Below are 65019 nucleotides of genomic sequence, written 5' to 3'. Positions count from 1 at the left end.
ATGTGCCACCTACGGCCTCTGAGCCCGTAGGAGAAAACGAGGTAGCTTCCAGGCAAGGAGGCGAGATACCCCTGGTAGAACAGGAGGTTGTGTCAGAACAAAGACACGCAAGGCAGGAACCAGACCTCATGGCCAGGATGACAGCAATGTTGAAGGATCTGGAGCAAGAAGTTTGTCTTCTCAAGGAGGGCAAGACACAGGAAATTAGAGACAATGTTCCCCCTACTGGCCACCAAGATGGGACGCAGCCAGAAGGAGGGTCAGTAATGGGAGGAAGAGCCAACACTCAGTACTTAACACTGGCAGATGTTAATGCCCTCCTGGAGCAAGAAAGGGAAAAACTCTCAGGGATTCCCAAGCAATTCTCTCGGGATCCCCCGTTCCTTCCAGAACTTCTTGGCAAACCATACCCTAAGGGGTACGAACCCCCAAAGTTCCATCCTTTCGATGGAAGAAATGGAAGTGCCGTGGAACATGTGAGTAGGTTTGTCCACACTATGGGCCCCTATGCAAGAGACAGAGAATTATGTCTAAGGGAGTTCGCCAAGTCCTTAGTGGATAGGGCATACACTTGGTACACCACGCTGAGACCCGGGTCCATCAAAACCTGGGATGAGATGATGGAAAAATTCTGCGCCAAATATTACCCTGGTGAAGACAAGATCACTTTCCAAAATTTGCAAATGGTGAGGCAGAGACCTGGAGAGGATCCCGTCTAATTCATTAAAAGATTTGAAGATGTGTCCCTAGATTGCTATGGGGACCATGAAGAAAAGGAGCTCGTGGAAACCTGTGTAGCCAACATGCTTTTTGATTACATGCTCAACCTTGAAAATCTATGTATCACGCAGTTTGCTGACCTGCTACAGAGAACCAGAAGAACGGCGCAAACTATGAGGACAAAAAGGCTGCCCGCGTCCCAAGCTATGACAGCATCAGTAGGAGAGAAAAGGAAGAGACCAGATGGGAAGGTGTTCGAGGAACCACCGGTGATCCCATGTACAGCTGAGGAGTTAAGCCATGTCTTAGACAAATGGATCGGAGATGGGGTTGTTAGGCCATTCACTGTGTCCAGGCCACCAACTGAAGAAGAAAGGAAGAATCCTTTATTTTGCAGAATCCATAATTATGTCAAGCACTCCACCAAGGATTACTGGACCCTTCGCAGACTCTTCCACAAAAAGTTGAGGGAGGGAACCCTGGAACTCACTCAGAAGGAGTCAGAAGTGCAGAGGAACCCCTTGCCTAACCACAAAGGAAAAGGAGTGGTAGCAATAGTAATACATGGGAACTCGGCAGAAGTAGGAGAATCTGAAGGATCCTTCCACCCGAGCACAGTCAGGACCCTCCAGAAGAATCCTAAGTTCAGGTCACTATTCAATCAATTAGGATTCGGACCAGAAGCAAGAAGAGTGGCCACAGAGTCTCTCATGAGTATAGCAGCAGATTCAGGGATGGAATGCTTTACAGCAGAGTCACATGCTAGTCGAGCTTTCCTGGAGACAACCAATGCAATAACCTTCACTGATGAAGACATGGAGATTGAGCACCCAGACCACCGTAGACCCCTTTATCTAATGGCTACCATAAACGGCGTTCAAGTCAGAAGAGCATTGGTGGACACGGGAGCATCACTCAATCTCATAGCCTTGAGTACCCTGGAAACTGTGGGCTTAGTTGACAGAAGGATCCTGGGGGCTCCCATGGAAATAACAGGATTTGGAGGATCGGTGGAATCAACAGAAGGATACGTACAGCTAGCCTTAAAGGTAGGGCCAATAGTAGCCCTGACAAGGTTTCATGTGATTAATGTAGAAGTTTCTTATCATGTGTTGCTAGGACGCCCGTGGCTTCATAAACATCGCCTTATTCCATCCATGTTCCATCAATGCATTAAAGGGAGACTAAATGGGAGGCCCATAAGGATCCCTGCCAACCATAATCCTTTCAGCCAGGGAGAAGTGAACTTTGCAGAAACGATGTTTTATGATGAGTTGGAGCCAGATGTTGAGAACCCCGCCCCGGGGACCCCAGGGGCACCTATCCTAGAAGAAGAAGAAGGAGGGAGGGGCACCCGTGACCTGAGGAACCTTCTAGAAAGAAAAAGACAAAAAAGGGAGCCCAGCTCTTCAGGATCCCGAGAATGTGTGGTGGTGCGGGAACCTGGGGGAAGGCTAATCTATCGTTTGTGAAGGTGCGTGGGACCCGAATGCATTATGCAGGAAGGTCCCGGACCACCAAGCTGCATGATGGCCCAAGAAGAAATTCCAGAGGAACCAGTTAAGGAGGCCCAGATTCAGCCTGAGGAAGAATTAAAGGAAATAGATTTGGGAACAGAACCGGGATCCCGAAAGCCTGTCTTCATTAGCAGTCAATTGGTGGCATAAGAAAGGAAACAACTGGTAACCCTGCTTCAAAAATACAGAGATGTGTTCGCATGGACCTATGATGAGATGCCTAGTTTAGACCTAGGATTGGTAGTCCATTCTCTTAATGTGGACCCAGGGATGAGGCCAGTAGTTGAACCGGCTAGGGTCTTCCACACTGAGGTAGAAGCCCAAATAGTTCAAGAGGTCAAAAAATTGCTAACAGCTGGTTTTATCAAACCCATCCAACACCCAAAATGGCTTTCCAACATTGTACCTGTAAAGAAGAAAAACGGTCAAATCCGTTGCTATGTAGACTTTCGCAACTTGAATAAGGCATGTCCTAAAGATGAATTCCCCTTGCCCAATATCGACCTCCTTGTAGATTTGGCTGCAGGAAGCTCAATGTTCTCATTTATGGATAGGTATAGTGGGTACAACCAAATCCGCATGGCTGCCAAAGATGCAAAGAAGACGGCATTCAGAACTCCAATTGGGAACTTTTACTACACTGTAATGCCCTTTGGCCTAAAAAATGCGGGGGCTATGTATCAGCGGACTATGACAGCCATTTTCCATGACATGATGCATGAGGAGATGAAAGATTATGTAGATGATATTGTGGTCAAGTCAAAGACCATAACAGGATATTTCCAAGTACTTGAGCAAGTCTTTGAAAGATGCAGGAAGTACAAATTACGTATGAACCCCATGAAGTGCGCCTTTGGAGTGTCTGCTGGAAAGTTCCTTGGGTTTCTGGTACATCACAAAGGCATAAGTGTAGATCCAGCCAAGGCCACAGCTATCGCCACAATGAGAAGACCAACTACTGTTAGGGAACTCAAAAGCTTCCTGGGAAAGGTCTCCTATATTAGGAGATTTGTGCCTGGTTTAGCCTCAGCTACAGCAGGTCTATCCAAACTGTTGAAGAAAGGGAATGAATTTATCTGGGGGATGGAGCAGCAGGAAGCTTTTCAAAGAATTCAGGGCATCATGAATCATTTGCCCACCCTCTAGGCACCAGTACGTGGGCGACCTCTGCTACTATACTTAGCATCGAACTCCCAGGCAATAGGAGCTTTGCTGGCACAAGAAGACGACCAAGGGAATGAGCAGCCTATATATTATGTAAGCAGAACACTCAAGGATACCGAGACCAGGTACCCTAGAATAGAGAAAGCCTGCGTAGTGATCATTTATGCGTCCCAAAGGCTAAAGAGGTACTTCTCAGCTCACCAAATCCTTTTGGTAACCAAGTCCCACCCCATAAAAACACTCCTGCACCAGCCCCTTCTTATGGGAAGAATAGCACAATGGCTAGTGTTGCTCTCTCAATATGATATAGGTATAAGAACTCCCAAGGCTGTCAAGAGCCAGGCCATAGCAGATTTGCTAGCTCAATTCCCAGGAAAGGAGGAAGGCCCGCCGAGCGAAGAAATCTCAGGTGAGGTAGCAGTAATGGAGATCCCAGGGAAGAAATGGACCATGAGGTTTGACGGGTCGGCTACAACAACTTCAAATGGGGTAGGAATTGTACTAAGTTGTGAAAATAGGGATATCATGCCCTTGTCTTTCAAGCTTGGTTTCTCATGCTCTAATAATGCAGCTGAATATGAGGCATACTTAACCGGGTTGACTATAGCACTCAGCATAGGAGTGAAACATATGAGAGTGTTGGGAGATTCCAATCTTGTAGTCTCCCAAGTGAAAGGTGACTTCGCATTACGGGAACAAAGCTTAGCAGCCTACAGGACTTGGGCATAAAGGCTGGAGATGGAATTTCAAACCTTCAGCATAGAGTACACTCAAAGAAGTGAAAACAGGTTTGCTGATGCACTCGCCATCCTGGGATCCCAAATACCATTTAATGGGAGAGATACACTGATAAAAATAGGAAGGCAGGAACATTCCATTGTAAGGATCCTCCAAGAAATGTACCCCGGAGAGTCCAAACAGTGGGACTGGAGGGACGAAGTCAAAGAAAAGATGAAAGAGGCAGGGCCTAGAGGGAACATTAAAGAACTAATAGATTACACTCAGATAGAAGGAGAATTGTATAGAAGGCTGCCAGGAGGAATATTGTTCAGATGTATCACCGAGAAGGAAGGAAAGTCGAAACTAGAAGAATTACACGCCCAAGCATGTGGAGTTGCAGAAAAGGTCAGCCTATATAGAAGGATGCAACGCATGGGGTATTACTGGCCAGATATGGACAAGGAAGCAGCAATTGTACAGGAGAAATGTCAGGAGTGTCGTTTGGCAATTGATAAAGAAGAAAGCTACGCGGTGTTTATTGCAGAAAATTGGCGGGTTCCATTCATAGGATACCTGGCTCAGGGGATCCTGCCAACCAACAGGAAACTGGCCCACAAGCTCAAAAAGCTAGCAGGCAGGTATTTCCTGCAGAACGACATCTTATTCAAAAAGGGATACCATGAGGATCCCCTCAGGTGCCTGGGACCAAAGGAAGCTAGAGAAGTAGTCAGAGAAGTACATTCTGGAGATTTTGGAAGTCACCCGGGGAAGAGAAGGCTGTACAAGCAGTTATTGTTGTTGGGATATTACTGGCCAACGATGAAAAGAGACTCTGAGGAGCTGGTTAAAACATGTCATGCTTGCCAAGTCCTGGGAGATGCAATTCACACTCACCCAAATGTCCTACAGGATATGACGACGCCATGGCCTTTTCATACTTGGGGGCTTGATCTCATAGGGCCTATAAACCCTCCATCCAACGGTTATATATGGATTCTAGCAGCCACCGAGTACTTTACAAAATGGATAGAGGCCATCCCTTTGAAAAAAGCTACTGGAGCAACTGTAGCAAATTTCATTCGAAACCACATCATTACAAGGTTTGGGATCCCCAGAAGATTGATCAGTGACAATGGAATCCCATTCATAAACAAAGATATGAAGGGGTTAACTGAAACATACCACATCAAGCATGGGAGATCTACCCCATACTACCCACAAGGAAACGGCCAAGCTGAAGCTACTAATAGGGTAATGTTAAAGATCCTTAAGAAAAAGAAGCATGAGTATGGAGGGAAATGGAGTGACCATCTGGCAGATGTGCTCTGGGCATGTAGAAGCTCTGTAAAGACAGCCACAGGATTCTCCCCATTCTCCCTGGTCTATGGAACAGAAGCCATCAGCCCCGTGGAGTTAGTCATTCCTACACCAAGGGTAGTTCTGGAGGAAAATCAATGAGAAAGTGAGGACACAAACAATGAAAGGAGGCTAGCAGATCTGGAAGGGGTAGAAGAAGAAAGAGAGCTGGCCAAGAAAAGAAGCCAGAGGTACCAGCAAAGAATGACCAGAGCATATGCACAAGCAGTACGCCCAAGAGTGTTCACTGAAGGGCAATTAGTACTAAGGATAGCGGAGCACATAAGGAGGAACCTGTCAAGGCCTTCCAAGTTCACCCCAAAATGGGAAGGACCTTACATCATTAGTGCAGCTCATGAGAGTGGGTATTATTACCTTACCAAAGAAGATGGGACAGTCCTGACAGAACCCATAAACGGGAAATGGCTGAAGCAATACTATGCATAAGGACGAGGGGATCCCGGTACCTCAGGGTCCTTTTACCAGCTTCACCATATGCTAAGTCTTTTTATTTTTATCTTTTTATTTCAGCCTTTATCATGAATTCTGGTCTAAAATGATTTTGTTCAGGAACATATGATAGATTGATACTTTGTGATCAATACTGCACTAAATGATTTTTTTTTCTTTGTTCCTTAAAAATGACCATATTTTAATGAAGTTCCTTTTTCTTCAATATTTAAGTCTTTCTTTAAATACTGCAAAGACCAAGTTTGGATAGATTTAAGGAAGGATACCTGAGTAAAAAAAAAAGGGGGTATGTAATACCCTTTTACATATGGCCCAGGATCCACCTCACAGATAATTTCAGATATCCCACAGACAGTTCCAAGTGCATAGGTCTAGGATCACAGATAAAAGTAAAGTATCCAAGATACCTAGCCTAGCACTTGGCAAAAAGGGGGAACCTGTCAAAGTTCATGAACTGGGACCGTATCTAAAAAAAAAAATATATAGGAAAGGATACCAGTGTACCCAGTTCAGTACTTGCATAATAGATTACCGGGTACCTGGACCAAAACTTACAGTGAAGCCTGTGGAAACCATGGTCCAGGACTCAGGAAAGAAAAAAAAAGAAAAGTCATAGAAAAGAAAAGGCAATATATCAAAGAGAAAGGCAGATTCACATACTAAGAAATGAGAAGCAGTTTTGAAACACCAAAAAAAAGAAAGAAACAAAGAGGAAAGCAATGTTCAAAAAAAAAAAGAAACTTATACAACCCCAAATTGTTTATGTAAATCTAAAATAAGCTAAGGAATGAGGCCGGCCAACAGGGAGGCATCCGGAGAAATAGCAGGCACAGTCAAAGTAGAAAGGATCCTCTGTCGCTTGACCTTCAAGTCTTGTAGAACCTTGTGAGCATGAGCCAAAGCTTCCTCAGCAGCAGCTATCTCGGTGTCTATACTCTTAGATGATTGCCTCTGAAACAGCATATGAGCCAACAGACACAAGTGATCCAACAAAAAAGACAAATTGAACTTGGCCTCCAGAAGGTCTTGGACCACCCCTCTCCACTCCAGAAGTTTTTCTTCAGACAAAGAATCTATGGAAGAATTCCTCAGGGAAACCAGCACAGCACATAGCAACTCCATCAAAATATTGCCCAGAAAAACGCCTCCCCTGAAGCCACTGGTGAAATCCCCGTGACTCTTGAGCAGACTCTCTAACAGCGGCAGGCCTTCAACAGGAACAGAAAAGCGCAGGAAGCTGCTATAAGAAGACCCAAAAGCATGGAAATGGCTGGTAGGAAGACTGTTAAATTCCAAGAGATCAAAGCGAGCCAGGAAGGAAGAAAGCCTTGAATCAAGATCTGAGGCAGCCACTCTCGAGGCGTTCCCCATCGCTGTATCACCACTTGCAGAGACTGGAGGACTTGTAGCCTTTCCCTCTGGCTGAAGATCAGCAATTTGAACGGGTCTCACAATTCCTTCAGGGATAACAGGCTCAGAATCTGTAAAGCCTGTGTCAATATTCAAAAAAAGAAAGAAAAGGAAGAACAGATTTATTCTTTAAAAAAAAAAAAAAAAGGGGAGAAAGAAGGACAAACCAGTACCGGCTTCTTGAGGCAGAGCCTCTTCTTTTTGATCCCCTGACTTCCCCAAGGATTCTGGGAAAGAACATAAGGCAAGTTGAAGAAAGGGTGAAGAACCAATGGCAAAGTGGCTAAAGGAAGGAATAGATGCAGGGGGCTTCGCCATAAAAAAAAAGAGAAGGGCGAAGGGAAGGAAAGAAAGGAAAAGGAAACACAATGGGAGCAGCCCGCACTCACCTTCTGAGCTTTCTGATTCTAAAGAAGAGGCAACACTGGGAGCGGATTTCTCACTGGTTTGACCTAAAAGGAGAAAGAAAAGGAGGAACTCAAAAAAAAAAAACTGGAAAAGAAAATAGAGATATAACGCTATTTCAAGGAAACAAGGCTCACCTGTTTGTTTGGATAAATGAGTGTCTCCCAAAGCACCTTTATCTGACAAGGTTTGAGGAAACACAGTCCTGATGGGACTAGGAGTGCGCTCGAGATGGGGACTTTAAGATGAAGGGATCCTAGAGGCTTTGGGATCCTGAGAATCCTGGGAACCCTGCATCGGTTGCCCGGTTTCCTTAGCTGGACCACCAGTGGGGGGCTCCTCCCCCACAGTAGGAAAAGCAATAGAAAGAGCTGTGACGGTTTCCTCTCCCAGAGCCTTGCCGGTCATAGGAGGAGATACCTCCACCTAAAGGAAGAAGAAGAGGAAAAAGCAGTGCCAAGTAAAAAACAGCGGGGTAATGCTAACAACACAATGTCAGAACAAAAAAAAAGGGACACACATACCACGTCATCACCAGAAGATTGGCTTTTGCCCTTCTTGTAATCAGACTTGCGTTTGGACTACAAAGGAAACCACCACTCGTCAGCAAAATAGAAATAAGTGCAACAAGGTAAACAAATGAAAAAGAGAGAAGAAGGAAAGAGGTCTTGCCCTTCTCTCTCTCTCTACAGATTCTCTGGAAGTCTTTTGCTTACTACGAGTACGCCCAGAGGGTCCTAAAGAAGGCTGGGATACAAGACTAGAGGATCCTAAAGAACCATGGACTGAAGCAGCCACAGGAACTTGGGAAAAAGAAGACTCTACCTTGGTCTTCTTCCGGGTCCTTGAAGCCAAAGGTTCCCTGACATCCTTGCCTTCCTGAGATGCCAAGTGTGTTTGAGATTTCCCAGTTTTTCTTCTTTTTGTCTCAGAATCTATCTCCACACTCCCTGTACTTTCATCAACATCAACAGCTTTTGTTTTCTTCGGCTTGACATCCTTACCTTTACTCGGAGCAGTGGCAGCACCTATTGTCTCCACTGCACCTTTCTTGATGGGCACTCCAGAGGAAGTGCCAATGATGAGACTATAACCCAGCCAAGTCTCAGGAAAATCCTGTTCATAAGTCACCCAACCTCCCCTGGAGGCATGCCACTCCGCAAACCCAGTCTTGCTGCTTCCAGTAACAGAAAAAATCCCAGCAGTAGGAAGGGATAAACGCCTATTGGATGTCGGAGCAGAAACAATGCTAAGATTCGAGGTTTCCCGAACTGCACCGGAGCCAACATAGTCAACGAAAGACTTCTGTACTCTTCTCCAATAACTGGTATAGCCACTAGAAGCAAAGACTCCTCTCTGGGAGCTAGGCACTGCAAATTAGGGGCTCCTCCGAGACCAATAAGAAAAGGCCTACAGCCTCAGGAAAGGATCCAAAGAAGGAAGGGACGACACCACGTCCTTAAAAACTGGAGGAATGTCCTGATCAAAACCAAACTGTCGGAGCACCCGGTAAACTAAATAATGAGTATATTTTGGGCCACTTGAAGATGGCACAGGAAGCCAAGAGGAGCTAATGTAGGCAAGATAAGCCAAACTGCCCTCATCACCACGGCGCAAGTCAAAGGTATTACCTGTAGAAGATAAAAAAGAAGACAATACAGAATCATACGCAAAGCCAGGGCCAAACTCACGAGGGGATCTCCAATGTAAGTTCCCTGCTTGGTCAAATAATTCCACAAGATTGAGGCCACCACCTTTCAAGCTAATCCAACGAAAGATAATAGGAAAGGCATCAATAGAGTTGCCACAAAGACCCTTCACTATGTCGGGGGATCCTTGGAATTTGTCCTTCACAAATTTCAAATTCCTGTACTTGGCCAAAGTAGCTGCAGAACGGTCCCACATGAAAATCTGAAGGATAGCACAGTGAAGAGATGAGGTAATCACATAACAAGAATCACCCTCAGTCTCATCTCCATGAAGCTGATCCAATTGAGAGTAAACATGACCCAAAAACAGAGGGGCCAAAGGATATTGGGTACCTTGAGCCAACTTGATTGCCAACTGAAAAAAGGAAGACTTAACTCTGTATCCAGGAAACTCACTAAACAAAAATTTGCTAAGCCAAAAAGCCAGAAAACCGGCCCACCTCACTTCCTTATCTTTCTCACGAGAGAGAGTCATCACTCATCTCCCCATTCTAGCCGGCTTACCACCAGAAGAGGCAGCACGACCACCAAAATGACCAAACAATTTATCTTCCACCACGAGATCCTCCCCAGAAAGGTTGATATCAAAGGGGCTCTCGTCACCAAATACCAAGAGGAGGAAGTTATTAACCACATCTTCCAAGGTAATCGTCAATTCACCAACAGAAAAGAAAAAAGTATGAAGGGAAGGGCACCAACGACGTAACAGATGCCTGAGCCCTTTGGCGTCTCTGAAGCCCTCAAGGTTTCTGGAAATAGCCACTGCCTTTAGGATACCAGCGCGCTCCAAGCGACCCACAAACTCAGCATCAAACAGTTCCTTGTCTACCCAGATAGGCCAGCCCTGAATTTTTCCGGGGACAAAATCAAAGAAGATAGGAACCGCCTCTCGAATTCCTTGTCTAATCTGAAGATCAAAAATCTCTCTAGGATCAGGAACCTGGACGGAACCGGCGAAACCCGCTTGGCCAAAAAACATCCAAGCATGAGGAGATGGAGGAGCCTCACCATGAGAAACATGAGGGAAAAATGAACTGAGAGAATACCAAGGATCCCGTAAAGGGAAGGCCGGACGTTCGGTAACCTCACGAGAATCACTCGGAGCAAAACCAGAAGAACCTTCACCCTCAGAAAGACTAGGAGTACGCTCTCTCCTTTTTCGAGAAGAAGAAGAAGCCATTGGAACAACACGTACAATGAGAAGAAAAGAGATTGAAGGTGCGAAAAAGGGGAAGACCGGAGTAACAGAGAAGAAGAGAAAAAGAAAGAGAAACCCAAAGAATGAAAGACTTAGAGAAGCAAAGTGATAGGATGAAACGGCTACAATAAAGGCGCAAATAGCAGTTGGGGAAGACAGTGTATGGAAAGACGCGCTAGTTGCCAAAAAATTTAATTTGAAGAAGGGATTAATCAGCGGTTATTAATGAGAAGTAACGGAAAACGAGAAAAGTGGGTAGAGGAGTTTTACCTCAAATACTCAACTGCCACGTCCCGTGCAAAGAGGAAACTGCAAAAAATAATGATTATAAGGGAACGCGACACGCAAAAAGGAGGTAACCAAAAGCAGCAGAAAAGGGCCGGGATCCCAAGTAAAAAGGAAGGGAACCCAGTAGAAGTTGAAGAAGGGGATCCTACGAAAATCTTAGAAAATCTAAATCACTCACGCGTGGGCTTCAGGCAACCCACGAGCTCGGGGGGCTAAATGTTGAGGTCTAAAAAAAGATCATAGTGAAGGAAGCCCAAAAAGAATTAGTCAAGCCCAAAAGGAAAAATTAAGCTAAGCCCAAAGTAGCAGATACAGGAGACCCATGAGGGAATAAAAGAAAGGCCTAGAGGATCCTGAAGCCCAGACAAAGAAGCATCCAAAAAAGAGAACCACGGCAAGGGATAAGAAGCAAGGATCTTCATGAACCATCAAGAGGCGCGGATCCCTCTAGGCACAAAGACAAAGGAAGACTAGGACAGCTCGAAAGAAAAAAGACAGAAGAAGAAAACAAGAAACAAAAGCAAAAAAGAACACAAATGCCAGTAGAACCCAGCGACCTCTCATGGCACAGACAGAAAAGGCCTCGGAGAACCAGAACAGAGAAGCATAAAAGAAAGAATGATAATAAGCGGCTTTCAAAATGGCAGAACAGGATTCCGCCCAGATGGGAAAGAAAAGGGAAAAGTGGAAAACGCCAGAAACGGGGATGCCGAGAAGGGCATACCTCAGCACATCCCAAAGAAGATGGCCAACCAGGAACTTTCAAAAGAATCAGAGCTGAAAGAAGGAAAGAATGAGAAAAAACAGAAATGGGACTTACCAAGATGATAGGAACAGGACGTGCCCTGTTTGTAAAAGGGTAAAACAGGGGAACCAACGGTTCCCCGGGAAGACCAAAAACTCCATTATAAAAGGAAGGGATGGGTTGTGAAGAAAAGGCAGCGAAAAAAGAGAGAAACACAAAAAAGGAGAGATTCTCTAGAAAAACTATCAGTAAAATCTGTGGTCAAGAGAAAATACTAAGGGAAAAACAAACATTGCTTCCCGGTATCCTGTAAAAGCCACTATTGCACATACTCGGATTCAACGAGAATCAAACTTTGCAAGTTTTGAAGGCTGAAATAGCCATTCAAGACTGTAATTTTTGAGCTTGATTGAACCTTGTATCACGTCCTAGTGAGCTTTCTGTAATCAAACAGACAATGTATTAATGAAACATGTTTCATATTTCCCAGGATCCCCTCAGCATTAATTTTTATTTCGCTTTGCTAATCCTGTTTCTTTCCTTCTGAATTTACCTTGTTAATTTTTTGGCACTCTTCGATATCCTTGCTTGTCATTTTTTATATTGTCAGGAGCATCCTCTGTATACCACTTGATTCTTAAACAGTTCGTTAGCTGCGGTGAGTCAAGGCCCGGTCCACCAAACCTTTTTTGTTTAGGCCCGGAATCCTTGGGCCTGAGTGTCACGAAAAAGTGCACTCTCACACTCTGCATCTCTCTTTTCTGTGTTGAGCAATCCTCCATTGTAGAAGCTTAGGTTCGTGGATGAATTTCAACATGGTATCAGAGCTTAGAGAATCAATTCCCTCTGGTATTCTCTGAATTTTCTTCGTTCATTTCCTTTAGTACTTTCTCACGAATCAAACACATTTTCCATCTGTGTTCTTTCTTGATTCTTGCACTATTGTTTCTCTTCTAAATCTTGATCTAGGGTTAATTGAAAATTCCATAATTGGTTCCTGATTTAGGGTTCTTCAACTGCTTAATTGTAGTCTCTGTTTTCTTGGATTTGTTTGACTGATATAGTTCTGAGATTGATCCTCTGTGATCAAGAAGGTTCTTTGATTGACTAGTAATTTGAGGCTATTGTTTTTGGATTTCCTTTGTGTTGAAAATGGCTGATGTTGCTTCTAGCACCTCTGTACTCGTTGCTCACCATGTTGCTCAACCAGGGGAAAATCCTTCTAGTCCTTATTCCTTGACTAGCAGTGATAACCCTAGTGTGTCCCTTGTTGAGAAATGTCTCACTGAAGAAAATTATAATACTTGGAGTAGGGCTGTACTGATTTCATTGGATGCCAAAAATAAAATTGGGTTCATTGATGGTTTAATACCAAAACCCCATTCACCTGATCATCCATGCTATATAGCTTGGTGTAAGTGCAATAGCACGGTTTTAGCCTAGTTATTCAATTCAATCTCAAAGGATTTACAACCCAATGTAGTTTACTTCAAGACAGCAAGGGAGGTTTGGGTTGATTTGCAATATAGGTATTCTCAAGGTAATGGACCTAGGATCTTTGAGCTAAGAAAAGAGGTTAGTTCTTTGGCTCAAGAAGATATGTCTATCAATGCCTACTACACCAAATTCAGGGGTATTTAGGATGAATTCACTACCTACAGAAATTGCACCTGTGGTCATCAAGGGGAAGATTGTACAATGTCCTTTCTAATGGGGCTAAATGACACCTATTCTGCAGTAAGGAGACAGATTCTACTTATAAACCCTATCCCTCCTTTGAGCAAGGTTTTCTCTCTTTTGCTTCAAGATGAAAAGCAAAGAAAGGTTGGAGCTAGTAAGAAGTTTCAGGTTGACACAGTTGAAGTCTTGGCAGCCTTGGGAAACAAGAACAATGCCAAGAATTTTAACAAAAACAAGGCTGGGAGACCTCAGTGTACTCATTGTGGTGCCATAGGACATGTGGTAGATAAGTGTTACAAACTACATGGCTACCCACCTAGCTATAAGTTCAAGAATAAGGCTGGTTTAACTACTTTTGCCAACAATGTCATTTCTATTGAAGAAGGTTCAAATGAAGGTGTGTCTCTGACCAAGGCAGAATACCAACAATTGATAGGATTGTTGAATTCTCAGTGTCATTTTGGTACTCAAGCTCCACCAAAAGCTGTTGTAGAGACTCCTCAGGTTGCCAATATCATTGCACAACCTTCCATTGGACTTCAAGGTCATGAGTTGTCAGGTATTTGGTCTTTTCCTTCTTTAGAGTATTTTGTGTTTTCTTCTATTGTTGATATTTCTCATCTCAATCCTACTAATTGGATTCTTGATAGTGGGACCACAGATCACATGGTCCATTCAATCACTTTCTTTAAAACCATCACTTCTTCTGTCCAAATTTCAGTTAGGTTGCCTAATGGAGACATGGCTAAGGTTACTCAAATAGGAACTGTGCAAGTTTCAGCTTCTTTGATTCTTGAAAATGTTCTTTGCATTCCATCCTTTTCTTTTAACCTTGTCTCTATCAGTAAATTGACTCAAAATCCTTCATGTTGTTGCATTTTTCTTTCCCATTACTGTTTTATACAGGACTTGCAGCTTTGGAGGATGATTGGGTTGGGTAAGAAGTAAGGTGGTCTCTACACTTTGTAGACTTTTACACAGTTTGCTTAGCCAAAGTCTGTTTATGATGTTTTGTCCAAGTTTTCCTCTCATTTTTCTGTAAACAATGTCCATTCTTGTACTTCTATTTCTTCAAATGATGTTTTTAGGCTATGGCATTGCAGGTTAGGCCATCCTTCTTCACAAAGATTAGCTTTGATGAAATCCATTGTACCTAACTACAATTCTTGCAATGATAATAAAGTTTTTGAATACAATGTGTGTCCTTTGGCTAAACAAAAGAGACTTCCCTTTCCTCATTCTATAACTGCATCCCTTTCTTGTTTTGTTTTGATTTGATTTGTTTTGATATTTGGGGACCCTATTCCACTCCTACTTTGCCTGATTCTAAGTATTTTCTTACCTTGGTAGATGATTACAGCAAGTGCACTTGGGTTTACTTAATGAAACATAAATATGATGCATCCTTGCTTGTTCAGTTTTTCTTTAACATGATCTTGACTCAATTTAAAACTTCTATTAAGGTTTTGAGAATTGACAATGATCCTGAGTTTGCCATTGACTCCTTTTATGCTTCTAAAGGTGTTGTACACCAATTATCTTGTGTTGAAACACCACAGCAAAATGCAGTGGTTGAGAGAAAACACCAACATTTGTTGAATGTAGCTTGAGCATTAAGGTTTCAAGCAAACTTACCATTAAAATTCTGGGGGGATTGTGTTTTGACTGCCACTTACCTTATCAATAAAATACCTAGTCCATTTCTTTATGGTTTAACACCTTATGAAAAGTTGCTAGGTCATCCTCTTGCTTATGATCATCTTAGGGTCTTTGGCTATTTATGCTTTGCTTCCACCTTGCATAGGAATATGACCAAATTTAACCCTAGAGCCAAAGCTTGCATTTTCCTTGGCTATCCTTTTGGTTCTAAAGGTTACAAATTAAATGATTTTTCCACTAAATCTTGTTTCATTTCTAGGGATGTTGTTTTTAGAGAGTCTATTTTTCCTTTTAAGCATTAGACATCCAAATCTGGGTCATCTTCTCTTCCTTATCAATCATTCTATGTTTCCTTCTCAACCATTAGTTCCTGACAGTTTCCAGGTTCAAGTCCCTTTAGTTTCTGCAGAATTTTCCCCTCCTTTGTCTTCTGTTGATGTTGCTATTCCACCTGATGAGTTTCCAGATTTGGTTCATCCTAATCAAGTTGCTTCTCACACTGATCATCACAATTATCATATTGTTTCTTCTCCTAATTTTCTTCCTGATGCTCCTATTCTTGCATCTAAACTTCTTGCCCTTAATACCACTGCTCTTGCACCTGTTAGAAGGTCTAATAGACCTCATAATCCCCCTTCATACCTTCATGACTACCACTACAATCTTGTTTCTGCACATGTATTGGCTTTAGCTTCACTAACTCAGTCACATAAATCCACTGTTGCTAGCAACTCAGGTATTCTTTATCCTCTTTCTTCCACTCTTTCATATAGTAAATTGTCCACTCCACATAGAATCTTTTCTGTTGCCTTGTTTGTTGCTAAAGAACCAAATTCCTATGCTCAAGCCTTGAAAGATCCTTCGTGGAAAGCCGTAATGTAGGCTGAGATTGATGCACTTGAGGCCAATCATACCTGGGTGATGACTCAATTGCCTCCTGGTAAAGTTCCCATTGGATGTAAATGGGTGTACAAGGTGAAACTCAAAGCAGATGGTTCTCTTGAGAGGTACAAGGCAAGATTAGTTGCTAAAGGCTTCACACAGACTGAAGGGGTTGATTTTTATGAAACTTTCTCACCTGTAATGAAATTTGTGACTGTCAGAACTTTGTTGGCCTTGGCTGCAGTCTATGGTTGGCATCTCACTCAACTGGATGTCAACAATGCATTTCTCCATGGGGATTTGGATGAAGAGGTATATATGCTTACTCCACCAAGTTTTGGCAGCAAGGAGGAGGTGTGTAGGTTAACAAAGTCCTTAGATGGACTTAAGCAAGCCAACAGGCAATGGTTTGCCAAATTGTCATCCACTATTATTGATCTTGGTTTTCTTTAATCAAAATCAAATTATTCTATTTTTCATAGGGTCAATAAAGGTTCAATCATCATTCTTTTGATCTATGTGGATGATATACTAATTGCTAGTAATGATGCAGATGCAGTCAATGTCTTCAAGCAATTCCTAGACAATAAGTTCAAGCTCAAGGACTTAGGCACTTTGAAGTATTTTCTAGGTCTTGAAGTTGCTAGAACCACCAAAGGACTGTCATTATGCCAAAGAAAGTATACATTAGAGCTTCTATCTGAGACTGGTTTATTGGCAAGCAAACTTGTCAACATTCCAATGGAGCAGTCTGCCAAGTTCAGCAATTCTATTGGTGAAGATGCTCCTAATCCAGCTTTCTATAGAAGATTAATAGGAAAGCTGCTGTACTTGACACTTATAAGGCTTGACATTTGTTATGCAGTTCATAAATTAAGCCAATTCATGGCTGCCCCTAAAGTGTCTCATTTGCAAGCTGCTTACAGAATTCTTAAGTATTTGAAAAGGAGTCCAGGCCAAGGTTTATTTCTCTCTACAGAATCAGAATTGAGGCTTAAATCATATTGTGATGCTAACTGGGCAGCATGCCTTGACACTGGGAGATTTGTTTCTGGATTTTGTATTTTCCTTGGTGATTCCTTGATCTCTTGGAAGTGTAAAAAACAGCACGTAGCATCTAGATCTTATGCAAAATCTGAGTATAGGGCTACGGCCACAATAACAAGTGAGATAGTATGGCTCATATCATTGCTCAAGACTTTTGGATTAGAGCATAAACAGGCAGCTTCCCTTTACTGTGACAGCAGGGCAGCTTTATATATAGCAACTGTTGAGGTCTAAAATAGGTCATAAAGAAATAAGCCCAAAAACAAAAGAACAAGTCAAGCCCAAAAGAAAAATCTCAGGCTAAGCCCAAAAGTAATAGGCACGGATGACCCATGGGAGGCAAAAGGAAGGCCCAGAGGATCCTGAAGCCCAGAAGAGGAAGAATCATCCCAAAAAGAGACCACGGCAAAATAAAAAGAAACAAGGATCCTCAAATCCCTTCAAGCACAAATAAAAAAAGAAAAAAGAGAAGACTGGGACAGATCGGTAGAAAGAAGACAGGAAAAGAAAAGAACAAGAAACGCAAGCGACCTTTCATGGCACAGACAGCAAAAGGGGCCTCGGGAAACCAGGACAGGGAAGAAAGAATGGCAACGAATGACTTTCAAAAATGGCAGAACAGGATTCCACCCAAATAGGAAAGAAAGGAATACGCCAGAAATGAGGATACCGAGAAGGGCATACCTCAGCACGTCCCAAAGAGGATGACCAACCAGAAGTTTTCGAAGGAATCAGAACCAAGAGAAGGAAAGAGTGAGAAAAAACGGCAAAGGGACTTACCGAGGCGACAGAGACAGAACATGCTCTGTTTGCAAAAGAACAAAACAGGGGAACCCGGGACACCCAGAAAAACTCCATTATAAAAGGAGGGGACGGGTCGTGAAGAAAGCAGCAAGAAAAAAGGAAAGAAAACACACAAAAAAAAGAAGAAACTCTCTAGGAAGAACCATCAGAAAAATACTAAGGGAAGAACGAAATACTTCTTCCCGATATCCTGTAAAGGCCACTATTGCACATACTCGGATTCAACAGAAATCAAACTTTGCAAGTTTTGAAGGCTGAAATAGCCATTCAAGACTGCAATTTTTGAGCTTGATTGGACCTTGTATCACGTCCTAGTGAGCTTTCTGTAATCAAACAGATAACTTGTTAATGAAATACTGCCTCATAACTTCCAGGATCCCCACTGCACCTTTTTCTTTATCGTTTTTTGCTAATCCTGTCTTTGTTCTGAATTTACGTTGCTAACATTTTTGGGCATTCTACGATATCCTTGTTTGTCATTTTTTTTATATTGTCAGGAGTATTCTCTGTACCTACTTGATTCTTAAACAGCTCGTTAGCTGCGGTAAGTCAAGGCCCGGTCCACCAAATCCCTTTTTTTTTTTTTTTGGGCCCGGGATCCTTGGGCCTGAGTATCCTAAAAAGGGCACTCTCACAGCAACCAATCCAATGTATCATGAAAGAACAAAACACATTGAAGTTGATTGCCATTTTATTCAAGAGAAGATTCAAGATGGTACAATTAAAACATTCCATGTTCCCTCAAGACATCAAGTTGCAGACTTCTTCACTAAAGCACTTGGGCACAAGCAGTTTCATTATCTTTTGTTCAAGATAAACCTAGTAAATATATATAGTTCATCTTAAGGGGGAATGTTGAAGATTGCTTTAGTTTGTAATTAGCTTTGCAATTGTGTACATAAACTACATGTAGTAGTTGTAAATAGAACGACCTATAGCTTAGTAGTATTCATATTTGGTTAGTTTGTTAACACTGTAGCTTAGTTTATTAATACTATAGCTGCCACGTGTATAGAAGCTATAGGTTCTATAGTTAGTTTTTCTGTTACAGTTTTCCCGCCTCTGTATCTAGTATATAAAGAATAGAGCAAGTTAATTATCAATACAAGAAATTCATTTCACAATTCTTGCTTCTTGCTCTACATCTCTCTTTTCTGTGTGTTGAGCAATCCTCCATTGTAGAAGCTTAGGTTCGTGGATGAATTTCAACATGTATTGACACAAGATGTCTCATTGTGAACATGTAATCTCAATGCTATGGAAGTACTTCAAGAAATTCTTTGCAAGGAAGTGTTTTTAGTTTTTGAATTGCATAGAAATCAGTACTAGGGACAATGAAATCATTAACATACACCACGATAAAAGTGGAGAATTTCCCTATGATCTTAGCGAATAACAATAGAGAATTTTTATGTCCACAACAAATTATAAGTGTCAAATTGTTACTGACTATTACTAGTGAGTTAGAATCAATAACAACTTATCACTTAAAATTTGTTATAAAAGTATTATAACACATTGTGGACAAAGCAATTCTCTAAAGAATAACATGTCAGTGACTAGGAGAAGCAAACATTGAGAAACTTTGCAAAATATTGGTAAGAAGCTTGTGTTTTATTGGACCCTTCATTATCGGTCATTGATATGAATATAGTGTAATGTAATCGAGCCGGGTCAAATTTAGAAACAATGACCGATAATGAAAGGTCTAGTCACTAGTGTTGACCCTTGCATGGTATCAGAGTTGTGAAAGATAGGAACAACAACCAATAATGAAGGGTCTCTCTCTCTCTCTTTATTTATATATATATATATATATATATATATATATTTATATATATATATATGTTTATATATATATATATATTTTTTTGGGGTGTGTAGACACTAAAGAGAGCCTTTACATTGATATGAATATATAAAATATTGTTACCATGAACTTGGACAAAATATTGATAGCTTTCAAATCCCAAAATTACAATTAACAATGTAATTTTCTGTATTACTAACCAAGCCGAGTTGGAAATTTGTCCCACTTCAATTACAACCCTACACTCTATTTCTCAACACCTTTGTTTGAACAATTAATATGATTATGCAATCCCTATAAAATAAGATAAAATGATTATGCAGTCCATTTTTGTCTTTGTAATGATTTCAGAGTATAAAATCAATAGAAATCTTCAGATTCTTCTGCACAAGAAGATTATGCCAAAAAGGTAATATTTTCTAGCACAAGCAAATGAGATCATGAAAAAAAGTCAAAACCCCATCCAAATGATTTATTCTGATCTCTCACACACACACGCTGGTCATACAAGAATTATGTTATATATCTATTATACGATTTACCTACCTTTTATAAGAGCATTTGCATTTTCATTGACTTTTCAATATGTTTGAAGAAATTTGGATTACGAAAATAGTTTATTTTTTCTCCTTTTAACAAAAGGATTTTTTTTTTTTTTTTTAATTTCAATATCAAAATGGTATGAATCTGTAGATTGGTTTAAGCCTAAACTTCCACATTTACATAAAAAAGAAATACGCTTCTCAAAAAAAAAAAAAAAAAAAATCACTGCAAGGTTATATTACTTAAAATCATTTAATTAACCTTGACCATGCTTTATGTACGCACGCCTATATATAAACATATGAGTTCAATTGCTAATTTAGGCATATCATTAAGTATAGTTACCTGTTTCTTTCTCTTGTGTTTTAAATGTAGTATAACTTATCACACATTCTCTTAAAAGTTACATAATTATTGAGTATATTTTGTGGTGTAATTTTGCCTTAGAACATAATTTTTTTTTTTTTGGTTTAATTAGTTGGCCAACCGGAAGAATAAAATCCAAAATCTGATCGCTCCTAGCCATTGGTATCCTTTGGTTTTTTCTTACAACCATGCTAGGAGTCTTAGCTTAGCTTTTTAGGTCCCATTGTCCATTGATAACGTTTGGTAACGTGTAGATTGTGTAGATACCATTATTGTAAAACGAATCCCTTCATCCACATAGAATAAGAATAAACTCTAACATTTAATATAAACAAGATTCTAATACAATATTTTGTCCAGAGAATAAAATAGGGGCTCCTCTCCTTCCTAGCCTAAAAAAGGAAGAGTATAAATAGAAGAAGATACTAATTGAAATAGTTTTGGTGAGCTGTAGTGTAGGATCTCTCTCTGGCTCTGGGGATCTGAATTTGGATTATGAAGACGAGGTGGTGACACTGTTGTTGTTTGTGTATCCCAAATACCAAAAAGGATCACGAAATATCTGTGACACCTTGATTTTGTGACTCATTTCCTTTTCTTTTTCCAGTGCTACTATTCTTAATACTCAGACCCTCTGTGTTTTTTTTTTGTTTTGTTTTTTTTTTTTTTAACCTACAAGAGCAGAAGGAGGGGCCCCCACTGTAATAGCCCCACCCCCAACACAATATATTGTTTTCACATAGCTAGGTTCGTACCATTTTAGGCCGAGTTTGTCAGAGAAACGTTTTTTTCTTCCCCCTTTTTGCTGTCTTGTTTGTTAAAGCGGTCTCTTTTCTTGTCTTCCTTTAAAGGGTTTTGTGTGCATAAAGCTTTGGGGCTCTCATTGCAACCTACAGGCATATGAGAATGGCTTCTTCTTCTTCTTTTTCTTCAGCATCAATGGCATTGGGGGATGAGAAACCACATGTTTTAGCTGTTGATGACAGCTTGTTGGACCGCAAACTCATTGAAAAGCTACTTACCAACTCTTCATGTAAAGGTATATATATGATGCCCCCTCTCTCCTTTTCTCTTTCTTGGTTTTCTTTGATTTTCTTTTCCTTTCTCTTTTTTTTTTTTTTAGTAAGCAGACAGATGCTATAGAACGTTATGTCTTCATGTCAGTTTGTAACTGAACAGTCATTCTCTCATAATTATTTTCAATCTCAGTTCTACTATTTCAAGAGGCAGTTTTTAGCGGTTTATAGGATGATTTAAACAGTAGTAGAAGTAGAAGCTGGTTAAAATGGTAGTCTTAAATTCCTACTTAAGTCTTAACACAAAAGAAGAAAAAAAAGAGAAAAAGGAGTGGAAGTTGTTGTCTTGTCTGAGCGAGGAGAGACCATCCATGGTTCACATCTTAGGGGTGCATCTTACTGATCTTGGTCACCATCACTCAATATCCTTTGAGGTATGTGGATCCCATATATAATGTGTGTGTATTTTCACTGGCACTCATAATAGAAACACCAAGGGAGACACGTCCTTAAAAAGCAACTGCACAATGTCCAGGTGTCTTACCGTAGAGTTGACCAGTTGTCACCTAGTGGGCCGAAGCCCAGCAAGTTTTTAAAACTTTTTCTTCTGGTTTTTTCAGAGAACAACTTTCTCTTGATGGTAGGGTAATAGGGGAATCAAAAATGGGAAAATTTTGTCCATTCATTATTGCACGTTTCATATATACTCTATTTAAAATGTATTTTGAAAATATATGGTCTGTTTGCTATCATTATTTAAACAATAATTTTCAGTATTTAAACAACATTATACATATTTTTATATTTTTTTTTACCTACACATATTTTCAAAAATTACAAACAACGTTATTAAAACAATATTACCAAACAGCTCATAATTTTAGTTAAAATTTTGAAATTATGTTTTCAAAACAAAATTTTAATCCATGAGACCATGTGTGTACAGTAAATATGTAATAACAAGTTTGTAATAACCATTACTCATAAAATTTCATGCATTGAGAGATGGTTTTTTAACTTTTTTATTTTTCTTGGGAAAAAAAAAAAAGACGTTCTGGGTCAAGCTACAGACCCAAAGCTTGACACATCCATACACTAATTATATGACCCAGATAATTTATTTCTTTTTTTAGGGCGAGAAGGGCCACTTCCTGATTTTTTAATGCATCTCACTATAACCCTTCAACTTTAGAGGCTTTACTTACGTTATGATGTACTGATGCCTAATATGTAATTTGGGTTCCTTTCTTTTAGTGACTACAGCAGAAAACGGGCAAAAGGCACTGGAGTTGTTGGGCCTGGGTGATGGGCAACACACCCTCAATAGCGTTGTAAGTAGCCTTTAAACTCGAGGAAGAAGAGTAATTTTATTATCATTTTAAATGACCATTTACCTAATGAGGCACTGCGTATTATTGCTCTGTTGTTCATAGGTGTTTCATTTATTTATTTATTTATTTTGTGAAGAGATTTGTGCTATTTGGGTGGTTTTTGAGAGTAAAAGCATTGCTTATCCCAAGCAGTTTAGCTTCTCACATTATTAAAAGTTGTAACCCTCCCAAACTGGCTCAAAAAAGTGGCAACCAACCCAATGGATTAACCCAGTCAGATAGGCTCCCTCAACTACTCAATGGTTACATAAAGAATGTAGATCAATAATTGCACTGACTTAGCTACTCCAATGGCTACATAAAGAATGTAGATCAATAATTGCATTAAAACTTTTTTTTTTATATGCAATAATTGCATTAAAACTCATCAATAATTGGACTTATTACCTTTACCTTTCACTGTATAACTCATAAGGCATCTCTTTGCAGGCTTCGAAGGTAAACTTGATAATCACTGATTATTGTATGCCAGGGATGACAGGGTATGAACTATTAAAAAAAATTAAGGTAACAAAACTCTGTTTATGAGTCTTTTATTGCATTATTGCATCAATCCCAGTCTCTAAAGATATACATCATTGATCACTTATTTAATCATTACTTAACATACCATGAAAGCATCATAGCATATAAGATGTATTAGAGGGTCTCCTATTGATATATATGTATCTATAGCACTTAATGACAACTCTAACCAGAAATCTCTGTAAGCAGGAATCCCCTACCATGAAGGATATACCAGTGGTGATAGTGTCATCTGAGAATGTCCCAACTCGAATTAAGAAGTAACCACTAGCACTAAAAACTACATTTAATTTTTCTACTCTTATTTTCCTTTTCTTTTCTTTTTTCCCCAACGTTATTTAATTTTTATTATGTCTTCTGTTTTCTTTACTTGATCAGGTGCATGGATGAAGGAGCTGAGGAATTCATGTTGAAGCCGCTCCAGAAATCAGATGTTAATAGGTTAAGATGTCAGTTAACAAAGTTCAGCAATCCTCACAAAGGGATGCTTTGCATGGGAAGATAAGTGCCTCCTTTAGGAAAGAAGAATATGCACCAAAAAAATCCATAAGAAAAGGAAAATGAAGACTGACCTAAGTGCATATGTTGTCGTCTAGAAATGGTGTCAGTTTAGTTTATCTTTCTATAGTTAATCTAAAAGTTTTGCTATGTATATAGCAGCACATTATGTGGCTTTTGCTCTTTCTAATTGGCATTAGTGCAAATATTTTGTGGGGCTATGGCAAAATAACAGTAGAAGTTTCTTTATGATCTTTTTATCCATGAGTTTCAAAAGAATCCCCAATTCTATTACAAGTGAAGGTGTTATACCTTCTTAACGGTGTCCTGTGCAGATGCATCCTTCAGTACATTTTGCACACAAAGAAGCTGAAGAACATAGCTTTCAAGCATCATCACCTGACAAGATGAGTTGTCACAGTTACTCTCTGTTTTCCTTACTACCCCTTTTTCCTGAGGTCCAATATCTTGTATTTCTGCAGCAACATACAAGTAAAACAGATTAATTCCCTAGAAAGAAAATGATGAAAAAATTTTGAACTTAAAAAATACCATAAGAATTTTGTGAATGCAACTTAAAGGGTAGTTCATGAGAAAAAGTCTAACAAATACACACCTTTATTCTCATTTTGACATGGAAGAGTAGCTTCATCGCCATCATAATGTCTGGCCACAAACATAACCATTTTAGCCTAGTTTAACATATGAACTCTTAGGCAAGGGAACTAAAAACAATAACAAGAAGACATATAACGTACTTTTGTTCTTCTACGATGCTTTGAAGTTTTTCAGAGATTGACAAAGACGATGACACCCGCTCTGCATGGTCTGGAGAAGATGTTTCTAAATTTTGCATTACTTCTTGAGATTCACCTCTCTCTTCCTCGCATCCACAACCATTGTTGCCTGAGCTCGAACCATCTATTGCCTTTTTATTCTCTGAAAAAAGGTCATTACCCATGCAAATTTCTTCAATGAGCCCCAATTTTTTGAAGGGGGCTGGCTGGATTTTTGCTTTATTTTCCACTTCTCTACTAGCACTTTCCTCTGCTGATATATCAGGAAAGGGTGTCTCACCATGAGAGCCAGCCAGATGCAAGAGACCCAGAGGCGTGCCTTCCAATTTAGAAACAGGAGATAAATCTGGCATGGTTGAGCCAAACTTAACCTTGGAGGATATAGGGGAAGCATGAAATGCAAACTTTTCAGCGATGAAACTGCCAGAAGGTGAACATGCTAAACGTTCCCCATACTTGGATCTATCAAAAGAAGATTTGGCATCAATATCTGATCTAGGGACAGGCAACTCAGTGGAAGGATCTTCCATCCAAATCTTGGAGCCTGAGAATGGAAGTTTTGTCTCTGAATTTCGAGTGAAAGAACTGAAACCTGAATTCATTTTAACTGAATTATATCCATCCTCATAAAACCAACTGTCGTTTTGTCCTAATTTTCCTTGAGAGTGATGGGATGGTTTTGACTTTGATGGATTTGACATATTTGTACATTTTCCTGAACCACACAAATCATTTCCTTGTCCAATTTCATCTGTGTCTTTGTACCATGTCTCTTTGGCAAAAATTTTCTTCACATCATATTTTTTTTGAGGGCTAGCAAAAGCATTGCTATGTCTCCTTCTCTGTCTTGCTGCAGCATTTGATTCTAAATGATTGGTTGCTTCACCCCACACTATCATAAATTATGGGAAAAAGATCACTTCAGTAAACCATAAGAATGTATTCAGAGTGAATATAGAAACAGACTAATATTGAGTAGTTAATAAAGTTCTTTGTAATTGAAGAATATAACCTGCACTGGATGAGCAAGACTCTTCGCTGCCAAAAGTATACAATGGGTAATGAAGCATTTATGTCAAAGTTGGAAAAAATAACAAAAAAAAAACCATGTGAAATGAATTTGAAACAACTTGCAATTACCTCTGGATGCTCAAATTATCTTTTGCATCTTCTGTTGTAAAGCAAAACCAATCTGATTGATTGGTTACATCTCTAAAATCAAACTTTCTTCCCAAAGTTGGTCGTCTATCATCAAACAAAGATCATCAAACAAAGACAGAATCTTGAGACTATGCAAGTTACTTATAAAACCGTCCTAAAAAATTGGCCTACCTTGCTCTACTGGAAATCATGAAGTCAATGTCACTTTCTGATGCTTGGTGCTTGTAAAATGAAGCAGGTGACTCTGATTACCAAAATGAAGTGAGCAAAGCACAATACTAATAAATAAATAATATATATATATATATATATATTTTTTTAAATCCCTAAAACAAATGAACCTACATTCTCTGTATTCCAAAACCATACCCCCAACCCACTCACCGAAAAAAAAAAAAAAAAAAAAAAAAAAAAAAAAAAAAAAAAAAAAAAAAAAAACTTGTCTAAATAGGATAGATCTGTAGCAAAACACAATCTCTGAAAAAGTTACAAGGTTAATCCTACCTTCTAATACTAAGGGACCAAAATTTTAGGATAATAATATATACTGTTATACAAATGATTTCCCTAAGTTCCAGAAGAAACCACTACAGTAAAAAGTACTTTACCATGCTACATACACAATCTGAAGGGACCAGGGTAAGGTTTCCAAAGAACCAAAGCACTATTACCAATAATGATACTAGGCAAGTGCAGTTGGCAATTTTTCTTTTTAAAAAATGTACAGAGCAATGACAGAATATTTCCACTCCACTATAGTTTCATGAACTTGATTACAATATGTGAATAGAGGTACTATTTCATGGTTCAGCTGAGACAGAGCACCTAAGATGTTGAATCTGTCCATTGCTGTTGCAGCATCCCTGCACAGATATAACAATTTCATGAATAAGCTATACAGTGTCATTTCTTGAAAATGAGAATACAAAAGATCAGTCTCTTATTAGAACACCTTTTCTTCAGTAGATGGGATTCTTCAAAAGCATAATCTGACATCTCCGAGTGTCCATATTTTAAAAAATCCATAGAATTACTCTCAGTTTCAGGTGGCCAATTTTTCCAAGATACTTTATGCTCCCTCTCATCAAGGAAGTTGTCATCTAGGAAGCAAGACCTAGCTGATGGACATTGAAAAAAAGAGAGACCAAATTAACAGAATGATCACACCGGTTTTTATTTTTAGTAGAAAATAGAAGAATGGAGATGCAGATCAACTTATAAGCTTATAACTAACAATGATATGGGGAAATATACCAAAATTTCTTAAAGATAAAAATAATTTTAAAAAAAGAAGAAAAATAGTAAACTACCATCCCATATATCCTCATTGTTGTTTTCGCGGTCATAAAAGATTCTTCTGTCACCAAACAAACTATTTGTTTTACTATCATGACTGTCATGTTGCATCCAAGTTCTGGCAGAGACTGATTTCTGCTTGGGATTGCTATATGAATGCATTATGCCTGATGAAAACTCCAGAGAACTGCCACATAGGGGCATATTGATATCTTGCATCATTGTATCCTGCATTCAGCATGTCGAAATAATTAATCAATTTTTTTCATTGCAGGGCTAGTCTCAGAATATGATAAAAACAACAAAAGAAAAGCTAACTATGGCATTAAGAAAAGCTTTATAGCTATGGCACATGAACTATAGAAATTAGAGCGATGCAACAATTTAATTTGTATAAGAATGCATTCAATAATGCTCTCACCATTTCAATTTCAAGGTCACCCAGCAATGAGTTACGGTTCTTTGACATAGCTACTTGCCTTGCAGCCTTCAAAGGTGAGCAACCAAATGAGAAGTACCTATAATCAAACAAGCATTAAGAGTTAAAATGGGAAAGTGAAACAATAAGCTCATGAAGGATGATTCAGTACTGGAAAGTCAAACATGCAAGCTTTAACAAGAAGAGCAATGTGACCCTTTCTTTCAACAGAAGTAGACATCAAAAGAGAACTGAATCAAAGAACCAGATTTTTTTAATGGTTTAGTATTTTCAATCATGAGCAGATCACTTGCAGCAAAATCAACAGTAAGTCTAAAGCAGATACAAGGAAAACTGAAGAATATACTGGGATCGCAATCCAATAGGCACCCCTTAGCACATAAACAAAAGAACATGGACTGGATGTTTTTGCATAGAATTTTCTTTTAGCACTTAGCACTAGTAACTTGAACACTGGTAGAAGCATTTAAATAGGCATTGCTTTTAGATCTAGAAAAACAAACTAAATAGTTCAAACAAATTTCTCAGGCATTAGCATTGGACACACCTTGAAGCAAATTTCACCAACTAGACAAAGACAAATCAGCTATTTTTAAAAATGTGTAATTTTCAGTTCCTAACTATGAGAATACTCTTGCTTGTTTTCCAAAACTTTTTCATCTATACAAGCAAATACTCACTAAGTAGGAGGGGATTTTGACTTTCCAATGGCATATCAATTTATAAATATCTAGTCCTAGCGTTCCATAATTTTTTTCAAAAAAATAAGTATATCATTTCAGTTGGAGAAATATCCTACTGATATCATTTTATTAAAGAAAGACTACTTCATGTACAAAGACACAAAGAAGCCTTAAGAATTACAACATCGTACTGATCACTATGATCATGATATGGTGTACAAACCAAATTACAATGATGGTATTAGAATAATATGGATGGAAGATAGCAGCAAATACGTTACATGTCAATAGAATATCAGAAAAAGCTAATCCAGAATGATGATTTGGAAATGTCATATCTGAATTACCTGCCAGGTTGTTGTGGTGAATGGACTGGTGTCTCCATTCCCACTTTACCCAAACCTGATGAGTAAGAAACGCAGTAATAAATTATAGTTTATGTTGTTTAACAAATAATCTACCAATATATTGTGTTTGCTAATATTGAACACTATGAGTTGAAAAATATAAAACCTGGCTTCATATACAAAACCAACATCATACCTTCAACCGAAAATGCAACATGATCTTCATGCATCGGATGGACTTCTTCATTGCCGTTCAGTTCATCATCACCAAGCAAATCAAGAACAGATAGCTCTAAGAGAGAGATGAAGGGAAAAAAGTTATGAAAATTCAACTTTTTTAGTCATACATATAACAAAGCACTTTCAAGGGAGGTTAGACAAGGGGATCCATTGTCCCCATTGCTGTTTATACTGGATATGGAAGAGTTAAGTTGGATGTTGAAGAGAACAGAGGTAGGGGTACAACAACTAGGCTCTCTATCTCCCATCTTTCAATTGCAGATGATATAATTTTATTGTGATGCAGATACTGAACATATTCTTTGTTTCTGAAGGATGTTGACTTGTTTCAAGGTTGTTACAAGCCTGAAAGTAAATATGGATAAGAGTGAGATGGTCCCTATAGGAAATGTGGGCAACATGGAAGTCCTAACCAATATACGTTGTTGTAAAGTTGGGAGTTTGCCGATGACATACCTAGGGATGTCATTGGAGGCTTCCTTGAAAGCTATATTTGTGTGGAACCCTATCCTAGAGAAAGTGGAATGTCGATTGTCACTGTTAAAAAGCACACTTTCAATCTTACCTACATACTATCTTTCTCTTTTTACCATTCCCACCTGCATGGTCAACGGGTTGGAGATATTCTATAGGAATGTTTTGTTGGGTGCCTCAAAAGTTCAATTTCTCATTGGTGGGATGGGATACAATCTACTTTCCTCTTGCAAAGGGTGGATTGGGGGTAAGGAAGTTAGAAATCTTTGACAAAGCACTATTGGGGAAATGGCTTTGGTGCTTTGGGAACAAAGACACTTTTTATGACGACAGGTGATAGCTACTAGGCACGGAGACAACTGGGGTGAGTGGACTTCAAAGTCAATTAGAAAGCCATGGGTGTAGTTTATGGAAAGAAATTAGGGCAAGATGGGACAAATTTATTCTACATTTGCATCCACTGTAGGGGATGGCAAGCACGTAAGGTTTTGGCATGACCATTGGTGCGGGAACCATTCTTTGAAGAATTTGTACCTTGCTCTGTATGCCTGCTTAGTAGTTAAAGATGCCTCACTTCACTTCATTTGGGTTAGCCTAGTGGATGGGGTGGGAGGAGTTGGAACGTCAAGTTCCACAGGTTTTTTGGTTTTAATGACTAGGAATTAGAGTCTGTGAATTCTCTCCTTGATCTTTTATACAAAAATGTCCATTTTCAAGGGTGAGGTGGGTGATAAGCTAAGATGGAGACTAAACAGGAGTGGTAGGTTTGACGTTCGTTTGTATTAGGAGGCCATCTGAGATACCATTACTACTCATTTTTCCTTGGAAGAGTATTTGGTGTGTCAAGGCTCCAAAGAGGGTTTATTTCTTTGTTTGGAAAATAGACAAGGGGAATTCTTATTTGTGAGAATCTCATCAAGAAAGCTTTCTATTTGATTGGTTGGTGCTATATGGGTCTGTGTAGTGGGAATGGAACAAAAGCATGTTTCAAGATGTAAAGCTTGTTGACTCAATTGAAATATTTGATTATTAGAGATCTGTTTGATTGGTCCTGTGTGTGAGATCTTACCGATAGCAATTCCCTACTAGATTTTAAAGAATCACTTTACTTTTGTGCATAATTTTTTGAATTATTTTTAAAAATCTTATTAGGCTACTTTGTTTTCATTTTGTGTGCATAAAGTAACCTATTTTCTTAATAAAATACCATTACATTACACACACACACACATATATATGAATATATATCAATAACCTTATTTTTGAAAGCCAGAGCCTAGCAGGGAATGCATGGAAGCAAGAGAGTTCAAAGGTTATTGCCAATGAATGTTTGCTACTTACGCTGATCGGTAGCTGTCTTCCATTGATCATGTTTTGAATCAGTTCCCTTGAAAACAGTGTTGTTATCATTATGGGCACCAATTCCAACCCTGTAATAAATACATCAACTCTTCATGAGAAAAACATGCACTCTTCAAGCAAACAATTTGCAGATAAAATCATGTTATGATATGAAAATAAGCAGATTTGGTTTCCAGAAGTCGCAACAAATTCAAGTACAACCACACAACATATGTGGAAAATACATCCTTGCTCTATTGGAAGCATTGTAATTATAATAGTACTGAGAACCACATCTCTTTAGTTGTTAATAAGTTAAAATAATGCTCTGTTGAGGGGAGTTTAGAGAGATGTTCTGAATAGGTATCAAGATGTATAACATGTGGACATACACTCGTCACTCACTTCTTTGGAGATACAGTCTCCACTCGGCAATGTGATGGGCTTCCTGTTTACGAACACAACCATCATATGTTAAACATCTCATATCCACTTATAAAAGTCCAGAGAACAGTGGTCAGAAAACATGCCTAAGTTCACACAGTAGTGGAGATCCATTAGAGAACATACTTGCTTCCTTGAACTCGACAGAATCAGGATGTGTAACTGTGTGGGAAAGGATTGTTGGTGGACCCTTTGAGATATTATACTTCACTGTTGAAGCATTAACCTCTAGATCTTCTTTTCCTTATATATTTGTACAGTTGGACATAGAAGAACAGATAAGAAAGCATATATATTCTGAATAGCAAGAATAAAAACAAGCATATAAAACACATCAACTACAACACATCTTATACGGCAAGGCATCCAAGATCTCTGGTGAATCTATATTCGTATTGCTAACACATTACTGCCCTTCCAGATGTTTCATTAGCAGATTTAATCAAACTGACTCATTCACCAAAATTAGAAGCCCTAAGCCAATGGCCATTAAAACAATACAGTATAAATGTTACTAAAGATTTTTTTTTTTTTTTAATAAATTACCAACCGAAGTTTCAGAAAGAAAACAAAAAACTGGAAAGTGAAAAAATAGTCAGCTAATTGGTTTATTATGAAGAGTTAAGCTAGTGCTTGGAGCCCAATAATTGACTCCAGGGGCATGGAGACAGTCCTGTCACCAGCCTCTGACAGTCAAAGATGGCTCAATGTGCATGTGTGTTTGCTAGATAGGTTCCATCTCCATCTGTCTAATTTCAACAATTAAATATCCGATCCAATTACAAAATATAATTATGAAATTTTAGCATCACATCATTAGTCTTAATTCTCAATTTATTTAAACAAACTCAAGAAAATCTGCCAGTAACTTTTGGTATTGATAGAATATTAATATACTTACCACTAGGGCAAGCAGAGTAGCATTCCTGAGAAACTGTTGACAAGTTAAGCAAACTAAGAATATCTAGTGATCGCTGTTCTTTGTGATGTTCGCCACATGCGTTCATTCCATCAGCATAGCTCTCTGACCCAGCTGTCTGCTGCTGTTGCTGTTGTTTCCTTTGCTCAAAGTATTGCTTTTGCCTTCAAAGATTAATAAGAGTCACAACATACAGATTTTCTGTATCTAACAATATCCTATAAGTAGGAAGAACGGACATGGACACAGGAACGGATAAAAGTATGACACGAGCAATTTTTGAAAAATTATAACATAAAACAGCCAATACGACACCTTAAATGAAGTGTCCATGCTTCCTAGCCTATAACACCCATCAAACAGAAATTATTTTCCCACCCTTGAAATAATTATTCATTAAAAAAAAAAAAAAAAAAACCCAAAAATAAATATCATCCAACAACAAAATGCATTCACAAATATAACCCTATAACTTCATTTTTCAGCTTCTGCTAAAGAATTTCCATGCAGTTGATAAGAAAATTGTATCGAAAATTTTAAATTTAAAAAAAAAAAAAAAAACAAATGTAACACATATCTATATACCTCTTCTGAGTAGACTTCCTTGACTGGATTTTTAGCCATTCCAGCAACAATTCAATGAACACCATGCACAAAATCAGAAATTCACACATATCAGAACTCAAATTCACCATCATTTCACAAAACTCTGAAGTTGCTTTCAAACAATTTGAATGTTAAAAACAGAAATAAACTTCATGATCATACAATGAATTTGAAAAACTAACTGAACTCTTTGACTCCGAAACAGCCACACTTACATTCGCCACTTTCCGCCTCGACCCTCCCATCCATTGCAACATTGTCAGAGACTCAAAATCTGAACCCTAACCGCTAACAAAACCAGAGTCAAAATTCACCGAAAACCTAACATAATGCAACAATTTTTACCAAAAAAAAAAAACAAAATTACGCAAATAATACCAGAAATTGAAGAAATGTAAATCGCATGGTGTTCGATTATAGAAGAAAAATTACCGAGTCTGAAAAGTTTCAAGAACTGAAGCAAAATGCTCCTGAACACGAAGCTTGAGCTCGTTCTTACACTTGAAAACCCTAAATTTTTTTCACAAAAATCAAAGTTGGTTTAGATTAAAAATGAATTATAGGTAGGTTGATTATCAAATAAAAACTTACGAAGCAAGCAAAGCAACACAGAGAGGAACTGATTTGAGAGATTCGTCTGCAATTAACGAATTGATTGCGCTTCTCTGTGCCAATGCCCAATATCTGATTATCACACAACAGTAGAAATTTAAAAAGCAACGAAGGTTCAAAATATTTCAAACTATTTGTATTTGTGACTGTAAAGGACTCTGTGGCGCCTTTGTTAGTTCGTTACATAAATATAAATAAATAAATAAGACTTCTTTTTTTTTCGGTAAATACAAAATAAGACAATTTATTATTGAATAATCATTTGCATTTGTTTTTATATATGAATAATAATCTCTATATATTAAGAAGATCCATAAAGTTAATTATGACTTTAGAAAATCTCAAAAATAGCCTTAATCTAATTAGATACTTCTTATTCTTAAAAATAAAAAATAAGGTTAAAATTGTAATTCAAAATAAAAATTACTGTAGAAACTTTTTTCCTAAAAATTAAAATTAGCACACACCCTCTATTTAAATATATCTACACACATTTGATACATTATTTGAAAATGGAATTTTTGAAGTACCTGCACATAGTGTGTTTGTTAAACTTCAAATTACAATTAAAGTAGCATAAAAAAAAATTTTAAAATTAAAAAAAAAAAAAGAAGTTAACATATGGTGGGTTGTTAGTAGCGGACTTAGAAGAGAACCAATGAAAATTTGCAAACTCAACAAATGTTAAAAAAAGTTGTCAAATTTTTTGGATATGTAGCATTAATCTAAAATAAATAATGAAACCATGAAAATTAAAATTAAATGGTCTTATGAGAAGCTACGTCGTTGCTATAAGCGCTCCACAACATTTAATTGGAGTTAAGATTGAATTTCTTTGTCTCTAAATGAAATTTGTAAGCTTAGTTGAATGCTTGTGTTACACTGTTGCATGGATGTTTTTAGACACTATTCATAACCGGAGTCTTTTGCTCCATCTTTAATAATCATGTTATGCAGTATTATGTATGTTTTCATAATGTTTTCATGAGTTATATGATTCCAAAAATGTGTAGGTCAATTCACAATTATAAATAATGTTATATCAAAGTGTTTTCCCCTATAGGCATTTTTGTAGTGATACTTTGGGTTAAGTAATGAGTTTGAACTTAGTGATAGAATGTAATTAAAGTGTGTGTGTGTGTTTAGCAGTAAGTTTATTTCTTAAAAAAAAAAAAATGTTTTATCTTATTACTTTATGGAATTGTGATTGTTTTACAAAGGTTGACTAGTATAGCTATATATCATGAGTAGAATATTATCTCATTGTATAATTATGACCGTTGATTTAGTCATCAAATAAGCTCACCCAAAAAATGATCGAACACAGTAATATCATTTAAAAGGCCATGTAACCCTCAAAAAATGCTTGTCATATTCAAATATCTTATGATGCTGCCACATCCAAATAATTGTTGGTTCATTATAATATCTAAAATACTGACCTTTCACTACTATCAGCCAATTTTAGATTCCTAATGTATGCAATCAATGTTCCCTTACATCCCTAGATATCCACACATTTGGACAGCTACATGCAACCTAACCGTGTCGTTATTATGTGGTAACCTCAAATATTCGTAAGATGAAAATTACCAGCCACCACTTTAACAAATTTTTTAAACTTTCTATTGCAGTGAGTTGTTTCTAAAGGGAAGATGAATTGACTTTTTTTTTTTTTTTTAATTTTATATGGAAGACGAATTGAGCATTCTGACATAATTTATATTTTTTTAATGATATATGGATCTTGCACTTCTAGTGTAGGTTGAATATAGAGAAAAAAAGAAGACGATTCATCCAAAACCTTCTCCAAAATACATAAGGATGATATACAAGTGATTCAACAAAATAGTCGAAAAAAGTTTTTACTGGCCTCGTAAAGATTCATGTTAGATGAATATGTGGACTCGAACATAACCATGACGTGATGTTGATGCTTTCTCCCTTTCCAGTAGTTATTCTTTCCATTGCAAGAAGTGAAATTAACTCAAATCCATCATTCAAGAGTTAATGAGGAGCATATGCATATATAACTAGGAGCCATATAAACACCAGTGAGAAAATAGAGATGTTATTGGAGTTCCTCTAGGTTATTTTTGAAAACTTGAATTTGGATTTGGATTTAGATTTTAAACTAATGTATTTGATTTCAAATCCATTGAATTTTGTTGTTATTTCAAATCTATTGATTTTAAAGGTTTTAAATCCTAGATGGATTTGTCAAATCCAAATCCTTGACATTTTTTAAACCATCCAAACAAGATATTTGAATTTTAATCACCCAAATCCAAATTTAAATGCCAAAATCACGCCATTCAAACCGACCACTAAGGAAATCGTGTTTTATTTGTTTTAACTCAAATTCATCGTTCAAGAGTCAATGAAAAATAGAAAGATGAATATTTTCTCTAAACGTAGTGAGAAAGTAGAGATGTTAATGGAGTTCCCTAAGGAAATCATGTTTTATTTGTTTTAATTTTTATTATTTCCCATAAATAAATAAATAACTATTATTATTATTACATCAAAGAGCTAATAAGGCAATTGAATAACCCATAAAACGGTTCCTATTGGGTTGCTGGGGTCAGTGTGTTATGTGTTTGCAACTTGAGAGTATTGGGCCTCGGCCCCATTAGCAACCCACAATGTCAAAAACCCAAAAAGCCACAGCCCATTTAATTTATTTAGTAGAATCGGTCTTTTCGTAATTTAAGGAATCTATAGAGACTTAGAAAACCCTAGCTGACTCTTCCTTCACCTATAAATGCAGGTTAAAGAGAATGAATCGTTGCGCCTCACAAATCTGTGTGATAACAGCATCTATGCTATCTGCATCTCATATTCAAATCTGGGTTTTCATTTTTTTATTCTTGCTTATATCTTCCGAATCAAAGTTTTTCATATTTAAAAGCTCTGCATCCATGGAATTTTGTAGCATTACCAGTGTCTTTTTAGTCATTTTGTTGTTAGAGCCGTGTACAATAAGCCGATGCTCTGGATTATAAAAGAATGAAGGAAGCATGGTAGTGTACACGGAAATTGAATTCATGGGTCAACATGTCTGCTCTCTCTGATGCCTTATCTTGATTTGAGGGCCTGGTTTAATACCCACATCTTTTCAATAAATAAATAAATATTTTTTTTCTTTCATTTTTTTTTCTTTCATTTTTTTTCAATCTATGTTTTGATTTGTTTTTGTTTGTTGTACATCTCAGAGGTAGGTTGTTTTTAAATTCTTTATAAAAATAAATAAATTATTTGGACCTTTTTGAAGTAGAGAGTTTTTACTTGGTCTTGGAGATGAATACAATGACGAAGGAGTATACTGTGGATGTTAACATTTATCATTTCTAAAATGAAGTAGTCAATTGTGGATGAGGAATGAGGTTAAACTCGGCATGGGTCATGTTTAACCATGACAAGTTTTAAATATCGAAAATATACAGTCATTTTGGAATCGGTCAATTTTATTTTGGTGATAATTGATAATTTTAATTTTTTATATTATATTTAGTCGATAGTTTAACTTTATTTTCATTTTCATTAATAAAAAAATCATTCTTTACAATTTGATAGTTGGAAGAGTGTAGACTTGAACTTGGATGCCTGCCTCCCTTGATGGAGCCAAAGGCCCATGACTATACATGGATAATATCGATCATCTAGGATTATCTTACAATTAAAAAAATATTGGATATCATTTGCATTTTTCAATTTTTTATTTGTTTATAGAGTTCCAACCTATGCTCTGCCATTGTGATTTTTGCACTTGTTATTATATCAAAACATCCATTGTTTATTGTTTTTTAGTGTAGGTGGAGATTGAACTTTTAATTAACCATTTGAGACTATCAATTGAGCTAACTGAAAGTCATTTCAAAATTTTATTATCATCACAATGAAATTTCAATATAGAAAACCAACAAAATCTAAATAACAAACAACAACCACAACATCGTGAATTTCAGTTAACTCAATTGATAAAGTCTCTAATGATTAAATAAAATATCTGGGTTCAATTCCTACCTATAATAAAAACTGATTATGGCCATAAGCATCAACCCCATCTACTAATCACAAGCTGTTTATCATTCAATTGCAAGTTTGGATTCTTAGCAAGAGACATTTTAAAAGATGCTCGACGAAATTCTCTTTGAAAATGAACATTCAAAAAACAAAAGATCTCTGTTTTCAATTCTTCCTCTACATAGCTAACCATATCCTGTTATTAAGGCATGCTTTGGGAATGGTCTTACAAAATCATCTCAAGCTACTCTCGTACAATTTTTTTTATCAATCAATAACTCTAGACACATTGAAAACTTCACATACTTTTTCATAGCAAGTCTTTTTCTTTGAGCTGTAGTAGATCAATAGGGGTCACACTATCTATAAGCGATTTTTCTTATTTAGAAATGTATATCCATTAATTTATTTTAACATTCTCATTTTAAATAGAGTCAATTAGCGAATATATTGTTTCTCAACAACCCAACATTTATAATCAAAGTATAACCGGTTGTACACCAGTTTTGTAAAACTTTCTCTAGTTCCATGTACAATGTAGAGAAATTTTGAACCCAAAATCATCAGCTATTTAAAAGGTTTAATTGAGCCCGTACTACTCAAGTTATAAACAAAAATAAGATTTTATGAGAACTCATGGAGATTTAAAGCCATTGTTAAGAGAGAAAAGTACCCACTGCCCATTAAATCAATATGATCAAATTTGGTATCAGAGCAGGATGCAAACTAACAGCATTGGAGGACAAGCAGCTATGCTGCAAACAACTTTAACAATTTAAACAACCAATATTCTTCACAAATGCTGTACACAGTTACTTTAAAACAAACAACAAAATTGCAACACTAAACAGGACCAACTTGGAACAAACAGTAGTTTCTCTGACCTTCTTCATAGTGGCCACTCTCATTGATTCATTGAAGACACAAATTATGTGCCAGCAGAAGTAGTTAGCACTTCCTGCAATATTGCAAACTGGCAACAGAGTTTACAACCTCACTTTGTTCTGATCAGGCATTAAAGGGGATACCAGTATCATAGTCCTTTAAACTAGGCAGCGTGTGATGAAAAAATGTAAGTGTGACGTGTGACAAATCTGTTTTGAGACCCAGATGAGATTCATTTATAGATTAATTGAATACATATTAATTGCACTACCTGTTGAAAACAACCTAAAATCCTAAATTGAGCCGTGGAGTAGATTATACCAAAGGACACCCAATTTTACCAATGATTTGATTGGAAGTGTCAGCGTCACCCATGGTAGTATAGTTTGAGTAATGTTGTTTGGGTATTTTTGATATATGTGTGGGTGAAAAAATGTATTGAAATGTGTGTAAATAACTTTTAACAATTTAAACAGCCAACTTCACAAATACTGTACACAGTTACTTTAAAACAAACAACAAAATTGCAACACTAAACAGGACCAACTAGGAACAAACAGTAGTTTCTCTGACCTTCTTCATAGTGGCCACTCTCATTGATTCATTGAAGACACAAATTATGTGCCAGCAGAAGTAGTTAGCACTTCCTGCAATATTGCAAACTGGCAATAAAGTTTACAACCTCACTTTGTTCTGATCAGGCATTGAAGGGGATACCAGTCTACATGTGGAGAATGAAAAACCACAAAACATTGAGCCAAAATGCCAAATTATGTTATCCAAGAAAGAGACATCAATATTGTGAAATAAATGGTGAATGAATTGGTCCCTCTTCCAAGTTATTGGAGATTGGGTCATAGTCCTTTAAACTAGGCAGCGTGTGATGAAAAAGATGTGAGTGTGACGTGTGACAAATCTGTTTTGAGACCCAGATGAGATTCATTTATAGATTAATTGAATACATTTTAATTGCACTACCTGACCCAGATGAGATTCATTTATAGATTAATTGAATACATTTTAATTGCACTACCTGTTGAAAGCAACCTAAATAGAGCCGTGGAGTAGATTATACCAAAGGAGACCCAGTTTTACCAATGATTTAATTGTAAGTGTCAGCATCACCCCCATGGTGCATATGAAATTTCTAAAACATTACACATTTATTTCATGTTGATTACAAATTTCTAAAAGTTTTTAGCTATCAGGGAAATTCATGTAAAACTTTTTGCCTTATTTAGTACCAGCAATTACAAGTTTGGAGCTCTGTTGTGTAATGCTAGAGCACACTGTCTTTGGTTTTTGCACGCCTTTGTAGGTAGTGTAAGTTTGTCAACAAAAAAATTATATAAATATGAATTGAGAATATAGACTTATTGCAAATTCTTAAAACCATTCCAAGTTCATAGATTTACACTGTGACATCCCACATATATTGTTTTTTCAGACATAGTTCAGCTCAATCCAACATTCTAAGAGTTTAGCATTGTTCAACATCCAATACACCAAAAAGGAAGTCCCAAGCTGGAATTTAAAATACTCTGGGCTTTGCAACAATGGTAGAATGTTTCAAAATGTGCAAGCTGAATTGCCCACCTTTCTCTGAGGTATCAATCTTTGACTGTCCTGGAGGAGGCAGGAGCTCAAAATTCTGTACCAAACGTCCCAAAGTAATACCAAGAATTGGCAATGCAAGAATAATTCCTGGGCAGCTTCTTCTTCCAACACCAAAGGGAAGGTACCTGAAGTCATTGCCATTGGCCTCAACCTTAGACTCCTCTTCCAAGAACCTCTCCGGCCTGAACTCTTCCGGGTTTTTCCAGTTGGCCGGGTTGTTGGCAAGCCACCAAGCATTTACTAGGATTTTGCTCTCTGCTGGGATATCAAAACCACCAAGCTTTGCATCATGGAGGTTCATGTGTGGAACAAGCAGAGGAATTGCCATTCGGAGCCTGAGAGTCTCTTTGACCACAGCTTGAAGGTAAGGGAGCTTTAGGGTGTCAGGCTCGGTGACTTGGACACCAGGTCCAAGCACAGTATCGATCTCATGCCTCAGCTTCTTCTGGATTTCAGGGTGGTTCACCAGCTCCGCAATTCCCCACTCAACTGACCATAGTGTTGTTTCAATTGCTGTTCCACAACACAAGATTTTACTTATTAGCAAAGATTGTGAGGCTAATACAAGCAAAATTCTAAAAGAGAATTCAAAGAAAGAAAAGCAACCAATAAGAATAGAAATAAGGTATTATGTATGACTCTTATTAGAGAAACGTTAGAGACAAAACAGTTTTTACTTTTTTTTTTTTAACGATTGTTGACATAACCTGTTCATATCAATTCATTAGTGACACATTAATCAAGTCATGTCAATCATGTCTTGTTTTTTTTGAGGGGGAAATCATGACTTGTTGGCAAATCCATTTTGCACGATCTGAGTTAGATTAAGAAAGTCTTTCTTAAGACATTAAAATACATTAAAAAAGAAAATAGAAAAAGGGTAAGGTATGGTTGAGTGCATTTTACCATAACTCAGGATTGAGGGTCGCCCACACATTTTCATATATTTGACTATAATGGTTCACCTAAATACCTAAAAAAAGGTAAAACATATCATGAGGTGCCATTGCCACCCACCACAGCTGGTGGGGTTCAATCAACTTCGGTCTGCTAATCGTATTCATACCTACTACGAGGCACTGCTGATGCTGACTACAAGGAGATAGCATGTCATTTTTCGGCAGCAGTAAGAAAAGTTGTCCACAAACTCTGGCTCGCTTGGCCAAAAAGGCAAAATGGGCTAGAGCTTATCATTTCTAACTGTCTAAAGCTTCTACTTGGATCAAAATGAATAAAGTGAAAAGAAAACAAAGAAAATTATTTATAAAACATGTTTTAAATTATCTATCATTGTAGGTTTTAATTAGTTCAATTAGTAAAAATTTTTATAATTGAATAAAAGATCTAGGATTCAATTCCTACTTATACCAAAACACTTATTAGTGTTTTAATCTAATAATAAAAAATTATTATTAGAAACGAACATTATAAGTTAAAACTATCTAAAAAAAATTCATCATTTATCATATGGTTTGTTTGCTCATTGATGAACATGACCATGGGGTCCAATATTGTATTTTATTGAGACTTCGGCTCCACAATGTGCATCTATTCAAACTTCAGACCTTGCCAAAAGTTAACACGTTTTTTTTTTGGGTGCACTCAACAGCTTCAATCAGAGAGAGCTAATGAGATTTAAGAGTCAAGAGAGGTAGGAGAGAAAATGGATTAAGAAAAAGAAAAAAATTGGTGGTAGGTAAGGTTGGAAGGCTGGTAAGTAGTAACATCAGGGAATCAACTAGTCCATCCAAGTGTATCTAATTCAACCTAAACTCTGTCATGCCCATGCCCTTCTAATCATTATGCCGACACATCTGACTACTTATGTAGGATAATTTGTGTTTGGCTAGCTTTACTTTGACGGCTATATTATATTATATTATATTATATTATATAAGATTTGTTTTAGAGGAGCTCTTGAGAGAAAAGTCATGTTATAAATTATTAGTTCAAAAATTAAAGTTAGTATCACATTACTATACACGCCTGTATTGATATGACTCATGATGAAATATATGTTAAGGTTCTATTTGGTATACGTGTTTAAACAATAATTTTTAATTTTTTGAAAATATGTATGAGTGAAAAAGTGTGTGAAAATATGTATAATATTATTTAAAAACTAAAAACATATGTTTAAACTTGCATATCACATGGTGCCTAACTTTCCCAACAAAAAAAAAAAAAAAAAAAAAAAAAAAAAAAAAAAAGAAAGAAGAAGAAGAAGAAGAAAGAGAGTATATACTTACTTATTTTGGGGGTCAAGGTTATAAGAAAATCATTACACAACCAAAATATGCAAACAACTCAATTTTTATTATTGACATACCATTTTAAATAACTACTAGACGCAGCTTTTCATTTTAACAAATTGTGATTTTTGTGTAGCACCCTAATCGTTCTTGGGTTAAGACCTCAAACCGCCGACAAGGATGAGTTAAAAGAACTTGAATCTATATTTTAAGGCATGTTAGTCCAAACCATTGTCACTAGACCAAACAACACGTGCGGTTATCGAGGTTGATTGGAAATATAGATATTAGGAAACAATAATTTATGGGCAGAAGAGGAACAGCACTAAGGGCAAGCGTTTTGCCTATTACTAGTTTCATGAAGAATATCCCATATCCCAGCAATGAATAAGACTGACACAACACCATCCAAATTCGTGGCGCAATTAATAGTGTCACAATCACTCCGTTGTGAAATTAATACAATTTCATTCATTTTATTAGGTTTTTTTTTTTTTTTTTTTTGATAAACTTCATTTTATTAGGTTTGTTGATAACATGTTGTCCCGCTGTAGAAATTAGTTGCTTTTAATTAAAGAACCCGTGTGTCCTAGTAAAAATGACAAAAAAGAAAAATTAAGCTACCCGTGAAAAAAAGAACTAGGAGTGCGTTTGGGAAGCGCGTTTTGCGCTTCCCAAACGCACGTTTGCGTTTAAGATTTTTTTTTTTTTTTTTTTTTTTCCAGCGAATGAACAGTAAAAATACTGTTCATATACTGTGCGGGAGACAAATTTTACTGTTTGTGTACTGTTTGAGCACTGTTCATGGGACCCACAATCACTTTATTCAGAAAAAAATATTAAAAATGAGTCCCACGGTACTATTTACACATTTAAAAATTATTTTGCTACAGTGTTTTTCAGTTTTCAGTTTCAGTTTTCAGTTTTCAGCTGTATCCAAACGGACCCTAGTAATAGCAATTAATAATAAATATCCCAATTGATTTTAAGACAAGAATACCCTTATGTATTGCAATATTACTAAAAATAAACATGGGCATATATGGTAAAGCACAAATATAATCATATTTTAGGAACCAGACAATCTCATATAGCCAGCAATAATGTGTGGGAAACTTACCAGCAACATTAATGTTCTCAACGATGTAGAGCACGTTATCTTCGTTGATCTCCCCCTTTTTCTGAGCATCCAAGATGTGATCTATGGCACATTTCAAACCTTCATGGTCAGTGGGCTTGGTGCTTGAAAGTTTCCTGCAATCAATTATACATAATTTATTAAAAATTATATTACTCTCAAAAAAGGTTAACAAATGCTCTTGGTCTAGGAAATATTTTTAAAAACTTTTTATTGAAAAAAAAAATAATTAATATTTTTAACAGCTTTTTTTATTTTCCTTGAAGGTGGGTGTCAATTTTTTTTAACAATTTATTAATAATTGTCTGAAAGGCATCAATTAAAGTAACTCTTATTATTTTTTACAAAGATTCTTCTTACACGATCGGCCATAACCTTTCATCAACAATTCAAAATACATAAACCAATCCCTAGGCCGAAGGAGTAATTATTTTATATTGATGCCAACTCTTAATCGGTGGGAGGGCAGAATTAATGAACTGCACCGCTCAGTCATGCCAATTATGTTGACCATATTTTAATCTATCTGTTGAACCATTCAAGCTTGATACGGTAACACATCTTTTATTTTATTTTATTTTATTTTATTTTTATATATGCTTTTTAGTACTAAATTTCGCAAGTGGGTTATATCGTGGTGGAGCCCATACTCATGAATTCAGCATTATAATTTTAATCATTTACAGTCGAGTATCTTAATAATACTTCTCAAAAATAGTACTTTAATAATAATTATAGACTTTCATATTAATGGTATCCATAATGACATTATTATAAACTTTAAAAATAAAAATTAAAAATAAAACCAACTTTTTTTTTGAAAATAATAAATATTTTTAACACGAGAAAGGAGAATGCCTTAAAAAAAAGACCAACTAGTTAGTATTATCTACACGCCAAAAATTGTGTACTCACAATTTGAGTAAGACTAATGCTCAAGTTACAACTATTTTCCAAATTATTTTTGTAATTTTATGAAATACATGTGGGTGAAAATGTGTGTGAAAATATGTATAATATTATTTAAAATGTGAAAATGTGAGTTTTAAAATGGATACCAAACAGGCCTTATTGTGTCAGACTTTTAGTCACTCTCATCTTATGTGGGCCCATCATTTAATATTAATTTTTTTACTTTTTTTTTGAGAATCAAATTTTTTTACTTATTATATAAACTTCTCATATAAATAATTTATAAAATAATTTGTAACATGAGCATTTTTTATAAAATAATTTTTTATGAAAAATATTAAAAAAAATTAATTTTTTTGTAAGATATTTCCAAAATTTTTTTTTTTTTTTTTTTAGAAACGATATTTCCAAAAATTGGTTATACGAGGTGAACACCACATCAATAGTGCGGCCGTAAAAGTTGAATAATACCATAACAAGAAGAAAATTTAAAAGAATAAGACAACATATATTTTGTTTTCACTTACTTCCTCTCATCGACGAAATAGTCCTTGAAGAGCTGCAATCTCCTCTCCTTGACTTCCTTACAGATCTTAAGGTACCCTCTCAAAAAGGGTCTCAAGATTGGAATAAAGTCACCATAGTTGTAATCAAAGCTCTGAGCCAACCTACTCCTCTCTCCATTCAAAGCCTTGAGCTTCATAAACAAAGGATCATCCTCTCTATCAAACCTCCTATCAAACATAATCCTGTACATGTTGTTGTACATCATCATCTGCAACCTCCTCCTTATAATAATCCCAGTCGTCGAAGCCTCAGGAGCTTTCTTCACATCCTCGACCACACTGGCCGCCTCAGCTTCCCACCCATGCCTGTATTGCTGAACCACCTTGTTTGTGAAAAAAGGCACGGTCATGATTCTCCTCATCTTTCTCCAATGCTCGCCGTAAACCGTGAACACCATGTCCTGACCTTTACCGGTGAAGATATCGAACACAACGTTCCTGGTTCTGGACCCGAACTCCACACCCTGCGTGTGCAAAACCTCTTTGGCTAGCTCGGGTGAGGAAACCACAACGAGGTTTCGTTGACCCATTCGGAGGAGTAATATGTCTCCGAATTTTTTGGCTAAGTCAGTGAGGTTACGGTGGTTCAAGTCATCGCCGACTTGGAGCCAGTTTCCGAATATGGGTACTGGTATGGGTCCTGGTGGGAGCTTAAAGCGTTTGCCACGGAGCTTGGAGATGGTGATGGCTACAATTACGGCTACGAATAAGGCTAAGAGGGTCTTCTCCAAAAGGAGGAGATCCATTTTCGTTATTTACTAGGACAAGTAAGAGAACAGAGAGAAAGAGTGAAAGAATGAAAGAAAGAAAAAAAAAAGTAAGAGAGTTTGTGTTTTGTTTGGCTGGGTGAGATAGTGAGTGAAGGAGTGGGAATTTATAAGGTTTTGGAGGGTATTCAAGGTTGAAGAGTAGCATTATGGTTTTTGTTTTGTGGTGTTGGGTTGGCGAGAGTTTGACGACGCCACACGTTAGGTGAGAAAGAATCATGTGTCAATATGCGCGGGGGTGGGTGGACATTAACGGCGTTATTTTTTTTTATTTTAACGGCGGAGGCTTTATATTGCAAAATTTGGGATCAACTTTTTTTCTTACGTAGTAGGTAAGCGGGTTGGTGGGCAGAAAATGTCAAATGCGAAATGCAACTTATTATGTGGGACCCACAGGCTTCGTTTTCATTTTGTTTACATTAATAGATATGCATACGTTTCTTAATATATGGTTTACTGCTTCTTGTTTTGTTTTTAATAAAAATGTAGTCATGAATATCACGATTGTGTTAATAAGAATTCTACTAGTGATCGATCTGATCTATCCACCAATTTATTACACTATATCTCAATTGGTGATGTAATGATGTTGGTGTTGCGGATCTTGCGGCTGTACCAAATCAAAGGTGGGTTTACAGTCCACTATTGCGGGACATAGGTTAGTGGTGGTAATTCTTGTACCGTTTTATATAATGCTTGGCATGTATTGTGCTCGGAGTGATTGCAAGAATGGCACTTTCGGGCTTCGGCCTCCAACTAGGGATGTCCATTGGGTTTCCTTGCATGGCAGAACTTTCAGGTTTACCCCGAACTGAACTATTTTTTAAAAATAATAATATATCAAATTTTAATTTAATTTATGCACTCAGATTTATAAAAATTATTATAAATTATTTTAATGATCATTTAAGTGAATAAAAATGAAATCAATTTTATTTTTATTTATCGCACAGTCGGTTTCACCTTACAAATTAGAATTCAAATATAGTGTCACCCAGTTTGTTTTGATATAAAACTTTATATGAAGATAGTTTTTTGTATTTTCCTGTGTTTGATAGTATTAGGGAAAAAAAAAAGTCAAAAGAAAACTATTTCTTGATTTTTCTTATTTAACTTAGCGTAAAATAAAGTTGTTTTCTACTAAAATTTTATGGAAAACAATTATATCTCATGTTGAGCTAAATAATGAAAGTCAAGATATAGTTTTCCAACTCAGTTTAAAATCGTTATTATAGGAAAATGAAATAGTTTTCTAAAAAATAAGTTTTGGAAAATTATTCATTTTCCATAAATAAAATGTTAATGTATCTATTTTCCTTTCTTAATTTTAGGCCTTGTCATTTGAAAAACTTTCATTTATGAGTGCCTTAATTGATTATCATACTTTAATAGCCATATTACTAGAACATATGTTATGAACAGTTACTTTAAATTCCTTTAATACATACCTTTAAATTCATTTATGAGTTACACACATATTAAATTTTGTAATATAGATACTAATTACTAATAAATTAGAAAATTTATTTTATACAAATTTTCTAATTTTTATTTTAATAATTATTAATTGTGTTGGGTTCAAGTTACAATTAGTGTAACTCTAAGTAATGTTACATTATCTAATAACTTATTATTGAATTCATATTTTGAAAGTCTAACTGTTAAATTACATGTTCTATATGTTTTTAACATACATGAAAATATTCATGCCAATTGGATGTAATTTACCATTCGATCCATAAACTCATCTTTTATGCATTATTTTAAACAATAAAAATTTAAATTTAAATAATGGATTGATGACATGACTATTAATCTTTTATTATTTCAAATTTTGTAAGCATGGAGAATATACGAAGATAATTTAATCCAACGGTGGATTTATCAAAATTTACATCTAATTAATAAATATTCGGTGGTGTAACATTATTTAAAGTTATACCAGTTGTAACTTGAACTCAACCCTAATTAATTAAACATATATCACATATAATTTTTTATTTCTTTTTTAAATTTTTTGTGCATTGCTTGTGTTACCTATTGATGATAATATAAAATAAAAGCTATTGGTTTTTTGTTAACTTCTTTTAATGTTGCCACATAAGTTCTTGAAAGCTCTTTTAAAAAAAAATATTTTAAGAGTTATTGATAATGTTAAACTTTTTTTTTTTTAGAATTTCAATCTATGACGTTTATTCTTAATGATAGCTCTTTATCGTCAAATCAAGACACTAATCAATTTTTGGTGTAAGCGAAGATTGAATCTCAGATCTCTTATTCAACCATCAAATACTTTATCAGTTGAACTAATTGAAACCCACAGATAATTTTAAACTATGTTAACTTAAACTATAATTATAACTTATCATTTTGTTATAAAGCAATCTAACACTAAACAAATTTTTTATTATATTAGTTTTGATATTTTTTAAACACATTCTAATTAAATTAAGTATTCTCTCCAAAAAAATTAAATTAAGTAGGTTCTTTTCAAAAGTTCTCTTATTTGCTAAAGGCCATGTAGCTGAATTGGCACTTCCCCATACACAAAATGCTTAGGGGTCTAGGGGGGAAAAAGTTTGAGCTGTGGGTCTATGAATAGTTACCATATTTTTCCCCTTTTTAAATACATTTATTTACAATTTATTACAGTGTTTAATATAGTATATTCCTCATAATAAAAACATAACTAGGATAATTTAATTATAATAATTATTACATTACAATGCTTATTATAATCTACTAAGCGTGCTCTAATTCTTTTTGCTTTTTTTTTTTTAGTGATAAACACCTCTTGTATTTGATTAATAAAGCTAGACAATCAAGCAAATAGTTAAAAGAGTCCGTTTGAGAACAACTTATTTAACTAAAAACTTTTTACTGAAAGTACTGTAAATAAAATTAAAAAATAGCTGAAATAGTATAGCAAGACTTATGAATAGTACCAAAAAGTGTAATGGAACTCATGAATAGTAACAAAAATAAACTAGACAGTAGCAAAAATAAGCTAAATAATAATAAATAAATAAAAATTGGCTTTTTAAGCCAATGCCAAATGCAACATTCATGTACTAAAACCAAAGACAGAGAGAGTTAAGCAAACAATTAAATTTAGTGTGCTCAAACCAAGACTTATGAAGTTGTGCTAGTGCCACATAAAGTGACAAATCTTATGCCATAACTTACCCATATAGCAAGTTGTGAATGGTTGAAAAGTAATCGTGGGTTCATATAAGACACCTCTCTATCACTCATAACTCGACACATAAAAAAATTGTAACACAAATCGTGCCACTTTATGCGGCACTGGCATAACTCTTACTTATGATGCCCGCAAAAAGATGTTGACAATTAATATAACCTCTTAAATACTATTTTATTGTCCACTGGATGAGTTGATTAGCAATTATAGCTCCCTGTCAAACAGGAAAACTACACCCCTGAATTTTACCTCACTGCATACGTGAATCCCAATCCTAATTTCTGTAATGTGATGTAATCGGAACTGTTTGTTTATTATCAAAAAATAAAAATAAAAAAGGTCGGCCACATAAACAAGGTTAGTTGCTTGCTGCTAAATGTTTGTCACATCATGGAGTTGGAACATTAAGCTTAAGCAAAGTATTTATTTAAATTTTTTTTTTTTTGTGTACCAGTCAAGAATTTAAACTTGTTTTCATTCTTAACAAAGGAGACGAATTCTATCCAGTGCATTAGTACACTAAACACGTTAGGATATAGACTATGTTCAATCTGTATTCTAACGTGTCAATTACACTAATACATTGGAGAGCACTTGAAAAGACATTAGACAATTATGTTTTTTCACTTTTGAAAAGATGTTAATAGAAATATAATATTAAACACATTTTTTGCATTATGAATACTTTAAATAAGTGTTTTTACAATACTTTTTATAGTTTTTACATTATTTTGAACAACAATACTCAAACACCTTTACCAAATAGACCCAATACTGTTTGGTATGTAAGTTCAAACAATAATTTTTAGTATTTAAATAATGAAAACTGTGAGCCAAAAAAAAAAAAAAAATTGTGTTTAGTAAGAATGTTTAATTAAGGGTGTTTGAGTCACGGTTTTCAATTTTTGTTTTTTGTTTTTTGTTTTTTTTTGAGAAATAATTACAACATACTGCTAACTTCGTAACTCGAACCCTTTTCCCTTAGACCCCCGAACACTTTATGCATGGAAAGGTGTCAATTCAACTACAAGGTCTTTGACCAATTTTGATTGTTTAAACACTAATTAGCTGCAATTGTACTTGCGCAGGACAGCAGCATGAAAACAAAGAGTGAATGTAGCTGAAGAAAACTATAGAAAATCCTAATTTGATGGGCTCCAACATCGCATGATTTGTCAAAGATTGTGGTTTGTGGATGATAACTTAATGGTGGAAAGGAACTCTATAAATAAAAATTACGTTATTCAGACAAAATGAAGGTCTGGTTAATTTTATATAATTGTAAGCTCATTCTGCTCTCCAATTTTTAAAGCAAGAGATAGATCTAGATTCGTTCACTATAAATAAAAATTACATTATTTTATAAAAATCAAACAAAGAGCGATAAATGGAAGACATAGTCCATTAATCTTAGAAAATCCCAGGTCAAATACACAAAATCTCATCTCTCCAGAACGTGTCACGCACGTTACTAAAATGGTACTAAATAAAAGCTCATAAATATTATTCAATTTCTTTGGCAAAATAATTATAAAAAAAAAAAAACTCCTCTTCATTTTTTTTTAAATGTACATGGGAACTTCATTTCAGTTGAGTATATTTAAAGAGTGATGAATCGAAGACATTGTCCATTAATCTTAGAAAATCCTAGGTCAAAAACATAAAAGCTTATTGTGGGGGCTAGTTAGCCAGAAAGTACTATTAAAACTGTACAAATTGGGCCTATGGCCCAATCCGAGGATATTAACTAATTCGAAGACGGTCAAATAAGGTTATAAAGAGAATGGTATAAGAATAAGAAATAAGGATTGTATACGATAGTTCAAAATATGTCCAAAGAGAAAAATCATCTCAAAAATAGAGATCCGAAATTAGTAAGAATGTCTTATCATCCTGAACATCCTTCAAGGTTGCATCACGATTAGAAGTCGAACATTGGATAAGAAAGGAGTAAAGGGAGGCAGCAAATATCTTCAAAAACTGCTACCTCCACATTAAATGCATCCCAGCTAACTCTCTGGTCGCATTAATGTGGAGGTGATGTCTGAACAGTGATTAAACAGCCTTACAGCTACTAATTGAAGGTTTTGGGAGGTGTTAGATGGGACAAGAAGGAGTTCATAAAAACTAACCTACACGTGTATGGTAGGGATGATACCAAAATTATAATATATAGCATGGAGAGGTGACCTAAAAGTGGGGGATCGAGAAGTTAGAAGAAAATCTTTGTAATAATCTTTTGAACTTTTGTAACATTGATCATCAACTGGATATTATAATATAGCTCCTCGAACTGTGCCGAGGAAAAATTTTCTCATTTCACTTGCGTTTGATTCTCTTAAATAACAAATTGTTATTGTCTTTCTTACCAAATAGAACTAGTTCTTTTACCCACGTTCTACAAATTCATTGTTTGGGCTTATTGGGCTAAAACCCAATCCTATATTGGGTCTAATCTGAATTCAATCCTTACACTTATTTATTTAGAATGTGCTACTGTACTAAAATGGTACATATATAATGTACTAAAATGGTACATATTATACATGTAATTCCAAGTGGGAAACAAAAATAATGCTCATAATAATTCAATTTCTTATAAACCAAAAAAAATTCTCAACTTCAATTCAGTTGAGTATATTTAAACAGTGATGAATTGAAGATATTGTCCATTAATCTTAGAAAATCCTAGGTCATAATACTCGGAAGCTTATCTCTTTAGAACGTGCCACGGTACCAAAATGGTATATATATATAATCCCCCTTGAAAAAAAAAATTCTCATAATTATTCAAATTCGTCAGGAAAAAAAAAATTCTTAACTTCAATTCAGTTGGGTATATTTAATTACACAGGATGAATATATAGATTAATATATAATACCAAATCCTAGTAATGATTCTATGCATACCATTTCATCTATGGTTTTGCTCTTGCCTTTCGATTTTGAAAAACAGTAATGCTACACAACTTCTTTCACAACAAATTTCACAGTTGCTGAAATAATTGATTGTGAGTGATAAAAATATAGAATTAATCAGTCATGGACTCTTCACTTTTTTCCTATTATTCACAATCGATCAATTCAAATATTGTGATATATGTTGTCAAAAATGTTGTATCCATTGATCCAACCAATAAGTCTACAGGTATAACAAATTTCACAACCGTCTGATATGACAAGTTATTAATGATGAATAAAAAAGTAGTCTCAATGGTGGATCCATACGAGAATAAATAATAATCTATCAATTCAATATTTGTGAAATTTGTTGTAAAAATTATTGTGCTTGTAGCATTACATTAATCATATCTGTGGGGGGAAAAAGACTAGTAGGCCCGTTTCAATATCTATACTGGACCAGGGGCCCAGTCCATGGAAAACCCCTCCTCGGCTATAGAAAAATCATCTTCGGATGGATATAGCCGAGGGTAAAAGAGGTAACAGACCATCAATGGTAAAACTCCAGACCGTCCCACAGGATAGGAAAAGCACAAAAGTGGAGAGAGACAACAGATAGAACGAAAGCGTATAAGGGAAGGCAGCCTTTATTGTATTCAGTGCATTGTGCCTGACATAGCCATACTTCTTTGTCCTTACAACCACTCTCAACAACTGAAGGTAGGGGCGGATGAGACAAGTACCTACCTAGGGGACCCCAGTCAAGAGGAGGAAAACGACTATAAAAGGGGAGTAAAGAGAAACAAATGGGAGGGGAATCCCCAACACACCAGAGGCTCCAAGAAAAGCTCCTTGGATCGGGCCGAGGACCAATTCTATCTGATAAACTTAGCTCATAAGGAACACCGTGATGGTCGTTGTCCATACGCTAAAGCCTAGCTCTCTGGCCCACTCTCTACAAATTCATTGTATCGGGCTCGCTGGTCAAAGGTTCCATGCATCTTGGGCAAGGCCTGAAAAACGTGACCCTACAATATCCAAACCAACCCTATTTATCTATAATATTGTTTACTTATTATGATATAGGTTGGTCCTAAAAAAAAAATATATAGTAGTTATGTTCTCAAAAGGAAAAAAAAAAAAAAAAAAAAAGTGACAAAAGTTTACACTTTTATTAATTATTAAGTTAGTTCAGCTTGTGGGTTCCAGTTAACTCAATAGTTTACTTTATAAAAATTTTTATTAGTTATCTAAATTTTAAGAAATTTAAAATTATACTTCAACTAAAGTTCTAAATACCAAAGTTTTCAAGAAATAAAAAATAAATTTAATATTTATTCGAATTATTTGGATCATATATCTTAATTTTATGTTATAATATTGTAAAATTTATGTACTACACACCTTGTTTATACGAAGTGGCTCAATATATATATGTGTGTATTATAATTCAATATATATATATATATATATATTGTAAGGGTAAAGTCCCCAGATTAAACAATGGGTCTTGGGCCCCATATAGAGTTCAACCACGTCCGAGGAGAAAGTGTGGGCGCCAAAAGGGCTCCTGGCCCAATTCTTATGGGCCCAAACTTATTTAAAAGGCGGTCCGAGGAGGAATGTCTCCTTGGACGTGCCAAGTATGGCTCAAACATGCATCCTACCAGCAATAAAGAATCACTCCAACGAGTATTAGTAGCAGGGATAAGTCCCACAAGCCCAGAAGAGGGAAGAGAGTATAGGATGTCAAGGGAGAGACTACAGCAGCCACATTAAATGCAGGGCAGCTAATTTTCTGGCTGCATTAATGTGGAGAGGATAGGCGAACAGTGTTACCTTGACCACTATAACTCACAGAAAGATAGGAGAGATGTCTGATGGGACAAACACTCAAGTGAAGGTCCAGATGATCAACAAGTGTAAGGTTTTGATGACTTCAAAAGGGCTATATAAGAGAAAGGAATCCCTATGAAGAAGGGGACCGGAAAAAAGGAAGAACGAAGAGCAGAAGAAAGAGAGAAAGACCATAGCCTTTGATCAGGAACAGAGGTGCACCCATACGTCTCCTCGGACCGAATATCTAGTAGACATGAAGGAGATATTCTTATATTCAATTGTTGTATGGCCCAAAGTTAACTAACACTCACTTCGTTAGGGCCTAGCTCCGTAACCCGTTCTCTACAAATTCATTGTCTAGGGCTCCTTGGGCCAGAACCACCTACCTGTTAGGCCTGGGCCCCAAAACGAGGCCCTACATATATATATATATGTGTGTGTGTGTGTGTGTGTATTTTTAAAATTTACATCAAATTTTTAACTAAATTGCGCATTACACGGTATAATACTAATATATATAAACTAGAGAAATTTTAATTTTAATTTAGTTTATAAAATTATGCCATATAACTTTTTGAGATCTCAAAGTTTTATACGTTATTATTTTAATAAATATTTTTAATTGATTTTAAATTATCTTTTATGTTTAAACCCTCCGTTAGAATTTTGACACATCATATTAATTTTTTTTAAATGGTAGAATAGAAAGTTAGGGTAATTATTGAATATTCTCGTAGTATCATAAATACGTACTCCCTCATCTCATATAACTGTGAATCTCACTAATTAAATTTTTGATAGGACCTACAATTCATGTAAAAAAGGGGAGCATACATTTATGGTACTCCCGGAATATTTAATAATTTTCCAAAAAGTTATATATACAAACATAGTCATAATAAATATCTATTAATAATGACCATGATTACCAAATTTAATTTCTAGATAAAAATAAAAAATATCTTTTGTTAAACTATCCCTTGCATTATATGACATACTAACTAGTTTCATAGTTTCATTAATATAGTTAAAGGTACATATAATTTAGACTTTAGAGGTCACTCCACAAGTATAAGTGCTTGAAAGGTGTGAGGGGTAAGGGTCAGGATTTAAGTATCCAGTAGGGAGTTTTAAGCAATTATCTTTAAATATATATATATATATATATATACCACAGTCTAAAAATCATTATAATTTGGACTGTGGTATATTTAGAACATTAAAAATATGTGAATACATGCAATTAAAAAAAAAGTCATTTATGGGTTATATAGTTAGCTCAATTGGTAAAATCTCTAATGGTTGAATAAGAGATCTAGAGTTCAATCACCACTTTTACCAAAAACCGATTGATGTCTTGGTTTGATGTTTCGGACTGTGATATTTTTTTAAGTGACTGTTTTTCAACAGTAGTAAAACTTTTTTTTCCTTAAAGGGGATCAAGGTTATAATGTGATATATGAAAAATTTGAGAGTTATTAACTTATCTGAACAATATATTTTGACAATTCATGTTTTAAGGACAATGTAATGGAAGTCACAAATTGATTTAACGCAATAAAATTAATACTATTTTAATTTGTGTAACTCACTAAGTAGAATTAACATCCTGATCAAATGAAAAAATAAAAGCAATTAATTATACATATATCACATATAATTTTTTATTTTTTTTTTGAAATTTTTTGTGCATTGCTTGTGTTACCTACTGATGATAATATAAAATAAAAGCTATTGGTTTTTTGTTAACTTCTTTTCATGTTGCCACATAAGTTCTTGAAAGCTCTTTTAAAAAAAATTATTTTAAGAGTTATTGATAATGTTAAACTTTTTTTTTTTTAGAATTTCATTCTATGATGTTTATTCTTAATAATAGCTCTTTATCGTCAAATCAAGACACAAATCGATTTTTAGTGTAAGCGAAAATTGAATTTCAGATCTCTTATTCAACCATCAAATACTTTACCAGTTGAGCTAATTGAAACCCACAGATAATTTTAAACTATGTTAACTTAAACTATAATTATAACTTATCATTTTGTTATAAAGCAATCTAACACTAAACAAATTTTTTATTATATTAGTTTTGATATTTTTTAAACACATTCTAATTAAATTAAGTATTCTCTCCAAAAAAATTAAATTAAGTAGGTTCTTTTCAAAAGTTCTCTTATTTGCCAAAGGTCTTGTAGCTGAATTGGCACCTCTCAATGCACAAAGTGCTTGGGGGTCTAGGGGGAAAAATTTTGAGCTGTGGGTTTACAAATAGTTACCATATTTTTCCCCTTTTTAAATACATTTATTTACAATTTATTACAGTGTTTAATCTAGTATATTCCTCATAATAAAAACATAACTAGGATAATTTAATTATAATAATTATTACATTACAATGCTTATTATAATCTACTAAGCGTGCTCTAATTCTTTTCGCTTTTTTTTTTTTAGTGATAAACACCTCTTGTATTTGATTAATAAAGCTAGACAATCAAGCAAATAGTTAAAAGAGTCCGTTTGAGAACAACTTATTTAATTGAAAACTTTTTGCTGAAAGTACTGTAGATAAAATTAAAGGGTAACTGAAATAGTATAGTGAGACTTATGAATAGTACCGAAAGTGTAATGGGACTCATGAATATTAAAAAAATAAGCTGAACAGTAGCAAAAATAAGCTAAATAAATAAAAATTGGCTTTTTAAGCCAATGCCAAATGCAACATTCATGTACTAAAACCAAAGACAAAGAGAGTTAAGCAAACAATTAAATTTAGTGTGTTCAAACCAAGACTTATGAAGTTTTGCTAGTGCCACATAAAGTAACAAATCTTATGCTATAACTCGCCCATATAGCAAGTTGTGAGTGGTAGAGAAGTAATCGTGGGTTTATATAGGACACCTCTCTATCACTCATAACTCAACACATGAAAAAATTGTAACACAAATTGTGCCACTTTATGCGGAACTGACATAACTCTTACTTATTATGCCCGAAAAAAGATGTTGACAATTAATATAACCTCTTAAATACTATTTTATTGTCCATTGGATGAGTTGATTAGCAATTATAGCTCCCTGTCAAACAGGAAAACTACACCCCTGAGTTTTACCTCACTGCATACGTGAATCCCAATCCTAATTTTTGTAATGTGATGTAATCGGAACTGTTTGTTTATTATCAAAAAATAAAAATAAAAAAGGTCGGCCACATAAACAAGGTTAGTTGCTTGCTGCTAAATGTTTGTCACATCATGGAGTTGGAACATTAAGCTTAAGCAAAGTATTTATTTAATTTAATTTTTTTTTTGTGTACCAGTCAAGAATTTAAACTTGTTTTCATTCTTATCAAAGGAGACAAATTCTATTCAGTGCATTAGTACACTAAACACGTTAGGATATAGACCGTGTTCAATCTGTATCCTAACGTGTCAATTACACTAATACATTGGAGAGCACTTTGAAATGACATTAGACATTTATGTTTTTTCACTTTTGAAAAGATGTTATTAGAAATATAATACTAAACACATCTTTTGCATTATGAGTACTTTAAATACATGTTTTTACAATACCTTTTACAGTTTTTATATTATTTTGAACAACAATACTCAAACACCTTTACCAAACAGGTCCACTACTGTTTGGTATGTAAGTTCAAACAACAATTTTTAGTATTTAAATAATGAAAACTGTGAGCCAAAAAAAAAAAATTTGTGTTTAGTAAGAGTGTTTAATTAAGGGTGTTTGAGTCACAGTTTTCAATTTTTGTCTTGTTTTTTTTTTTTTTTTTTTTTTTTTTTTAGAAATAATTACAATATGCTGCTAACCCCGCAGCTCGAACCATTTCCCTCTAGACCCCCGAACACTTTATACATTGAGAGGTGTCAATTCAACTATAAGATCTTTGGCCAATTTTGATTGTTTAAACACTAATTAGCTGCAATTGTACTTGCGCAGGACAGCAGCATGAAAACAAAGAGTGAATGTAGCTGAAGAAAACTATAGAAAATCCTGATTTGATGGGCTCCAAGCCAACATCGCATGATTTGTCAAAGATTGTGGTTTGTTGATGATAACTTAATGGTGGAAAGGAACTCTATAAATAAAAATTACGTTATTCAGACCAAAAAATATATATATATATATATATTGAAGGTCTGGTTAATTTTATATAGTTGTAAGCTCATTCTGCTCTCCAATTTTTAAAGCAAGAATAGATCTAGATTCGTTCACTATAAATAAAAATTACATTATTTTATAAAAATCAAACAAAAAGCGATAAATGGAAGACATAGTCCATTAATCTTAGAAAATCCCAGGTCAAATACACAAAATCTCATCTCTCCAGAACGTGTCACGCACGTTACTAAAATGGTACTAAATAAAAGCTCATAAATATTATTCAATTTCTTTGGCAAAATAATTATAAAAAAAAAAAAAACTCCTCTTCATTTTTTTTTTTTAATGTATATGGGAACTTCATTTCAGTTGAGTATATTTAAAGAGTGATGAATCGAAGACATTGTCCATTAATCTTAGAAAATCCCAAGTAAAGAACATAAAAGCTTATTGTGGGGGCCAGTTAGCCAAAAGGTACTATTAAAACTGTACGAATTGGGCTTATGGCCCAATCCGAGGATATTAACTAATCTGAGGATGGTCAAATAAGGTTATAATGGGAATGGTATAAGAATAAGAAATAAGGATTGTATATGATAATCCAAAATATGTCCGAGGAGAAAAGTCATCTTGGAAACAGAGATCCGAAGTCAGTAAGAATGTCTTATTATCCTGAACATCCTTCAAGGTTGCATCATGATTAGAAGTCGGACATTGGATAAGGGAGGAGTAAAGGGAGGCAACAAATATCTTCAAAAACTGCTACCTCCACATTAAATGCATCTCAGCTAACTCTCTGGCCGTATTAATGTGGAGGTGATGCCTGAACAATGGTTAAACAGCCTTACAGCTGCTAGTTGAAGGTTCTGGGAGGTGTTGGATGGAACAAGAAGGAGTTCATAAAAACTAACCTACACGTGTATGGTAGGGATGATACCAAAATTATAATATATAGCATGGAGAGGTGACCTAAAAGGGGGGGATCGAGAAGTTAGAAGAAAATCTTTGTAATAATCCTTTAAACTCTTATAATATTGATCATCAACTGGATATTATAAAATAGCTCCTCGGACTGTGCCGAGGAAAAATTTTCTCATTTCAGTTGTGTTTGATTCTCTTAAATAACAAACTGTTATTGTCTTTCTTACCAAATAGAACTAGTTCTAGAATTAGTTCTTTTACCCACGCTCTACAAATTCATTGTTTGGGCTTATTGGGCCAAAACCCAATCCTATATTGGGTCCAATCCGAATTCAATCCTTACACTTATCTATTTAGAATGTGCTACTGTACTAAAATGGTACATATATTGTACTAAAATGGTACATATTATACATGTAATTCCAAGTGGGAAACAAAAATAATGCTCATAATAATTCAATTTCTTATAAACCAAAAAAAATTCTCAACTTCAATTCAGTTGAGTATATTTAAACAGTGATGAATTGAAGATATTGTCCATTAATCTTAGAAAATCCTAGGTCATAATACTCGGAAGCTTATCTCTTTAGAACGTGCCACGGTACTAAAATGGTATATATATATATATATAATCCCCCTTGAAAAAAAAATTCTCATAATTATTCAAATTCGTCAGGAAAAAAAAAATTCTCAACTTCAATTCGGTTGAGTATATTTAATTACACAGGATGAATATATAGATTAATATATAATACCAAATCCTAGTAATGATTCTATGCATACCATTTCATCTATGGTTTTGCTCTTGCCTTTCGATTTTGAAAAACAGTAATGCTACACAACTTCTTTCACAACAAATTTCACAGTTGCTGAAATAATTGATTGTGAGTGATAAAAATATATAATTAATCGGTCATGGACTCTTCACTTCTTTCCTATTATTCACAATCGATCAATTCAAATATTGTGATATATCATCATATATGTTGTCAAAAATGTTGTATCCATTGATCCAACCAATAAGTCTACAGGTATAACAAATTTCACAGTGGTTTGAAATGACAAGTTATTAATGATGAATAAAAAAGTAGTGTCAATTGTGAATCCATACGAGAATAAATAATAATCTATCAATTCAATAATTGTGAAATTTGTTGTAAAAATTATTGTACTTGTAGCATTACATTAATCATGTGGGGTCATGGGCCTAGATCATACAATCCGAGGATGGGTAAATATAGCCAAGGAAACCCATGCTAGTGGATAAGGAAGACAATATTGAACATAATGGCCTAGGAGTTTGTGCCGAGGATAAATTTGTCCTCGATTAGCCAAGGCCGAGGTCCGTAAAGGATGCCTACCATCTAGAGGTGCGATGCATGAAGTTCTGGAAATATGGATAAGCATTGCAGGAACAAAAGACCAAGAAGAATCCCAAAATATCTTGGGAAAAGCTGCTATCATCGCATTGAATGCGCTCCAGCTAACTCCCTGGCCGCATTGATGAGGAAGTGACATCTGCACAGTATTATTGCAGCCTTACAACCACCCCAGATGACTTCTAGACGGGGCTGATGGGACAAGTATCAGTATAAACCATCAACTATCCACGTGTAGGGTAGAGATGAAGGAAGATATGTAGTATAAATAAGGGTAGAGACCCTAGAGATCGGGGAGAAAGGGAGAAGAGAAAGCACTGTAACAATCTCAACAACTCCTGTAACCATTATCATCCAATATATACTAGAACAGAGCTCCTCGGATTGTACCGAGGACAAACTCTCTTGTACAAATTTGGTTCGTTTCTGTTTGATTGTCTTGGAAACTCATTATAACTGTTATTACATTCACTAAAACCTAGTTCTTCTACCCACTTTCTTCAAGTTTATTGTACTGGGTTCACTGGGCCAGTATCCCATACATTTTAGGTTTGGGCTGAAAATCGTATCCCTACAATGTGTATTTTTTAAATTTACATCAAATTTTTAACTAAATTGCGCATCACACGGTATAATGCTAATATATATAAAAGTAGAGAAATTTTAATTTTAATTTAGTTTATAAAATTATGCCATATAACTTTTTGAGATCTCAAAGTTTTATACGTTATTATTTTAATAAATATTTTTAATTGATTTTAAATTATCTTTTATGTTTAAACCCTCCGTTAGAATTTTGACACATCATATTAATTTTCTTTAAATGGTATAATAGAAAGTTAGGGTAATTATTGAATATTCCCGTAGTATCATAGATACGTACTCCCCCATCTCATATAATTGTGAGTCTCACTAATTAAATTTTTGGTAGGACCTACAATTCATGTGAAAAATGAGAGTATGCATTTATGGTACTTCCGGAATATTCAATAATTTTTCAAAAAGTTATATATACAAACATAGTCATAATAAATATCTATTAATAATGACCATGATTATCAAATTTAATTTCTAGATAAAAATAAAAATATCTTTTGTTAAACTATCCCTTGCATTATATGACATACTAACTAGTTTCATAGTTTCATTAATATAGTTAAAGGTACATATAATTTAGACTTTAGAGGTCACTCCACAAGTATAAGTGTTTGTGAGGTGTGAGGGGTAAGGGTCAGGATTTAAGTATCCAGGAAGGAGTTTTACGCAATTATCTTAAAAAAAAATACCACAGTCTAAAAATCATTATAATTTGGACTGTGGTATATTTAGAACATTAAAAATATGTGAAAACATGCAATTAAAAAAAAAGTCATTTTTCTCCACAAAAAAAAAAAAAAAGTCATTTATGGGTTATATAGCTTAATTGGTAAAATCTCTAATGGTTTAATAAGAGATCTAGAGTTCAATCACCACTTTTACCAAAAACCGATTGATGTCTTAGTTTAATGTTTTGGACTATGATATTTTTTTAAGTGACTGTTTTTCAACAGTAGTAAAACTTTTTTTTCCTTAAAGGGGATCAAGGTTATAATGTGATATATGAAAAATTTGAGAGTTATTAACTTATCTGAACAATATATTTTGACAATTCATGTTTTAAGGACAATGTAATGGAAGTCACAAATTGATTTAACGCAATAAAATTAATACTATTTTAATTTGTGTAACTCACTAAGTAGAATTAAGATCCTGATCCCAGTCTCATTTTTGTTGATATATTTACCATTTTTTTTCCTTTCATTTTCTTAAAAATAAAGGTGAAAAATGAGTTGTTAAAGGTATCTGAATACAACATTTGTAATGATTTTACTAAATTAATAAGTCAGATGACTCATATAATGCCATAATATGAAAATATAATGGCATCTATATTCCTAAATAAAAAATCATTAACTATTATTTTTAAAAGAGAACTAAAAAATACAACTTAAAATAGAGATAATTTAAAAAAAAAAAAAAAACTTTAGTTGTGCTATACCAATACAAAATATAACATATATCAGTAAACACTCAAATAAACCATTGAGAGAAAACATTGTCTCCCTTTCACTTTAGGGGTGAAAATTTGTATTAGTGGGGTCATGTTAATATTGTGTTTAGGTATGAGTATTCAAATATATAGCTTAATGTACCCGAATACATGGTTAACGTAACATGACTTATTCAACTTGTTTAACACACAATCTAAAAAAATAAATAAATAAAAAGAGATTTTTTTGGGGGTAAAAGAGTTGGCAACTTTAGAATTTAAACAAAGGGTGTGTTGATTGGTTTTTGACACTAACCCACAAAAAGCTGTTGTTCGAATATTGCCACATTTATTGTCATATACTACATAGAAAGGGGAAAAAAAAAATAAATCAAACGTAACCCTAATTTTTGATTTTTTTAAAAAATGTACTTTAATAAGGATAATATAAAATTAATTGAAAAAAAAAGAAAAAAAAGAAAAGGAAAGATAATTTTTCAGTTACATGGTCGAGGTCGACCAATTCCGCATATCATGTCAAGATCCCGGAAACATAATAAATAAAGAGATAATTTTAAAAATGATATGAATACTTTAGCTTTATAGCTGGCTTGTACACTTGAACTGCAACTTGCCTAGACTGGGGTCTCTACTCTTATCTCTTCAATTCTCTCTGGGAATATATTTATTTTCTATGACGATAGCCTTCTTTTAATTCTATCTTTGTTTAATACACGAGGTTTGAAACATATATTTGAAAAATAAAATTATATATATATATATATATATATATTTTTTTTTTTAAAGTAGCTTTAGCTCCAAGTGCCGTTAAATTTGACGGTGTCTGCATCTAGGCTTGTTGAAGGCATGTTTAACTGCATAACCCCCACATGCTATCTACCAGTAACCACCCTATCACACAATCTCTCATCTTACATTTTGGATTTCACCTTACACCTTTTGACCCTTTGGGAATTATTATATACTTAAATTTGTTAAGTAGGCCCCCTGCACTAGTATTCAATTTAATCAATATTTAACAATCCAGGAAAATGAAATAATTATTATTGTCAATTTAGTATAGTGACTCTTTTTTGATTGGTTACTATGTACTGTACAACATATTAAAAAGTTTAGGCCATACTCTTTGTTACAACTTGCTCGGCTTTTGTAGGTTACTCAATTAGTAAAACTTTTGATCGTTGAATAAAAGATTTAGAATTCAATTTTCACCTGCATAAAAAAAAAAAATTAATCGATGTTTTAGTCTAATGATAAATAACACAATCATTAAAAGCAGTGGACATATATGTAATCAAACAAGTTGTGACAAAACGTATCTCCAAGTATACGTGGACCTAGATCAACCCACAACATATTTCATCGAATCTTTTTGGCCAGGTAGGATTATCTTAAAGATATAGAATGATCCGGAAGAAACCAGACCCCTGAAGTACTTGAAAGGCCATTTTAAAACTAGGCTATTGGCAAGAGAAAAGTAGTAGCAAAAGAAAAGGGTAGCTAAAAAGAGAGACCCGTTCGCTGATAGTTGAAAACTTCATAAGGGCTCACCTTCACCTACTACCATGGAAAGGGACGTAGGACATAACGGATGGCACTACCTACCACCATCCAATAAAACCACTACTACGATGTGCTCAACCTTAAGCCACCTCCACCACTCCTATGTTGCGACAACATTCGTCCACGTCACCTCTATGTCACTCAATTTTATGTTTTTATAACATCAGCCATTTGAAGCTGATAGCGTAGGATTGAGACCCGGTGTAATTGTAATTACAATTGCACCATACAATCTTTCACAACAATTTTTTACTAATTTTACTTCTTCTTTTTTTTTTGTACTTTTCCTTATTTTTATATTCAATTGTTGATATTTAAAGTTACAAATTTTTTGTAACTTTAAATTTCAACCATTCATAACAATTGCATCAGGTGCAATATCTGATCTCAATCCGATAATATAAATCATCTTCATAATTTTTGACGTTGGATATTAATTACCTAATTAATGACCAATGAGAAACATAAGTAGAACTTGTTATCTGCAACAAACATATATATGTTAGAAATAAATTCTGATTAGAATGTGTAAAGGTTGGGCAATGAAAGAGTTATTTGGGATGTGTAAAGTTTGAAATGTGTAAAGTCTTTAAGGTTGATGTATATCCATAATTGTACTCATTATTGCAACCTTATCCTATGAACTCTACAAACATTCTAAGATTCTATATATATGTGTGTGATTGTTTTAATGTTATTGTACACATCTAAGATATATAAAAAAGATTGTGGATGATCACTTGAATACAATAATTTATAAATATATATTTCTTGTTTTCTTCTTACTTAGTCTTATATATTTCTTTTATTTCACAACAATATAACGTTTTTTAAAAACGTGGCTAAAATATACTTTTTGTTCTTAAAGTTAGTGACTGTTTTTATTTTGACATTTTTACATTTCAAAATGAATTAAATATGAGCTGCCAAAATGAAAATTTTAAAATGTTAAAAGCCAATATGAAAACATAATTTTTTTTTTTTTTTTTTGAGAAACAAACACATACACACACAGGGGAGAGGGAAAGGGGTTCTAACATAAAGGCACACCACAACTCCACTAAAAAACTATGATAACTTTTAAGGGAGGGTGGAGCAAGTTATACTACACACAACACACTTTCTTAAGCAATGTGGAACAATTACCCTTTTTTTTTTAGAAACAAACACATACACACACAGGGGAGAGGGAAAAGGGGTTATAACATAAAGGCACACCACAACTCCACTCAAAAACTATGATAACTTTTAAGGGAGGGTGGAGCAAGTTATACTACACACAACACACTTTCTAAAAAGTTATTATGACTTTTGAGTGGAGTTGTGGTGTACTTTTGTATATGAAAACATAATTAAATATGAAAGGTTAAAATAATTTTTTTGAAATGTAAAAAGCCTAAATGAAAACAATTCCAAAAATTAATTAAGGACAAAAAAATGTACTTTAGTATAAAACTATCGAGGATATAAAACCTTGGAATTTTTTAATTTAGGCCATGTTTGTTTCTTTAATAGGAATCGTTTTTAAAAAGTAACTTGATTTTTTTTTTTGGATGTCTTTGCTCAACTCTAAAATAGATCCCAAAACGTTTTATGTCATTGG

The 65019-nt window shown here is 35.2% G+C and overlaps 3 protein-coding genes and 1 non-coding gene across 10 annotated transcripts; 2 read left to right on the top strand and 2 right to left on the bottom strand.

Moving 5' to 3' along the window:
- The first annotated feature begins 21251 nt into the window (after positions 1-21251).
- Positions 21252-24157, top strand: LOC115984486 (two-component response regulator ARR17-like). 2 transcript variants are annotated; one of them, XM_031107512.1, is made up of 5 exons: positions 21252-21533; positions 22765-22841; positions 23331-23408; positions 23616-23686; positions 23805-24153. In XM_031107512.1, exons 1-5 carry the CDS (start codon positions 21395-21397, stop codon positions 23929-23931), a joined length of 492 nt encoding a protein of 163 aa, XP_030963372.1. In that variant the 5' UTR covers positions 21252-21394; the 3' UTR covers positions 23932-24153. The 2 variants fall into 2 exon arrangements, with proteins under 2 accessions (XP_030963372.1, XP_030963377.1); XM_031107517.1 differs by lacking the exon at positions 23331-23408 and having other exon boundaries at positions 21265-21533; positions 23805-24157.
- LOC115984450 lies at positions 24154-33475 on the bottom strand. Of its 6 annotated transcripts, none has more exons than XM_031107487.1 (20): positions 33263-33475; positions 33104-33181; positions 32887-32992; positions 32651-32673; positions 32048-32229; positions 31273-31389; positions 31108-31150; positions 30703-30791; positions 28844-28939; positions 28648-28702; positions 27600-27696; positions 27193-27406; positions 26835-27000; positions 26708-26745; positions 26054-26126; positions 25862-25966; positions 25734-25759; positions 24683-25613; positions 24541-24590; positions 24154-24400 (listed from the first exon to the last, which is right to left on the bottom strand). In XM_031107487.1, exons 3-20 carry the CDS (start codon positions 32926-32928, stop codon positions 24231-24233), a joined length of 2517 nt encoding a protein of 838 aa, XP_030963347.1. In that variant the 5' UTR covers positions 32929-32992; positions 33104-33181; positions 33263-33475; the 3' UTR covers positions 24154-24230. The 6 variants fall into 6 exon arrangements, with proteins under 6 accessions (XP_030963347.1, XP_030963341.1, XP_030963363.1 ...); XM_031107481.1 differs by having other exon boundaries at positions 32887-32959; positions 33263-33440; XM_031107503.1 differs by having other exon boundaries at positions 31233-31389; positions 32887-32952; positions 33263-33440.
- A 2815-nt stretch (positions 33476-36290) lies between these two features.
- On the top strand, positions 36291-36399 carry LOC115956262. The gene has a single exon (XR_004084287.1). It is a non-coding gene; the product is annotated as a small nucleolar RNA snoR100 (small nucleolar RNA).
- A 3130-nt stretch (positions 36400-39529) lies between these two features.
- Positions 39530-45549, bottom strand: LOC115984444 (trans-cinnamate 4-monooxygenase). The gene is made up of 3 exons (XM_031107468.1): positions 44641-45549; positions 43184-43317; positions 39530-40324 (listed from the first exon to the last, which is right to left on the bottom strand). The coding sequence occupies exons 1-3, from the start codon at positions 45423-45425 to the stop codon at positions 39726-39728; spliced, it is 1518 nt and encodes a 505-aa protein (XP_030963328.1). The 5' UTR covers positions 45426-45549; the 3' UTR covers positions 39530-39725.
- Between the last annotated feature and the right edge of the window lie 19470 nt (positions 45550-65019).

Source organism: Quercus lobata, chromosome 1, assembly GCF_001633185.2.
Source record: "Quercus lobata isolate SW786 chromosome 1, ValleyOak3.0 Primary Assembly, whole genome shotgun sequence".
NCBI lineage: Eukaryota > Viridiplantae > Streptophyta > Magnoliopsida > Fagales > Fagaceae > Quercus > Quercus lobata.
The sequence above is the reverse complement of the archived record's forward strand: the minus strand, read 5'-3'. Positions and strand labels throughout refer to the sequence as shown.

Excerpts from the sequence above, each read along its gene's own strand:
- LOC115984486 (XM_031107512.1), top strand. The coding sequence starts at position 21,395 with ATGAGAATGGCTTCTTCTTCTTCTTTTTCTTCAGCATCAATGGCATTG. Across the intron at positions 21,534-22,764 it reads TACCAACTCTTCATGTAAAG|TGACTACAGCAGAAAACGGG; the intron begins GTATATATATGA and ends CCTTTCTTTTAG. Across the intron at positions 22,842-23,330 it reads AACACACCCTCAATAGCGTT|GCTTCGAAGGTAAACTTGAT; the intron begins GTAAGTAGCCTT and ends ATCTCTTTGCAG.
- LOC115984444 (XM_031107468.1), bottom strand. The coding sequence starts at position 45,425 with ATGGATCTCCTCCTTTTGGAGAAGACCCTCTTAGCCTTATTCGTAGCC. Across the intron at positions 43,318-44,640 it reads TATTTCGTCGATGAGAGGAA|GAAACTTTCAAGCACCAAGC; the intron begins GTAAGTGAAAAC and ends AATTGATTGCAG. Across the intron at positions 40,325-43,183 it reads TGAGAACATTAATGTTGCTG|CAATTGAAACAACACTATGG; the intron begins GTAAGTTTCCCA and ends GTTGTGGAACAG.
- LOC115984450 (XM_031107487.1), bottom strand. The coding sequence starts at position 32,928 with ATGTTGCAATGGATGGGAGGGTCGAGGCGGAAAGTGGCGAAT. Across the intron at positions 26,127-26,707 it reads GGACAGATTCAACATCTTAG|AGTCACCTGCTTCATTTTAC; the intron begins GTGCTCTGTCTC and ends TTTGGTAATCAG. Across the intron at positions 25,967-26,053 it reads ATGATTTCCAGTAGAGCAAG|ACGACCAACTTTGGGAAGAA; the intron begins GTAGGCCAATTT and ends GTTTGATGATAG.